The 72,089-nt window shown below is 41.6% G+C and overlaps 1 protein-coding gene and 1 long non-coding RNA gene across 4 annotated transcripts; both read right to left on the bottom strand.

The window, feature by feature from the left end:
• Positions 1-27,706: 27,706 nt before the first annotated feature.
• LOC118491516 (magnetosome-associated protein MamJ-like) lies at positions 27,707-28,684 on the bottom strand. Its single transcript, XM_035989357.1, has one exon. The coding sequence runs from the start codon at positions 28,682-28,684 to the stop codon at positions 27,707-27,709; it is 978 nt and encodes a 325-aa protein (XP_035845250.1).
• Positions 28,685-32,224: 3,540 nt separating this feature from the next.
• LOC110908220 lies at positions 32,225-35,365 on the bottom strand. Of its 3 annotated transcripts, XR_002574302.2 has the most exons (6): positions 35,164-35,364; positions 34,783-35,016; positions 34,167-34,431; positions 33,938-34,032; positions 32,524-33,722; positions 32,225-32,443 (listed from the first exon to the last, which is right to left on the bottom strand). It is a non-coding gene; the product is annotated as an uncharacterized LOC110908220 (long non-coding RNA). The 3 variants fall into 3 exon arrangements; XR_002574300.2 differs by having other exon boundaries at positions 32,225-33,722; positions 35,164-35,362; XR_004891230.1 differs by having other exon boundaries at positions 32,225-33,722; positions 34,167-35,016; positions 35,164-35,365.
• Between the last annotated feature and the right edge of the window lie 36,724 nt (positions 35,366-72,089).

Below are 72,089 nucleotides of genomic sequence, written 5' to 3'. Positions count from 1 at the left end.
CAACAGTGGGTCAGCGGGTGGCGGAGTGGCGGTGTTCGACAATAGTCGGCGGAGTGGTGGAGGGCGGAATGGCATTCAAACCCAAATCATTTTGGCTTTTAAGTTTTAACGAACCATGTGGGTTTTTGTGTCTTAATTATGTAGGCTATTGAGTTTTATTTATAGTCGCCTTTTAACCATTTATTACTGGGCTTTTAATCATAAATTTGCAGTTGGACTTTCAATAAAAACCCAAATTTTTAGAGTTAGCCTAAAAATAATTTCAAGGGTAACGTAATTTTTTCCCCAGGGGAAACAAAATAAAAAGAACTTAAAAAATGCACTACGCCGTTAAAAGTTAAGGGATAGCGGGCACTACCCCTTCTAATAAAGTATGTCCGCCCCTGACCCTAGCCTAAAGGCTTCCACTGACCCTAGCCTAAAGGCTTCCACGATTTGAATTGCCACCTCTATTTTGATAGTAACGCCATGTTCGCAGCTCTCAAGGCTTCCAATTGGTATTTGGATATAAATATTTTTAAGATGGTTTTCAGGTGAGTATAAGATCTCTAAGTAATAATGTTGATCGTTGATACCCATAGGGGAACTCACGAACCATACATGTAACAAGTTATTAGGCACATAACAAGTAAACATGTATAATATACATTTTACAATAAGATACGAGATTGAATATGATGCAGGGTCAATAACATGAACGCATGACTCATTTGTGAAGCAGCAGGAAAAGAGTGAAAAAACGATCCATAACTTTCAAAAGTAATCATCCTAAAACCTTTTAATAGTTTATTTTTATTTTGTATTACTGGTTTTTATTATTTATTTAAATTAAGTCTAGAGTATAGGTGATGTTACCGAGATTAATATTTTGGTTATGATCTTTTATTTTAATTTTTAGTTACTTTGTAATGTTTAGAATAACTTGTGATATATTAATAAATCTTCTCTTATTAGGGTTGATCTAAACAGTTATTGAAGAAACACTGGTTCGAATGACCGGAATCAATTGGATCAGGGGTTTAGCTCTGCATAAAAGGGTGAGTCCTCTCGTTTGATTTGGGGTTGGCCTATCTCCTTCTTCGAGTGATAACTGCAAAACGAACAACCCTTAGACTCGCCACGGGGAGAATGGAGGTTATCTCTCTGACCACCCTCCGGCGTGAGAATAAGTACAGGTTTCAATGAAGAAGAAGAAGTAATAGTGAAAGTGAAGTGAGAGTAACTTGAAGAATGATACCTGAGTTGTCTTATTTATAACCGAATTTGGGCGGGAAAGTTTGTTGACGGAGGAAGTAACGGAAAGTAATTTTCGTAAGCGGTTATTTTCTTCACCGTTAATCACTAACGTCATGTATATGAACACGGATCGTGGGCATGATCAACGGCTGGGGAGGTGCCATGTGGAAAGTGAGCAAGTGTGGATCCTTCTCCATTTTGGTGCCATCATCGTGACCTTGAGGGGTGTTTAGGATGATGCCACGTGGCCATTCGGTTATAACCGAATGGTTGTGCACGATAGGGCCTTCTAGAAGATTTATAGCTGTAATCTTATGTGGCTCAGTCTCATGTAAATTTTGTTGTAACAGAAAGGTTACTTTCTGTCCAAGTCTGGGTGATATACACGCGGAGATGTTGTTAGGGCTTTATCCTAACTGTTCCGTTGCATGAGAGCTTGCGCAAGGATGTCACACCCTGGCTTTTGCGGAAGCATGGGTTTAATTTGGTGTGACTTCTTAATACCATAGCAACAATCATAACAATGCTATATAAAATAAAACACATGATGATCATCCATTCATTAAATTTAAAGTTACCACCACATCATTGTTTAAAATGTCGACACATAAAACAAGTTACAACCATGACATGATTAAAGCGTGTTCACATGACACAACAAAAGACTTAAATAAAAACGTGGTTAGAGACATGTAACCCATCCAGGAAAAGGTTACACCTCCTAAACCTGGATGACATCATTATTCACTACGCAGCTTGACACAATCGCACACTCCGCCAGATCCATTAATTTCCTGAAATACATGTAGTTTGAAAAATCAAAAAAAGTTGAGTGAGTTCATGTAAAAGTGAGTATGTATAAACCTTCAAAGTATGAATAAAAGTCCATGGTATGTAGTAATAAGGAAAAAGAGATCATCAATGGGTTGCAAAGCCACTGGTATGTGTGAAAAGGTGCAGGAAGACTCAAACCTAGCAAATTTGTTACCGGGCTTCGGCTGTAAGACACAGTCACCTCTATGGGCCGCCCCGGTCTCATGGGTGTGGGCTCGCTACACCCAAATAGATCTATCACTCATGTCCCTCGGTCCTAACAACGAGGATTGATGGCCTTAAGTGTTGTACCCACCCTTCACATGATCTAGTAGTAAAAACCCTCCCTAAGCTAACCATACCATGTAAATAAATGTTTGTAATAATTGGGACATATATTTCACCCCCGAAGTATAAAACTGAAAACAGTTAAAGAGAAAAGGGGGACATGAACTCACAAAAGTGCGTCTCCTGAATAGAATCGTCAATCCAAACTCGATCTGCTACGCGTCGACCTACACGTACTAATGTCTATTAGACGAACAGGCCGTGCCTTGGCTTAGGGTTTAATGTTCTGAGTCGCGTTACCTTGACATTATTCCAAGTTTGTGACTACTTGTTAAAATAATAATAATTATTTTAACTTAAAGTTTGTTTTTAGGAAAATAGTTAGGCAACTATTTCATATCCACACTTCTCAAGTATTTTATGTGTATTTCCTCCCCAAGGATGGGGGTATTTATACATGTACACTTGTAATTCCGAAGGATATATTTTAAGTCCCACTTAGAAAAATATATTTAAATTACTCGTCTAAAACACCTTAATTCAAAATACATATGTTTTTCCCAAAATTATTATATATTTTACTTCATAAATTTTCCAAAATAATATTTTACCAAAAATGTGCGTGTGAGAGTATTTTCTGAAATATCGCATAAGTTACGTTTTAGCATTTCGTATTGCAATAATAATTGCGTAACTTAAATATTTATTTCGTGAGAGTTTTGGTATTATTTTGGAGTCGTAATTCCATGGTATACATAAGTTATATTATTTTACCCTAAAATAACATAACTAGTTCACAAACTAAACAAATAATCACACAAGAGTTTTAGTATGAAATATATAATCAAAATATATATTTATCAAATTTTACTTACGAAAATCAACCTCCGGCACTTAGTACTTTTGTAATAAAAATCATGGCGAAGTTTATTTTGAAAACAAGGTTAAAAATATATTCGTAAGCACTTGCTAGAAAAATATTTTCTAAGTGTTGGATTTTTAGAAAATTTCGCCAGAGTTTCCCTTAAAAACGGAGGTGTCCATGCTTTTAAGCATATCATTTTCTTTTCAAAATCCATCAACAACAATCCTTACATTACCAAGAGCAAAAATATATGTATTTCACACTAGTCATGAACTTGATATATTTCGAAAATGCGTAGTAACTTGGTAAAGCTTTTAGTAGACTTAGTTACCTTTCGAAACGTATTTATTACTCTAAAAATCATTCTCACAAAATGGTTTGGTGTTTACAACTTGTAAATAATTTTTACAAAAATTTAAACTCTTGAACTCTTCTTGTAAATAAAACATCTTCACACTTGCTTTATCCCTAAAAAAAAATAGTTTAAGTGTTTGTAATTGCCATGGTTTTCCAAAACCGCTTTTCTAACTTAGCTTCTTACAAAAATCCTTTGTAAACTCTTGGATTTACAAACTCATCAACTTACTAGTTAATTTATATTTTGTGAAAAATCATTTTCATCAAGTTCATGTCTAACTAGAAAGTGGTTATCTTTCGTAACACATAACCATTTTCTTTTCTTGTTAAATCATGTTTCCAAATATTTTTTAACAAGATCATATGGTGATTAACATCACAAAACCAAATATCATCATAAAACTAACAACATACTCATGACTACATCAAACTAGTAGCATTTCACTTTCAAGTTAAACTTTCATGTAGAGCTTTATGTTCATCATTCTTGTTCTTGTTATTTTAGTGTTTGAACATACTAAACATACTACAACTTTTAACTAAGAAACGAGATGAACAAGGGTGTACAAGGAACTTACTACTAGCACAAGGGTAGGGTAGAATCTAGTGAAGAAGATGATGAGAAAAAGATGATGAACAAGCAAGAACAAGGCTCCTTTGAAGCTCCACAAGTTTGCAACCTTCTTGAATCACCTTACAAGCTTGTTTGAAGCTCAAAAATGGATGAGATGGTGGTGGAATGGTGGTGATGTTGGCGGTTGTAGAGTGGCTGAGAGAGGGAGAGAAGAGAGTGAATGAGACGGTGTGAAGTAGTGAGGTATGGTTGTGATCTTTGCGCCATGCTTAAATAGATGTGTTCACATATTTTGGTCACTTCCACAAGCCATAATTTATTAAAATAATAGATCATAATCTAGTAGAAGATAGGAAGCATGGTGAAGATGGTTTGGTGGGTCCATTGGGACCGAAATCGGTTTAGGGGAGGGGGGTTGGTTGTAACATTTTGTAACTAATAGGTAATGGATAGTTAGATTTCAAGTAATAAGCTTCCATATGTTATTTATTTGATATTTAGTGAGTGTTAGGGTGTTCGGGGATCACGACTAGCCAAGAAATAAATAAACAATGTGTTTGGCAAGAATTTAGTGTTCCGGGTAATGTCCGGTTATTCGGTCGGATACCGTTACGTTAAAGTGTTTAATTATTCCTTAAAGTGTCTTTTATATATATTTTTGCAACACTTTTAATCCCCGGCACTTAGGAAAGTATACAGGACCATTCTGCCATATTTTTGCACTTTACTAGTATTTTAAAATGCTGAATTTTATTAATGAGTGCAGAATTCTGCATTTAAAGTGTGTTTTAGGCACTTCCCGGCACTGTAACTAGCACCTATTGACATAGTTTTATGATCCTCACTTCCCTACACTCCATACTAGTGTAGTACCTTATCCTTGGCTCATACTGGGCCTTAAAAACTTTGTCTGTCTATTGCTGGCATTGTCAGCATATTTCTGAATTATCCGTTCAGTATGCTAACTGTCCTTTGTGCATCAAGTATGTCACTAAAGTTTGTGTGTAATATACGGAGTGACAGTATGAAATATGATGCATATGTATGTATGATGCAGAAATCATAAAGCAGTTTAGGTTGTCAGTTGTAATCAAGCACAGTCATTAAGCACATAATTAAAATTAATTAATTGTACAGTACCTGTAATTATGAGGGTTATCACATTCTCCCCCAGTTAAGAAAATTTCGTCCTGAAATTTTAGGTTCTGCTTCTAGTTGCAGGGGTCTTGGGGGAACAAATGTGGGTATTTCTCTTTCATATGATCCTCACGTTCCCAAGTGAATTCTGGGCCGTGTCTTGCATTCCATCGAACTTTGACGAGCTTGACACTACTCCTGCGTGTTTTGTTCACCTTCCAATCAGTGACCTCAACTGGTTCTTCAATGAAGTGGAGTGTGTCGTCGATATGAACTTCGTCGGCAGGAATGACAATTGTCTCTTGGGTTGGACTCTTTTTCAGGTTCGATACATGAAATGTATCGTGAACGCCATTAAGTTCAGCAGGTAGGTCCAACTTGTATGCTGCAAGCCCAATCCTTTGCAGAATTCTGAATGGGCCAATGTAACGCGGATTCAACTTCCCACGCTTCCCAAAGCATGCCACACCCTTCCAGGGTGAAACCTTCAGTAATACCATATCTCCTACCTCAAACTCCAGAGGTTTCCTTCTTCGGTCCGCATAACACTTTTATCCATCACGAGCCGCTTTGATGCGCTCTCGGATCTGTGCAATCTTGTCTGTCGTTTCTTGGACAAATTCCGGACCAACTAATTAATTGTCTATCACCTGCATCAGCCCAACAAATCGGTGATCGACATTTGCGTCCATAAAGAGCTTCGAACGGTGCGGCTTGAATACTTGCATGATAACTGTTATTGTATGAAAATTCAACCAATGGTAGGTGAGTGTCCTAACTTCCACCTAAATCCATTACACAAGCTCGCAACATGTCTTCTAATGTCTGAATTGTTCGTTCGCTCTGTCCATCAGTCTGCGGGTGAAATGCTGTACTTAGATTCAACGAAGAACCGAACGCTTCTTGAAAGGATTGCCAAATCCTTGACACGAATCTTCCATCTCTATCTGAGAGGATTGAGAGAGGCACTCCATGTCGTGCAACGATCTCTCTCATGTATATCTTAGCTAGTTTACTCGCTTTACCCCCCAAAAAAAAGCTAGTTTACTCGTGTTGTCTTTTTCCCTGATTGGCAAGAAGTGCGCAGATTTCGTTAAACGGTCTACTATTACCCAAATCGTATCGTGACCTTTGGGCGTCCTTGGAAATTTCGTTATGAAATCCATTGAAATCTGTTCCCATTTCCATTTGGGTATTTCAGGTTGCTGTAGAAGACCTGAAGGCTTTTGGTATTCGACCTTTACCTTGGCGCAAGTTAAACATTTACTGACATATATCGCAACATCGCCTTTCATCCTTGGCCACCAATAGAAATCCTTAAGGTCTTGGTATATTTTATCCGCTCCTGGATGAATTGAGTACCGTGACTTGTGAGCTTCATCGAAAATAACCTTTCTCAATCCACCAAACAGAGGAACCCAAATTCGTTTCATGAAGCATAAAGTTCCTTCCTCGTTTGGTACCAACTGCTTCTCCATCCCACGGAGATACTCGTCCTCAATATTCCTTTCTTTGAGGGCTTCTCTCTGCGCGGCGCGAATGCGCGATGAGAGGTCTATCTGGACAATCATTTCCCAAGCCCTAACCCTTATGGGCTTGATCCTTTCCTTTCGACTTAGGGCATCGGCGACCACATTCGCCTTCCCTGGATGATACTTGATCTCACAATCGTACTCGTTCAACAGTTCTATCTAGCGTCTTTGCCTCATGTTAAGCTCCTTTTGGTCAAATATGTGCTGCAGGCTCTTATGATCAGTGAAGATTGTACATCGCGTGCCATATAAGTAATGTCGCCAGATTTTCAAAGCAAATACCACCGCGCCCAATTCCAAGTCGTGCGTGGTATAATTTTTCTACTGGACCTTCAACTGGCGAGAAGCATATGGTATAACTTTCTGTCGCTGCATCAACACGCAACCCAAACCTTGACGCGAGGCGTCACAATATACCACGAAGTCGTCCGTTCCTTCGGGTAGCGATAAGATCGGTGCGTCACAAAGCTTGTTCTTCAACAACTGAAACGCTTCTTCTTGTTTGTTTCCCCAATCAAACTTCTTGTCTTTCTGGGTAAGGGAAGTCAAAGGTTGAGCGATTTTCGAGAAATCCTCAATGAACCTTCGATAATAACCAGCCAAACCTAAGAACTGTCGAATCTCGGTTGGCGTCTTTGGAGTTTCCCAGTTCTTTATTGCTTCGATCTTTGTGGGATCCACATGGATTCCATTTCCATTAACCACATATCCAAGAAATTGGACTTCGCGTAACCAGAACTCGCACTTCGAGAACTTGGCATACAACTTCTCCTTTTTAAGTAGCTCCAAAATAGCTCTTAAATGCTGTTCATGCTCATCCTTCGTCTTCGAGTAGATCAAAATATCATCGCTGAACACAATCACGAACTTGTCGAGGTACGGCTTACAAACTCTATTAATTAAATCCATAAAAACGGCTGGCGCGTTTATCAACCCAAACGGCATCACCAGAAACTCGTAATGTCCATATCGAGTTCTAAAAGCAGTCTTGGGAATACTTTCCTCTTGAATTCTCAACTGATGATATCCTGATCGCAAATCGATCTTGGAGTAGAAACTCGAACCTTGCAACTGATCAAATAGGTCATCAATTCTCGGCAGAGGATATCTTGTCACACCCCAACCGATGGCGGAATCATCGGGGCGCGACACTGAGCGAAACAGATTGTCCAGAAGTTTCCACAACAACTATTATTACAAATTCAGTTAGATGATACGTCCCATACCGTATCCTAAATAAATAAACAAGTTATCATAGAATACAACCAAACAAATAGTACTGTTTCGACAACTCAGATTCTATTTATTACAAACCAAATGTTTAAAAGTACTGCCCAGAGTCATTAAGACTCATCCGGACAAGATCTACAGACAACTAATGCCATAGATGCTTGATCGAACAACTCCAACCGCTCCATGGCTAGAGTTTATTCGCTTCTAGAGACCCCTAGGTAGGCTACGACCTACAACTGCTAGATGGGCTCTAAAGCTTTATTATTGCCTCGCTTTCCTAGCAAGCTAACACCTTAAACACCTGTCACATACGTTAAAATAAGTCAATACATAAAATGTAAAGGTGAGCACAAAAGTTTAGTAATAGCATATAGAGTTCGAATAGTTTACGCATAACCAGGTACGTACACAGAGGAAAACGATGCATGTTAATTATCGACATGGGACCATCGATACCAACGACTGCGGGTTGACCGTCCGAGACGGTTCGCAATACATGATTACCACCGTAATCCATGCAAGTATTTGTCCTTAACAACCCCCGTGTGAACGGGTGCTGAGTCCAAACTATAGTACTACGTTGCTAAGGCAGGTAGATAGCATTCCACGTGTAAACATAATAAACAACATTCATTTAGTCAAGTAGCACATGCAAATGGTCAGCGTTCAAATAGTTTGTGTTGGATTGTGATTTGATAGGTAACGTATGTAACACCCAAAAGTGCTAAAAGCAAAAAAGGAATCGAGTATACTCACAGTGATTGATTGTGGATTGAAGGGAGCGCTGAGAGTAAGATTAGCCTGAATAGTTCAATAGCACAACGATAAGTAACGCGGAAAAGTAGCAAGTATGGATGGATCGAATGGGCTGGTCGATCGAACGGCAGGTTCGATCGGATGGCCTGTTCGATCGGCTGGTATATCCGATTGGACAGTCCTGTTCGATCGGCCGGTTGGCTCGATCGGCTGGACCATTCGAGTGGATTGTTTCTTCCTCTGGTGTGTTTGTATTAGAGGATTTGAAGTTTTGAAGTTTTTGTTGCAGTATTTGAGAACACTGAAGTGTTCCTACCTTTCAAGTCGGTCGATCGAGCGGTTCGCTCGATCGGCTAGCTCACTCGATCGGCTAGCTCACTCGATCGGCTAGGAGTTTTAGGATTAGTCCTCAACTGAATGTCACTCGATCGAATAGTCTGTTCGATCGGCTGGCATTCCCTACTACGAACAAGTTGTGAAAACGATTAAGTGTTGAAGCATAGTATCTCATGATCCGAACAGTAATGTTTACCCATCGAGTGACCCATTCGATTGAACATTACTTCGTCAATACTATACTTCAAAAGTTTGGAAGTGTGGGACCATGTGCTAACCGATCGGCTGGCCCGGTCGATCGGCTGGCATGTCCGGTCGGCTGGGCTGTTCGAAGAGCCTAGCCGTTCGGCCAGCATTTCTGACCTGGTCGGCCTTTCGTCTAACACTTGGTTGTTTGTTTATTTGTCATTCTTTTAAGGCATCTTGACAATGTGTTGAACTATGATAACCTTCGTTCCTACCTGTTCCCTTGGCTCGAACAGGAATCACCCAAGTCCGTCCGGTGAACGGTTTGGAATGTCGGTTTAGAGTTTAACCCGAAATCGGTGTACCTTGTTCATAGATCCCGAATCTTGAACCTTTTAATCGTTTCAATGATTAGTTAGCCGGTTCAAGCTCCGTTTCTATCGGTTTGAAAGCATTGAGTGTAAAAGAGTTGAAAGAAAGTTGGGAATCCTTCTTTCAATCCTTCACATCATGAAAATGTTTAGATCTATGATGGATCTTAACTTGTTTATGTGGAAATTGGTTAGATCTAAGCTAATCATAATGGAATGAGGCCAAAACATGATGTTCTTCAAGAACACCATGATGACATCACCCAAGAACACTTATATCTTGGTGATTTCACGGTTAGAATCCAAGTTTTGAAAGATAGAAAGGTGTAGAATCAAGTAATGATCAAGAACGTACAAGAATTAGAGTGAAAACTTACCGGGATTGAGAGAAATCTGAGAAAAGGTGAAGAAGATAGCTGGTTCGGTCAGAGCTTTCCAAAAATGGAAAGTATGATAGTGACAACCCTATTTATAGGCTTCCAAAAGAGGAAAGTGGCAGCCGATCGGCTGGGAGCTCTGATCGAGTGGGCTGCTCGATCGGCTGGCAAGGTGCTAGCCGATCGGCTGGCCTGTTCGATCAGGATGCTTCCTGTTCGATCCGCCACGCACTTCGAGTATTTCGCGACGATTTTCGACGTTTCGATTTTGATGGACGATGATACGGATATGATAGAGTTTATAGTCAAATTACTTTTAATCCCAACCACTATATCTAACATACAATCTTCTATAAGTCACGTTTCGATGTCGGTTTCGATTGAGTTCGATTGCTTTTCGAGTTTCGATTCGATTTTCGATTGATTTGCTTGAATACCTCACCATACATAAAGTAAACACGCACAATTAACACATAAGGCACACACACACGTATATAATACCAAAATTCGCATAATTCGAGTCTCGAGTTCGATGATTGTTAGATCGGTTTGATTACTGATTAGTTAACTTTATCGCATTGTTACTTCCTATCATTCACAGTCGTAGATCGGTTCGCGTTAAAACACATTCGATTACTTTGGTTCTTGCTGATTACAACACTTATTCCACATAATACAACTAAAACACAAAATCGACTATCTACAGTCAAAGAAAGTCAAAGTTGACTTGGACTTTGACTTTGACTTTGTCATTCGAAAACACGGGGTGTTACAGCCTCCCCTTGTTTAGGGAATTTCGTCCCGAAATTAGGCTCGAAGGCTACACGACACCGTGATTTACCAATTTGATGCTTCAGATCTATTTATTTAAACAACTGCGGGTACTTGGCCTTCATGTCGCTTTCGAGTTCCCAAGTGAACTCCGCGCCTCGTTTGCCTTCCCATCGGACCTTCACGATCGGGATGCGAGAGCGCCTGAGCTGCTTGCTTTGGCGATCCATGATTTCGACAGGCTTTTCCACGAAGTGTAACGTTTCGTTGACCTGAAGATCGTCGAGTGGTAAGATTAGATCATGATCAGCAAGGCATTTTCGGAGGTTAGAGACGTGGAAAGTCGGGTGGACGTTACTGAGTTCCTCCGGTAATTCGAGTCTGTAGGCGACTTTTCCGATTCTTTCCAGAATCCTAAAAGGTCCAACATATCGAGGCGCGAGTTTCCCTTTCTTGCCGAATCGGACTACACCCTTCCAAGGTGATACCTTTAGGAGTACGTAGTCACCAACTTCAAATTCAAGGGGCTTGCGTCTTTTATCGGCGTAACTTTTCTGTCTGTTCCGAGCTTTTACCAAGTTATCTCTTATTTGGTGGATTTTGTCAGTCGTTTCTTGTAGAATCTCGGGACCGGTTAGTTGCGAGTGACCGATCTCGTGCCACACAATAGGCGATCGACATCTTCTACCATACAAAGCCTCGAAAGGTGCCATTTGGATGCTGGCATGATAGCTGTTATTGTACGAGAATTCCACCAATGGCAGGTGTTTGTTCCAACTACCCCCAAAATCTATAACACACGCTCGGAGCATGTCTTCAAGAGTACGGATCGTTCTTTCAGTCTGTCCGTCGGTTTGAGGGTGGAATGCGGTACTCAAATTAAGCGACGTACCAAGGGCCGCTTGAAATGTTTCCCACAATCGCGAAGTGAACCGAGCGTCGCGGTCTGAAATGATGTCACGAGGAGTACCACAATTACGAATGATCTCGTCGGTGTAAATTTGGGCTAGTCGCTCCACCTTGTAGTCTTCTCGTATAGGCAGAAAGTGGGCTGACTTCGTTAGACGATCAACTATGACCTAAATACTGTCGTGACCTGATGGCGTGGGCGGGAGCTTCGTTATGAAATCCATAGCTATACTCTCCCACTTCCATATAGGTATCGGCGGTTGTTCGAGTAAGCCAGAAGGTCTTTGATGTTCAGCCTTGACTCTTGCACAAGTTAAACAGCTTCCAACGTACAGAGCGATATCCCTTTTCATACCCGGCCACCAGTACTTATAACGAAGGTCCTGGTACATCTTATCTGCACCGGGATGAATAGAATACCAGGATTTGTGGGCTTCGTTCATGATAATCTTTCGCAAGTCGGTCCGCTTAGGGATCCAAATTCGGTCCAGATAATAGAATATCCCATCTGGTTTGCTTACTAACTGAGCTCCATCGTGATAGATCCTTTCTCTCTTCAATGTACGCTCGTTAAAGCAAGCATGTTGAGCTTCCCGGATGAGGGTTTCGAGGTTGTGCTGTGCTTGGATGTTTCGAGTACTGAGCACGTAACTCTTTCTGCTGAGAGCGTCAACAACCACATTCGCCTTGCCTGGGTGATAACGAATCTCACAATTGTAATCATTGAGAAGTTCTACCCATCGGCGTTGACGTATATTAAGCTCTCTCTGATTAAAGATGTGTTGTAAACTCCTGTGATTAGTGTAGATTGTACACTTAGTGCCATACAGGTAGTGTCGCCAAATCTTCAATGCAAAGACAACCGTGCCTAGCTCGAGGTCATGGGTCGTATAGTTCTTCTCGTGGATCTTGAGCTGACGAGATGCGTAGGCTATAACCTTGTCTCGCTGCATGAGAACACAGCCGAGACCAAGGTTAGAAGCATCACAGTAGACAATGAAGTTGTCGCTTCCGTCGGGCAGTGTAAGAATCGGTGCGTTGCACATCATATGTTTAAGGGTTTGAAAGGCAGTCTCTTGTGCGTTTCCCCACACAAAAGGCTTGTCCTTATGGGTAAGAGCGGTAAGCGGTACAGCGATCTTGGAGAATCCTTCGATGAATCGTCGATAATAGCCCGCTAGTCCGAGAAAAGAATGAACTTCTGACGGGTTCTTAGGCGTAATCCAGCTTTTGACAGCTTCAATCTTCGCAGGAATGACATGGATACCTCGACTATTCACTATGTGACCCAGAAATTGAACCTCCTCCAACCAGAATTCGCACTTGGACAATTTGGCATAGAGTTGGTTCCCCTGAAGTAACTCGAGAACCAAACGTAGATGTTGCGCGTGTTCGGCTTTCGATTTGGAATAGATCTAGACATCGTCGATAAACACGATGACGAAACGGTCAAGATAAGGTTTACACACACGATTCATGAGGTCCATAAAAACCGCGGGTGCGTTGGTTAAACCAAAGGGCATGACAACAAATTCGTAATGACCATAACGGGTTCGAAAAGCGGTTTTAGGAATGTCTTCCTCTTGAATCCGTAGCTGATGGTATCCTGAACGTAGATCGATCTTAGAGAAGCATGCTGCACCTTGTAGCTGATCAAACAAATCGTCAATTCGGGGCAATGGGTATCGATTCTTGACGGTTAGCTTATTCAATTCCCGATAGTCGATGCACATCCGGAACGACCCGTCCTTCTTTTTGACGAAAAGTAATGGCGCGCCCCAAGGAGAGGTGCTTGGGCGAATAAAGCCTTTTTCGAGTAATTCCTGGAGTTGGTTCGAGAGTTCCCGCAGTTTGGATGGAGCGAGTCGATAAGGGGCTTTGGCAACGGGGTTGGCTCCAGGAATGAGGTCGATACGAAAGTCGATATCACGACTTGGTGGTAGTCCGGGAAGATCATCAGGGAACACCTGAGGAAATTCACGAACCACTGGAACGTCTTTGACTTCAACTTCCTTTTTCTTTCCCTTCTCCGCTACTACGATGTTGGCCAAGAAGGCTCGGTATTCCTTGCGGAGATACTTGCTGGCTTGAATACACGACATAAGCTTAAGACCTTTCGACGTCGTTTCACCGTATACACATAGGAGATCACCATTCGCGAGCGAGAATCGAATCATCTTTTCAAAGCACACAACTTCAGCATGGTTTTCACGAAGAAAGTCCATGCCGATTATGACATCAAAACTTCCAAGTTGCATCGGAATAAGGTCGATTGAAAAGATGTGATTGTTGAGTTCGAGAGTACAATCACGGAGTACTGAGTCAACGGCAATAGTTCTCCCTGTAGCAACTTCGACTTCGAATGACGAGGATAGATAAGAGCGCTTACGACTAAGGAGCTTCTCGAATTCAAATGACACAAAGCAGTTATCGGCTCCAGTATCAAACAAACATGATGCATAAATACCATTCACAAGGAACGTACCATTAACCACGTTGTTATCCGCCTGAGCCTGGCGGGCATTGAGGCTGAAAGTTCGGGCATGGGCTGCTTGCTGCTGCTGCTGAGGCTGCTATTGTTGCTGTTGCTGCTGGGGCTCTTGCTTGACTACCTTGTTCGGGCATCTGTTGGCAAAGTGGTTAGGGTCACCACATGCAAAGCAGACTCGAGCATTGACTGCTGGTGCTGGAGCTGCTGGTTGGCCTTGAGGAGCAGGGAGTAGAGCTTGGTTGACAGTAGCTTGAGCTAGGGCTTGACGGGGACCATAGCGGCAGTTTGCAGTGAAATTACCGTAGAGGTTGCAGTGAGCGCAAAAACGACAAGCTAGACCCACTGGATGATGATACGAACATGTTGGGCAGAGTGGGTGAGGGCCTGTGTATGCACGCTTTGCTGGCGGTGCATTGATCACTGGAGCTGAACGCTGGTGCTGCTGCTGTTGAGCTGGTACAGATTGTAGGGGAGCAGCGGTGGTTGCGGCAGCACAGCTCTTGTTGCTGGAGCTGCTGTTGTTGTTCTTCTTCTTCCTTCTTGAAGACTTGGAGGATTGAGCAGATGTGTCGGTGGGTGTTGCAGTGGCTTGATGCAGAGACTTGGTTTGCTTATCCTAGAAACCAGACTTTACTCGCTTATCGTTGATCTCAGCGGCGAGTAGGTAGGTTTCTTCGATCGTTGCTGGCTTGGCAGCGTGAACAAAGTCGGCTACACAGTCGGGTAGAGCTCGGATGTACTTCTTGATGGCTTGATCTGAGGTCTTGACTTGATTAGGACAGATAATGCTAAGCTGCTTGAAGCGAGCAGTGAGAGCAGCGTTGTCTCCATCCTTCTGCTTGATTCCCCAGAACTCGTCCTCCAGCTTTTGGCGCTCATGAGGAGGGAAAAAATCTTCGATCATAATCGCTTTCAACTCCTTCCATGATAGCCCGTAAGCTGCATCATTTCCGCGCTTGTTTCGTTCGGCCGTCCACCAGTCTAGAGCACGGGACTGGAAGACGCCTGTAGCATTGAGAGTACGGAGATGCTTAGGACATCCGCTCTGGCGCAGAGTGACTTCGACCGAGTCGAACCAGTGAAACATGGCTGTCGGACCATCTTCGCCAGTAAACTCTTTTGGCCCGCATGCTTTGAACTGCTTGAAGCTGAAAGCAGCCTTGCTTGAATCCTTAGGGATTTCAGCTCGTGATTCTTCAGACAGCTTGCTAGCGTTCTCATACACCTCACTCATAGCTTTCGCCACAGTTTTGGAGATGATAGCAGCGAGACGTCTGTCCCTCTTTTCCTGGCGGGTAAGTGGGGCTCGAGGTGGGGATCCAGACGACGACATGGTCTGCATTAGACATTGTCACGAGTCTCAACACAACGAAATCGAATCTCACCTCACACGTCTACTACTATCTAAAGCTTAGAATCACATCGAAACACATATCACGTAAACACGTATGCATAAAACCACAGATGCACGTAAGCACAGAAGCACAGAAGCACATAAACACAGAGGCACATAAACACGAAAGCACGTAACCATTTAATCACAGAAGCAGTCAGAAAACAGAAACCTATCCTTCAAAGTTCGAGTGTCGTTCGAATATTGTATCGAATAACCTAACTTAGTCGTATAGCACAGTATAGTATGATATCGTCTAGATTCGCGATAGCTGGGTGTCGATTAGGGATAGAATAACAGTACGAGTCGTGTGTTGTTTGAAATAGATAGAGGAATCGAATAATATCCCAAAACATAAGCACAAAACAGAGAAAGCAACCACAAAACAGAGAAGTACACATAAGCACATAAAATCAAAAAGTGTACTTGATGATTTGTCAAATTCGAAACATATAAAATCGAGAGATAGATTGTCTGCGGCTACTAGACATCGACTAACCAAGGCAACTCGACTATTCACAGTAGACTTGTCATCATTTCCGACTCTAGAGGCTGTGTTTCTGCCTCGATTCTTGGGCATTCCACACGCGCCTCCTAGGTCATACTGGTGAGTTCAGGTCAATGGAGTCCGTCGTAGCCTTGGTGAGATAAATAAAATCCAGAACAAATTGCCAAGGTCAGGGTTTCACCCCTTGGCTTAGCAATTTCTTCCTTATTTTTAATAAAATAAAGGAGGTTATTCGTCAAAATATGGATTTCACTCCTGATTTGGCATAACCCCCTTGGTTTGTTGGTGAAAATAATGGGATGAGCATAAATAAACGAATAGAATCAGCATAAGTCAGGCAGCTCGGTCAGGAGTTTGCGGCTTTCACACCTATTCCCAACTAAATGTACTGACTTTATTTGAAAATCCGAGTGCAGTAAGAGTGGAGGATTGCAGAATAAGCACATAAGCTTGGTCTGATGGTTCCTAACTATAGTCTAGGTTTCTAAGACAGCGACCCGGACTAGGTCGTGTCTACCTAATTCCCTATAGTTATGGCTCTGATACCAATCTGTCACACCCCAACCGATGGCGGAATCATCGGGGCGCGGCACTGAGCGAAACAGATTGTCCAGAACTTTCCACAACAACTATTATTACAAATTCAGTTAGATGATACGTCCCATACCGTATCCTAAATAAATAAACAAGTTATCATAGAATACAACCAAACAAATAGTACTGTTTCGACAACTCAGATTCTATTTATTACAAACCAAATGTTTAAAGGTACTGCCCAAAGTCATTAAGACTCATCCGGACAAGATCTACAGACAACTAATGCCATAGATGCTTGATCGAACAACTCCAACCGCTCCATGGCTAGAGTTTATTCGCTTCTAGAGACCCCTAGGTAGGCTACGACCTACAACTGCTAGATGGGCTCTAAAGCTTTATTATTGCCTCGCTTTCCTAGCAAGCTAACACCTTAAACACCTGTCACATAAGTTAAAATAAGTCAATACATAAAATGTAAAGGTGAGCACACAAGTTTAGTAATAGCATATAGAGTTCGAATAGTTTACGCATAACCAGGCACGTACACAGAGGAAAACGATGCATGTTAATTATCGACATGGGACCATCGATACCAACGACTGCGGGTTGACCGTCCGAGACGGTTCGCAATACATGATTACCACCGTAATCCATGCAAGTATTTGTCCTTAACAACCCCCGTGTGAACGGGTGCTGAGTCCAAACTATAGTACTACGTTGCTAAGGCAGGTAGATAGCATTCCACGTGTAAACATAATAAACAACATTCATTTAGTCAAGTAGCACATGCAAATGGTCAGCGTTCAAATAGTTTGTGTTGGATTGTGATTTGATAGGTAACGTATGTAACACCCAAAAGTGCTAAAAGCAAAAAGGAATCGAGTATACTCACAGTGATTGATTGTGGATTGAAGGGAGCGCTGAGAGTAAGATTAGCCTGAATAGTTCAATAGCACAACGATAAGTAACGCGGAAAAGTAGCAAGTATGGATGGATCGAATGGGCTGGTCGATCGAACGGCAGGTTCGATCGGATGGCCTGTTCGATCGGCTGGTATATCCGATTGGACAGTCCTGTTCGATCGGCCGGTTGGCTCGATCGGCTGGACCATTCGAGTGGATTGTTTCTTCCTCTGGTGTGTTTGTATTAGAGGATTTGAAGTTTTGAAGTTTTTGTTGCAGTATTTGAGAACACTGAAGTGTTCCTACCTTTCAAGTCGGTCGATCGAGCGGTTCGCTCGATCGGCTAGCTCACTCGATCGGCTAGCTCACTCGATCGGCTAGGAGTTTTAGGATTAGTCCTCAACTGAATGTCACTCGATCGAATAGTCTGTTCGATCGGCTGGCATTCCCTACTACGAACAAGTTGTGAAAACGATTAAGTGTTGAAGCATAGTATCTCATGATCCGAACAGTAATGTTTACCCATCGAGTGACCCATTCGATTGAACATTACTTCGTCAATACTATACTTCAAAAGTTTGGAAGTGTGGGACCATGTGCTAACCGATCGGTTGGCCCGGTCGATCGGCTGGCATGTCCGGTCGGCTGGGCTGTTCGAAGAGCCTAGACGTTCGGCCAGCATTTCTGACCTGGTCGGCCTTTCGTCTAACACTTGGTTGTTTGTTTATTTGTCATTCTTTTAAGGCATCTTGACAACATGTTGAACTATGATAACCTTCGTTCCTACCTGTTCCCTTGGCTCGAACAGGAATCACCCAAGTCCGTCCGGTGAACGGTTTGGAATGTCGGTTTAGAGTTTAACCCGAAATCGGTGTACCTTGTTCATAGATCCCGAATCTTGAACCTTTTAATCGTTTCAATGATTAGTTAGCCGGTTCAAGCTCCGTTTCTATCGGTTTGAAAGCATTGAGTGTAAAAGAGTTGAAAGAAAGTTGGGAATCCTTCTTTCAATCCTTCACATCATGAAAATGTTTAGATCTATGATGGATCTTAACTTGTTTATGTGGAAATTGGTTAGATCTAAGCTAATCATAATGGAATGAGGCCAAAACATGATGTTCTTCAAGAACACCATGATGACATCACCCAAGAACACTTATATCTTGGTGATTTCACGGTTAGAATCCAAGTTTTGAAAGATAGAAAGGTGTAGAATCAAGTAATGATCAAGAACGTACAAGAATTAGAGTGAAAACTTACCGGGATTGAGAGAAATCTGAGAAAAGGTGAAGAAGATAGCTGGTTCGGTCAGAGCTTTCCAAAAATGGAAAGTATGATAGTGACAACCCTATTTATAGGCTTCCAAAAGAAGAAAGTGGCAGCCGATCGGCTGGGAGCTCTGATCGAGTGGGCTGCTCGATCGGCTGGCAAGGTGCTAGCCGATCGGCTGGCCTGTTCGATCAGGATGCTTCCTGTTCGATCCGCCACGCACTTCGAGTATTTCGCGACGATTTTCGACGTTTCGATTTTGATGGACGATGATACGGATATGATAGAGTTTATAGTCAAATTACTTTTAATCCCAACCACTATATCTAACATACAATCTTCTATAAGTCACGTTTCGATGTCGGTTTCGATTGAGTTCGATTGCTTTTCGAGTTTCGATTCGATTTTCGATTGATTTGCTTGAATACCTCACCATACATAAAGTAAACACGCACAATTAACACATAAGGCACACACACACGTATATAATACCAAAATTCGCATAATTCGAGTCTCGAGTTCGATGATTGTTAGATCGGTTTGATTACTGATTAGTTAACTTTATCGCATTGTTACTTCCTATCATTCACAGTCGTAGATCGGTTCGCGTTAAAACACATTCGATTACTTTGGTTCTTGCTGATTACAACACTTACTCCACATAATACAACTAAAACACAAAATCGACTATCTACAGTCAAAGAAAGTCAAAGTTGACTTGGACTTTGACTTTGACATTCGAAAACACGGGGTGTTACAGCCTCCCCTTGTTTAGGGAATTTCGTCCCGAAATTAGGCTCGAAGGCTACACGACACCGTGATTTACCAATTTGATGCTTCAGATCTATTTATTTAAACAACTGCGGGTACTTGGCCTTCATGTCGCTTTCGAGTTCCCAAGTGAACTCCGCGCCTCGTTTGCCTTCCCATCGGACCTTCACGATCGGGATGCGAGAGCGCCTGAGCTGCTTGCTTTGGCGATCCATGATTTCGACAGGCTTTTCCACGAAGTGTAACGTTTCGTTGACCTGAAGATCGTCGAGTGGTAAGATTAGATCATGATCAGCAAGGCATTTTCGGAGGTTAGAGACGTGGAAAGTCGGGTGGACGTTACTGAGTTCCTCCGGTAATTCGAGTCTGTAGGCGACTTTTCCGATTCTTTCCAGAATCCTAAAAGGTCCAACATATCGAGGCGCGAGTTTCCCTTTCTTGCCGAATCGGACTACACCCTTCCAAGGTGATACCTTTAGGAGTACGTAGTCACCAACTTCAAATTCAAGGGGCTTGCGTCTTTTATCGGCGTAACTTTTCTGTCTGTTCCGAGCTTTTACCAAGTTGTCTCTTATTTGGTGGATTTTGTCAGTCGTTTCTTGTAGAATCTCGGGACCGGTTAGTTGCGAGTGACCGATCTCGTGCCACACAATAGGCGATCGACATCTTCTACCATACAAAGCCTCGAAAGGTGCCATTTGGATGCTGGCATGATAGCTGTTATTGTACGAGAATTCCACCAATGGCAGGTGTTTGTTCCAACTACCCCCAAAATCTATAACACACGCTCGGAGCATGTCTTCAAGAGTACGGATCGTTCTTTCAGTCTGTCCGTCGGTTTGAGGGTGGAATGCGGTACTCAAATTAAGCGACGTACCAAGGGCCGCTTGAAATGTTTCCCACAATCGCGAAGTGAACCGAGCGTCGCGGTCTGAAATGATGTCACGAGGAGTACCACAATTACGAATGATCTCGTCGGTGTAAATTTGGGCTAGTCGCTCCACCTTGTAGTCTTCTCGTATAGGCAGAAAGTGGGCTGACTTCGTTAGACGATCAACTATGACCTAAATACTGTCGTGACCTGATGGCGTGGGCGGGAGCTTCGTTATGAAATCCATAGCTATACTCTCCCACTTCCATATAGGTATCGGCGGTTGTTCGAGTAAGCCAGAAGGTCTTTGATGTTCAGCCTTGACTCTTGCACAAGTTAAACAGCTTCCAACGTACAGAGCGATATCCCTTTTCATACCCGGCCACCAGTACTTATAACGAAGGTCCTGGTACATCTTATCTGCACCGGGATGAATAGAATACCAGGATTTGTGGGCTTCGTTCATGATAATCTTTCGCAAGTCGGTCCGCTTAGGGATCCAAATTCGGTCCAGATAATAGAATATCCCATCTGGTTTGCTTACTAACTGAGCTCCATCGTGATAGATCCTTTCTCTCTTCAATGTACGCTCGTTAAAGCAAGCATGTTGAGCTTCCCGGATGAGGGTTTCGAGGTTGTGCTGTGCTTGGATGTTTCGAGTACTGAGCACGTAACTCTTTCTGCTGAGAGCGTCAGCAACCACATTCGCCTTGCCTGGGTGATAACGAATCTCACAATTGTAATCATTGAGAAGTTCTACCCATCGGCGTTGACGCATATTAAGCTCTCTCTGATTAAAGATGTGTTGTAAACTCCTGTGATCAGTGTAGATTGTACACTTAGTGCCATACAGGTAGTGTCGCCAAATCTTCAATGCAAAGACAACCGCGCCTAGCTCGAGGTCATGGGTCGTATAGTTCTTCTCGTGGATCTTGAGCTGACGAGATGCGTAGGCTATAACCTTGTCTCGCTGCATGAGAACACAGCCGAGACCAAGGTTAGAAGCATCACAGTAGACAATGAAGTTGTCGCTTCCGTCGGGCAGTGTAAGAATCGGTGCGTTGCACATCATATGTTTAAGGGTTTGAAAGGCAGTCTCTTGTGCGTTTCCCCACACAAAAGGCTTGTCCTTATGGGTAAGAGCGGTAAGCGGTACAGCGATCTTGGAGAATCCTTCGATGAATCGTCGATAATAGCCCGCTAGTCCGAGAAAAGAATGAACTTCTGACGGGTTCTTAGGCGTAATCCAGCTTTTGACAGCTTCAATCTTCGCAGGAATGACATGGATACCTCGACTATTCACTATGTGACCCAGAAATTGAACCTCCTCCAACCAGAATTCGCACTTGGACAATTTGGCATAGAGTTGGTTCCCCTGAAGTAACTCGAGAACCAAACGTAGATGTTGCGCGTGTTCGGCTTTCGATTTGGAATAGATCTAGACATCGTCGATAAACACGATGACGAAACGGTCAAGATAAGGTTTACACACACGATTCATGAGGTCCATAAAAACCGCGGGTGCGTTGGTTAAACCAAAGGGCATGACAACAAATTCGTAATGACCATAACGGGTTCGAAAAGCGGTTTTAGGAATGTCTTCCTCTTGAATCCGTAGCTGATGGTATCCTGAACGTAGATCGATCTTAGAGAAGCATGCTGCACCCAAAAGTGCTAAAAGCAAAAAGGAATCGAGTATACTCACAGTGATTGATTGTGGATTGAAGGGAGCGCTGAGAGTAAGATTAGCCTGAATAGTTCAATAGCACAACGATAAGTAACGCGGAAAAGTAGCAAGTATGGATGGATCGAATGGGCTGGTCGATCGAACGGCAGGTTCGATCGGATGGCCTGTTCGATCGGCTGGTATATCCGATTGGACAGTCCTGTTCGATCGGCCGGTTGGCTCGATCGGCTGGACCATTCGAGTGGATTGTTTCTTCCTCTGGTGTGTTTGTATTAGAGGATTTGAAGTTTTGAAGTTTTTGTTGTAGTATTTGAGAACACTGAAGTGTTCCTACCTTTCAAGTCGGTCGATCGAGCGGTTCGCTCGATCGGCTAGCTCACTCGATCGGCTAGCTCACTCGATCGGCTAGGAGTTTTAGGATTAGTCCTCAACTGAATGTCACTCGATCGAATAGTCTGTTCGATCGGCTGGCATTCCCTACTACGAACAAGTTGTGAAAACGATTAAGTGTTGAAGCATAGTATCTCATGATCCGAACAGTAATGTTTACCCATCGAGTGACCCATTCGATTGAACATTACTTCGTCAATACTATACTTCAAAAGTTTGGAAGTGTGGGACCATGTGCTAACCGATCGGCTGGCCCGGTCGATCGGCTGGCATGTCCAGTCGGCTGGGCTGTTCGAACAGCCTAGCCGTTCGGCCAGCATTTCTGACCTGGTCGGCCTTTCGTCTAACACTTGGTTGTTTGTTTATTTGTCATTCTTTTAAGGCATCTTGACAACGTGTTGAACTATGATAACCTTCGTTCCTACCTGTTCCCTTGGCTCGAACAGGAATCACCCAAGTCCGTCCGGTGAACGGTTTGGAATGTCGGTTTAGAGTTTAACCCGAAATCGGTGTACCTTGTTCATAGATCCCGAATCTTGAACCTTTTAATCGTTTCAATGATTAGTTAGCCGGTTCAAGCTCCGTTTCTATCGGTTTGAAAGCATTGAGTGTAAAAGAGTTGAAAGAAAGTTAGGAATCCTTCTTTCAATCCTTCACATCATGAAAATGTTTAGATCTATGACGGATCTTAACTTGTTTATGTGGAAATCGGTTAGATCTAAGCTAATCATAGTGGAATGAGGCCAAAACATGATGTTCTTCAAGAACACCATGATGACATCACCCAAGAACACTTAGATCTTGGTGATTTCACGGTTAGAATCCAAGTTTTGAAAGATAGAAAGGTGTAGAATCAAGTAATGATCAAGAACGTACAAGAATTAGAGTGAAAACTTACCGAGATTGAGAGAAATCTGAGAAAAGGTGAAGAAGATAGCTGGTTCGGTCAGAGCTTTCCAAAAATGGAAAGTATGATAGTGACAGCCCTATTTATAGGCTTCCAAAAGAGGAAAGTGGCAGCCGATCGGCTGGGAGCTCTGATCGAGTGGGCTGCTCGATCGGCTGGCAAGGTGCTAGCCGATCGGCTGGCCTGTTCGATCAGGATGCTTCCTGTTCGATCCGCCACGCACTTCGAGTATTTCGCGACGATTTTCGACGTTTCGATTTTGATGGACGATGATACGGATATGATAGAGTTTATAGTCAAATTACTTTTAATCCCAACCACTATATCTAACATACAATCTTCTATAAGTCACGTTTCGATGTCGGTTTCGATTGTGTTCGATTGCTTTTCGAGTTTCGATTCGATTGATTTGCTTGAATACCTCACCATACATAAAGTAAACACGCACAAGTAACACATAAGGCACACACACACGTATATAATACCAAAATTCGCATAATTCGAGTCTCGAGTTCGATGATTGTTAGATCGGTTTGATTACTGATTAGTTAACTTTATCGCATTGTTACTTCCTATCATTCACAGTCGTAGATCGGTTCGCGTTAAAACACATTCGATTACTTTGGTTCTTGCTGATTACAACACTTACTCCACATAATACAACTAAAACACAAAATCGACTATCTACAGTCAAAGAAAGTCAAAGTTGACTTGGACTTTGACTTTTACTTTGACATTCGAAAACACGGGGTGTTACATATCTATTCTTGATTGTCAACTTGTTCAATTCCTGGTAGTCGATACACATGCGAAAACTACCATCTTTCTTCTTAACAAACAAAACTGGAGCTCCCCAAGGCAAGAAGCTTGGTCTGATAAATCCTTTGTCTAACAGCTCCTAGAGTTGCGTTGACAACTCCTGCATCTCCGAAGGCGCAAGTCGGTAGGGTGCCTTACCCACAGGCGCGGCGCCTGGGACTAAGTCAATGTGGAACTCAACTTGTCTTTGCGGCGGTAATCCTGGCAAGTCTTCTGGAAAGACTTCAGGATATTCTTTTACGACTGGAATGTCTTTGATCTTTGGCTCAGCGGCTTCTTTATCCACGATGTGTGCCAAGAAGGCAACACATCCCTTCTGTAAACACTTTCTAGCTTTCAGGCAGCTAATGATTCTCAGAGGTGTATCGCGCTTTTCTCCATGAACTATGATCGTCTCTCCATCTGCCATTGGGATGCGGATGGTCTTCACATGGCAAACAATCTCGGCTTTGTTGCTCGATAACCAATCCATTCCTACCACCACGTCGAAGCTTCCCAACTCGACTGGCAGTAGGTCTAGCGTAAATTCGTGTCCTCCCAGTTCTATTACGCATCCTCTGACGACTTCATTTGCTTCAACTAGCTTCCCATTAGCCAGTTCGATTGAGTACGGAATGTATAACTTACTAGCAGTTAACCCAAGCATTTTCTTAAATTCTAACGATACGAAACTATAATCGGCACCAATATCAAACAGAACGGACGCAAAGCGTTGGTTTATAGGGAACGTACCAGTGACAACGTTTGGATCCTAGCGCGCTTCCCTTGCACCAATGTTGAACACCCTCCCACGAGCTTGATTCAGTTTTGGGCATTCCCTCTTAAAGTGCCCAACATCTCCACAATTGAAACATCCCGGTCCCCAACCATTACCATTTCCATTTCCACCTTGAGTGTTGTTTTGGTTGCGATTTCCACTCCCAGCTTGGTTCGCAAAGTTTCCACGGTTTCCATTTCCGCCATTTCCTCCCTATTGGCGGTTTCCATTACCAGAGCCTCGATTACCACCATGCCCAGCACCAGTTCTGGCCCAACATGTATCCTTCGAGTGGCCGTTGTTCCCACATGACTCGTATTTCCTCAATCTGCACTGGCCAGAATGATGGCGCTGGCACGTATCACACTTGGGCAGAGTGCCCATGTAATCTTTCCCCTTGTTTTCACTGCCAGTCTTTACTTTAGCTGGCGGATTTGTATCTCTTTTCTTGCTGGCACTGCCGGTACCTGGCTTGAAGTTGGAAAATTTCCGTTTGTTTTCACCAGATGACTCCACATGAGTCTCCTTCTTCTTCGGTTCAGATACTGAAAACTTGTTCAATCTAATAGCTTCCTCAGTAAGTGCCACACTGAGATCGATGGCTTCCGTAATCGTTGCAGGCTTGGACGTGGTTACCATGCTCATGATCTGAGGTGCCAATCCCCAGATGAAGCGCTCAACGTGTTTAAATTCGGGCGTGACCATGTATGGCACTACATGGGACAAATCATGAAACATTTGAACATATTCTGCAATCTTAGGACCTTCCATTCTTAGGTGCCAGAACTCAGTTTCTAGCTTCTGTATTTCAGCTCGCGAATAGTACTTCTTCCTCATGAGCTCTTTCAGCTCAGCCCAGGTTAGTGCATATGCCGCCGCTTCTCCCAAAGTTTGCACTTGCAGATTCCACCACGATAGGGCACCATCCAGAAACAACCCTGAGATGTATGTCACTTGTTGCTTAGGAGCACACTTGCTCATCCTTAGGACAGAATCTGTCTTATCAGCCCACCTGACAAACGCAACAGCACCTCCAGTGTCGTCGAAATTCACGGGCTTACAGTCAAGAAACTGTTTGTACGTGCACCCTGCACGTACGTTAGAATTTACAAATGATATCAGCGGATGTGCTAGAAATATCCAAGTGTATCGTAATATATCCTAAGCGACTTAACAGTACCATTAGGTGGATTGTTATTGCCGTTGTTGTTGTTGTTCGAAGTGTTCCTGCTGGTTTCTGCTTGGGAGGCTGCATACTGAGCTATAGCCGAGGCAATTATTCCTTGGAGTTCCGCCTCGCGTCGCGTCGTGGAGGATCTTCTAAAAGATGATCATGTTGGTCAGGTCATAGTAAGTATAATAAATATGCATATATAGTAACATCCATCAATCACATAACATCCCATGTTAATATATAAAACAAATAATTCAACAAAGCATATAATGAGAACGTTGCCATTGGGCTTTCATTAATCATGACCACCATATTGTTTTTACACGTTTTACAGTACATCACATGTCAAAATAAGATCATGGGGTTACATCACCCCCAAAAATACAAATCTGTCTACACAAATCATGTACAAAAGCGTGGTCTTCCAAAAAGTCTTCGCAAGCTAGCCCAATCGCGACTTTCTCACCAAAATGATCTACCTGCATCAAACCAAAAATATCTATGCTGATGGCGGAGGAGGAGGAGGAAGATGAGAGAAAAGCCACCGGCGCATGTGCACCCAATCCTCCTCTAAGGCACGAATGACGCGCAGCAAGTAGGCAATCTGCTGCTCAGATGTAAGGAAACGAACATCCGAATTGGGGGGAAGCGGACTGGGAGTGTGCGGTGCGGCGAAAGGAGTCTAACAGTGGCACGGAGGACGTGGAGCTCTCTCTAATTCATGAATGCGACGACTTAGTGCGTCCTGCTGTAGCTGTAGAGAAATGAGTATGTCCTCTGTCGTGTACCCCACATGATAAGGGTGGTACGGATCTGATAATGGCATAACATTGGGCGAAGCCCACAGAAACGGCTCGCCCGACGGTACGAAAGATGGTGCAGTGTGAGGGAACTGGGACATGAACGGTACTGATGACGGTACAGGTGGAACAAAAACAGGCGGCTGCCTCGATGAACCCTCCCTAGGACGAGGTGGCGGTATGTCCTGGAGGAATGTGATGGGAAGATCAGTGCGATGGACGTCAGAGGTGTGTGGGTGGAACAATGGAATCTCAGTAGGTGCGGAAACAGGTGCTACGAGAGGAGTGACGGGTAGCACAAACGGTGGGTAGTCATCATCCTCGATCCACCCGTTACGGGTGTCAGCATAACGAGGATCAATGTGAGAAGCAAACGGTGCATGGTGTTAGTGCATGCGTTTGTCGACTTTGTCTTGTATCGAGTCTTGTACTTAGAATGATAGATCAGGGCACGTATTTCGAGGTTTAAAGTAATATCGCATGAAATGCTAATTCCGCATGAAATGTATTTGATGTAATTCCGCACGGAATTAAGTTCTGCATGGAACTTAATTTCGTTTGGAACATGTTCATACGGAATTAGTTGCCTATATAAAGGCCTGTTCCATGCGAAATTAGATATAGTATTCCGGTCAGTGTAACGAAGTGCTGCCGAAGTGCCGACTCATTGTAATCTGTTATCATATCAATCAGAAAGGCAGTTTATTAGTGTATCTAGCTGAATTGACCTTGTTTCGTCTGTTTCCGCCTTTTGTTTCAAGGATTAACTCTTCTGATCGACTCGTTCGGGTCCGACATCGATCCTGCACATGGTCAGCATGCACAGGGGCTGAAACAGGTACTACTTGTGCAATAATGGGTGCATCAATAACAGGAGCATCAGGAATCGGTGGTAATTCGATGGGCGCAACAATGACAGGTGGTGCTATGTCTGGCATATCGACATGACCAGGCTCAGGTAAAGGGTCTGGCAAATGTGCAACAGCTGGGGCCTCAATGGGGTCATAATCAACGACCGGCTCCGGACCAACAGGAGCAGGCTCATCAAGCAAAATCTCGACCTCTGGCTCTAGGTCAACGTCGAGGAAAATAAGAGGCGCGACAGACATCGCCATGTCTGAGTCGGAATCAGAGAAATAGAGCTGTACGCCCTGGGTGTGCAGTGAAGCGGACGCTACAGACTCGAATGAGTAAGCACCAAACAGATCAAAAGGAGCCTCCTTAATGGGAGCCTCGACTGGAACGACAGGATCAGCAATGGGCATATCAGCAGGAATCTCAGCCAAGGGAACATCAGGGTCGACAACAGGATCACCAGCAACAAGGACATCTGCATCCATGAGGGCCACTCCATCTTGGTCACCCTCCGGGGGACCCTCTAGGAACAAATCGATGTCATCATCGGCATGAGGCAGATCCTCGAGAGGAACTGCGGCGATCGGTAGAGGAGCAGGGACCTGAAGAAGAGGTAGGTCCCCATCGAAAGGGCCATCAGCAATAGGAATATTATCTCCAAAATCAGGAAGAGCAAACGGCTGGAAATCATCCTCATCCGTGCTAGTAGTGTCTGACGTGTACACCTCACTCTCTGACAGAATCTCATCGTCCGGCGCGATCGCTAAAGGATCCAAAGTGTCTGATACTCCAGTATCTGTAGATGATGGCATGGTGTCTGTAACACAACCACACATATGCACATACATCAACATGAAATCAAATAAAGACGTAAGTCACAACAATGCAAGCAAGTAATCCTCCTAGTCTTCCCAGACTACCCCTCCCAGCCTCTCAGACTGAACTCCCTAGCCTCTCAGACTAATCCCCTGGTCTCTAAGACCAACCTCCCAGTCTCTAAGAATAAACCTCTCCAATCTCTAAGACTGAACCCCTTAGTCTCTAAGACTGAACCTCCCTCAGTCTCTAAGACTGAACCTTCCCAGCCTCTAAGGCTAAACTCCTTCAGTCTCTAAGACTGAAATATAATTTTTTTGAAAAGTGTATTTGTGCCCTTTTTTTTGTTTGTAAAAATGTTTTGTACCCTGGATCTGGACGTTTAGTGTATGCAATGTAAAAATGTTTTCGTGAAAGCCTTAGTGATCATAGTCTAGACTCGAGAAAGAATCTAGTTCGCTATGATCGAGGCTCTGATACCAAGCTGTCACACCCTGGCTTTTGCGGAAGCGTGGATTTAATTTGGTGTGACTTCTTAATACCATAGCAACAATCATAACAATGCTATATGAAAATAAAACACATGATGATCATCCATTCATTAAATTTAAAGTTACCACAACATCATTGTTTAAAATGTTGACACATAAAACAAGTTACAACCATGACATGATTAAAGCGTGTTCACATGACACAACAAAAGACTTAAATAAAAACGTGGTTTAGAGACATGTAACCCATCCAGGAAAAGGTTACACCTCCTGAACCTGGATGACATCATTATTCACCACGCAGCTTGACACAATCGCACACTTCGCCAGATCCATTAATTTCCTGAAATACATGTAGTTTGAAAAATCAACAAAAGTTGAGCGAGTTCATGTAAAAGTGAGTATGTATAAACCTTCAAAGTATGAATAAAAGTCCCTGGTATGTGGCAATAAGGAAAAAGAGATCACCAATGGGTTGCAAAGCCACTGGTATGTGTGAAAAGGTGCAGGAAGACTCAAACCTAGCAAATTTGTTACCGGGCTTCGGCTGTAAGACACAGTCACCTCTATGGGCCGCCCCGGCCTCATCGGTGTGGGCTCGCTACACCCAAATAGATCTATCACTCATGTCCCTCGATCCTAACAACGAGGATTGATGGCCTTAAGTGTTGTACCCACCCTTCACATGATCTAGTAGTAAAAACCCTCCCTAAGCTAACCATACCATGTAAATAAATGTTTGTAATAATTGGGACATATATTTCACCCCCGAAGTATAAAACTGAAAACAGTTAAAGAGAAAAGGGGGACATGAACTCACAGAAGTGCGTCTCCTGAATAGAATCGTCAATCCAAACTCGATCTGCTACGCGACGACCTACACGTACTAATGTCTATTAGACGAACAGGCCGTGCCTTGGCTTAGGGTTTAATGTTCTGAGTCGCGTTACCTTGACATTATTCCAAGTTTGTGACTACTTGTTAAAATAATAATAATTATTTTAACTTAAAGTTTGTTTTTAGGAAAATAGTTAGGCAACTATTTCGTATCCACACTTCTCAAGTATTTTATATGTGTATTTCCTCCCCAAGGACGGGGGTATTTATACATGTACACTTGTAATTCCGAAGAATATATTTTAAGTCCCACTTAGAAAAATATATTTAAATTACTCGTCTAAAACACCTTAATTCAAAATACATATGTTTTTCCCAAAATTATTATATATTTTACTTCATAAATTTTCCAAAATAATATTTTACCAAAAATGTGCGTGTGAGAGTATTTTCTGAAATATCGCATAAGTTACGTTTTAGCATTTCGTATTGCAATAATAATTGCGTAACTTAAATATTTATTTCGTGAGAGTTTTGGTATTATTTTGGAGTCGTAATTCCATGGTATACATAAGTTATATTATTTTACCCTAAAATAACATAACTAGTTCACAAACTAAACAAATAATCACACAAGAGTTTTAGTATGAAATATATATTCTAAATATACTAGTCAAAACCCGCGCGATGCGGCGGTAACAATTTAAAACGTGGTAGTCGTTTTATGTATGGTACACTGGTTTTCTTATCGGTAGGTGGAACATTCTTCTTATGATTGTATTCTTACGAATCAAAGAAGCCATACTCCCTGGCTAAAAAGCTTAAAGTTAAAACACTTTTTTTGAAGTGCTTAACAGCACACGCCTAATTTAATTTGCATTTGTAGCAATAGTAGAAATGGTTTGAAAAAGTGAGGCTAAAGGTGGGAATTAATTCTCTAAATAACCGATAGCTATATATATACCATCCATGTCACAGGCTTATAATCCAAAACACACCCAAGCTCCTTGATTAATGTGTTGACCAGCTTAGACATGCATTGACTGCTCATGACCGACTTTGATTGAAACCTCTAGTGATATATTGTATAGGGAATACCCGCATGTTGATATCGTAGCAAATTAAAATGAAATCTACAATCATCCTAATAATCAAATCATGGTATGGGGTTGGAGATATATGAGTAACGAACGGTTAATGATAGTGTCTCAAAAGACCTGAAAGTTCAAGACCATTGGTTCTCATTATCTACTTTGTAAATAGAAAAAGGATCTCATATCATTAATATTTATCAACAGTAACACAACCAATTTGTGAGAATTGAATACATGGCATTACCACAAACAATACATGGCATTACCACAAACATGGATTTAGTTAAGACTGAACATAAATATTTATCAACGTCATCTAAACCTATAAACTTCTGTTTTTATAAAACAATTTATTAACGTTATGCGAGTTGAATTGAAGCTCCTCGCCCTTGCATGATTTCAACTAAAAAGACAATGAACTGAGCACCGAGGTGAGCATGGTCGCTTGGGCGACTGACTGTTTTGGGAGTGTTTGGGGGTGTGGTAGCTTGGGCGAGCAGAGGTTAACCACAACAGGCTCAAGCGAGGGGAGGCGTGAGTGGGCAAGGTAGCGAGTGGGCGTCTAGCCAGCACCATATGTCACAATATTAAAAGATGAATCCAAGTTGTCAAGTGAGCCACAACGGGTAGTCTAATAAAAAGAAAAAAAAAACTTTAGGGAATATGATAAGCTAGTAATATTAACTTGAATGCTTGTTTGAACAAAAAATTACATAAGCAACATGCAAAAATTACCAATACCAAAACTGTAGTGTTGATATTCAAATCGTGAACTTTCTAAACCCATCACGTACGGTACGTGTTCTCATTTTTAGAATGAGTCAAACCAAAAGTCTGCTCGAAATCGGCTTAGGTTTCACACCTTGGCTTTGCTTGTTTTTGCTGGCTCTCAAACTAAAAATAAAACTAAATTAGACTCATGTTCCTAGTTTTTAAACATGGGCCCTTTTTTATAAAAGAAGCAACAAGTGTTTGATTAAACAAACGGTGTAGGATTTATTTTTTTGTACAGGAATTATCACCCAATTTTTCTTAAACTTTCGATGCAGGACAAAGAAAATCATCTTTTTTTTTTCAACTTCTTTGCGTTTACCTCTATTATCCCACTTGAATATTAGCTTACAAATGTCCAACTTTATTATACACAATGAAGAATGCTATCATTATCTAACATTCAAACTGTAATCCCAGATCTAGTTATATGATGATCAAATGTACTATAAAGATGGTGCACAAGCAGTTTCGGGTGACCGCAGAACCTGTTGCAGCATAGGTGCAGCCAAACTCTGCAATTCCCAGATTTAGTGAATCACCGCCAATAACACCCCGGTACCTAGATGAGCGATACATAGATTTTCAGCATCAACAGCAAAAACCCTTTACATAAAGGTAAAAGAGAAGTGTGAGAATAACATTGTAATATCGAGTATCTTTTGGGGTTGGGTACCCTCTTAATATCCCCAATTGCAAAAATTCCAATGCAAACTTACCCATTCACCATCTACCGGTCAGAAAGAACACAAAATAAGTGATAATTTGACAAACTAAACACATACAGGTAATTATCAAACTTCAAATTAACCAATTAGAATGTTGGGTTTACAATATAATAATCTACAAAAATGCACTCAAACCTACGCGTAAAAATATGTTTTCAAAATCAGGTTAAAAAGCATGTCTTCAACCGGTTAGTAGGGCAAAATTAACAAACCTACTAAAAACCAGTTTTGTTTGTAAAAGCACCAAATCTACAGGACCAATCTGACCCAATCGACCTAGAACGCACGAGAAGATTTGGATCCAGAAACTCTTGAGAGAGCTGGTTCACCGCTAAAAGCCACGTTGCATGGAACATTAAAACTTGAAGAACCGCAAATTAAGAAAATAGCATCAGAATAGAATAAACAAAGAGCTAAAATTTGATTTTTAAGTTAAACCGAGCATTGAATAACATAACTTATATAAAAGCTAGCAAGACTTGTCAAAACGTTAGTGTGTAACAATTTAAAGTTTCGAAATGAAAATTTCATGTACCAAACTCTAAATCAAGTCTATTCAATCAACCAAACACGCTTAGAAAATAGTATCTAAAAACCAATAGATGGTGACAATAAACAATTGACAAACCGGACCGCTGCACTAAGATTGAAATTAAAGTTACCTATGTTCAGACTGTATATCAGCAATGAAAGGAATCAGACCTGGAGACATACCATAACCAATCCCTAATAGCCGGCATTGTTTTAGTTAGCGTTAATCGCCAAAACCACGACCATACAAATCGACAAACAGAAACTGGATAAAGGCTACGAATGATAATTCAAGAGTGAAGAGACAATGCCCAACCATCTTTGGTTTCGTAGCGGCACCCGATGAACGACCGAAACTGGATGAAAGGAGCCATCGATCTTATTCTGTTCTTGACTACCTGGAATCAACCCCTAATCATCATCGAGCTTTTCTAAGGTGTCAACACTGCCTGGGTTCATGACAGAACCCTAGCAACCCAAAACCACTTCCATCTAGTCTTGATTCCGACTGCTACCATAGCTTCTTCATGACCGTTGCCACCAAAGGTCACCGATCTTCAGGCTCTTTGAGTTTGGATCAGACTGCAAATATAGCACATTACGCAGCCAAAATCAAGAACTGATAGTTAATGTTTTTTATAACCATACATAACTCATTGAATGAATTCACTTCTCTACATTTTAAAAAGCAAATAACAAAATTTGAAATAGCCAATTGTGTAACACATTGATTATCATGTGAATACCAAATTACTCAATGCAATGAAATAATTACAGAATTATAAGGGTACATTCACCTAAAGTTCATCAAGGGCCATGAACCTTTCAACATAACTTCTATAAGCAGTAGATTGACCATCAGAAACAACTCATCTTCCCCACATCCAGGTCCCTGGCCATTTTTACAACTTTCATGCTTAATCAGAACAAATATGTGAAAATAAAATTCACCAATAAACACCATTGATGATTAAAAATGTGAAATATAATGAAAAACATCTTTGAATCTAACAGAATCAAACTCACCAATACCCCAATCTGACCTGTTCAGAACTGCACAAATATCACCACAACCTCTACCTTGTGACCTGCAACTCAGCCCAGCAAAACTAAACCCAAATCGACCCATTTTAAAGGTAATCGGGCTAATATCACCTCTCACGTGTGTGTGTGTGTGGGGGGGGGGTTATGCTGAACAGCTACAGTAGTTGTATAAAAAGAGAACTACCCTCGTGGATTTCCTTATACTCTTTCTTCACATATTTTGTTCTTTTAGAAGATCTTCATTAATCTACCAACAATGAACAAACATAAACTGTATTGTTAAATTCTGAGTCATATAACTAATGACAGAAATATGAAATATGACAGTTCTTTATTCACTGAAACCTTAATTGGCTTGACAAAGTTGCTTCAAGTAGCATATGTATCTCAGCTAACTTCATTTGACTCATAAGTATCAACTGGTTTTTAGTTTAACAAAAAAATATCAACAACCCCATTAAACCCAAAACCCCCCAATTCAAAAACTAAAACCCCATCATCTCTAATGAAGTTTTTATGAACCTTAGCTAAAATTAAAACCTCGTCATTTGCTATAACTTAAAATTTTTAAAAAATGGTGAAATGAGAGATACGGTACCACACAACACGAAATTCATTGTCATTCCTTTACTATCTACAACTTTCACCGGATTGGGGTTATGGTCAGAACCCTAGATAGGGCTACCAGAATCTGGTCGAAGCTCTAAACCCTAGGTTGGGTCACCAGAATCTGTTGACGCTAACCATTAACACCACAAGCCTCAGACCACCACCATCTCTATCGTTGCTAACCACCACCAATTAAAGCAGCTGCTTGCATCATCTTCAACGCCTGTAACAAAACAAATGGTACGGATTTCATATTTACATATCCAAATAATAATTACCTCAACGAAATCGGTTCATATCAAAAGTTTGAAACCTAGATCTACAATATAAAATTCCAATGAATTTGGACAAAATCTAGAAAAACACTTACTCCATGAAGTTCAAAACCTAGACTTGAGTTTGATTTTGAGAGGACTGTTTGATTTTGAGACGACTGTATGATTTCCATGAGGAATTGGAGTAGTAGAAACGTGATGGAGAAAAACCCTAGATCCAGATCTGGAATCGCCGGAGAGAGAGAGGAGCAGGGAAGCGGGCATTTTGAAAGGTTTTTGAAATGATAGTGAAATCAGTGTTTTTTTAGTTGAAGGGTAGAAGTGGAAATGGATGTTTTCTAATGCTTAAAAGACTTGTATACCATGCTTTAGGGGTGTTTTAAGGAAATTTCAATGACCTTAAGAAGTCCTTTGGATATGTATATTATATATAGTATAGATATTTATCAAATTTTACTTACGAAAATCAACCTCCGGCACTTAGTACTTTTGTAATAAAAATCATGGTGAAGTTTATTTTGAAAACAAGGTTAAAAATATATTCGTAAGCACTTGTTAGAAAAATATTTTCTAAGTGTTGGATTTTTAGAAAATTTCGCCAGAGTTTCCCTTAAAAACGGAGGTGTCCATGTTTTTAAGCATATCATTTTCTTTTCAAAATCCATCAACAACAATCCTTACATTACCAAGAGAAAAAATATATGTGTTTCACACTAGTCATGAACTTGATATATTTCGAAAACGCGTAGTAACTTGGTAAAGCTTTTAGTAGACTTAGTTACCTTTCGAAACGTATTTATTACTCTAAAAATCATTCTCACAAAATGGTTTAGTGTTTACCACTTGTAAATAATTTTTACAAAAATTTAAACTCTTGAACTCTTCTTGTAAATAAAACATCTTCACACTTGCTTTATCCCTAAAAAAATAGTTTAAGTGTTTGTAATTGCCATGGTTTTCCAAAACCGCTTTTCTAACTTAGTTTCTTACAAAAATCCTTTGTAAACTCTTGGATTTACAAACTCATCAACATACTAGTTAATTTATATTTTGTGAAAAATCATTTTCATCAAGTTCATGTCTAACTAGAAAGTGGTTATCTTTCGTAACACACAACCATTTTCTTTTCTTGTTAAATCATGTTTCCAAACATTATTTAACAAGATCATATGGTGATTAACATCACAAAACCAAATATCATCATAAAACTAACAACATACTCATGAGTACATCAAACTAGTAGCATTTCACTTTCAAGTTAAACTTTCATGTAGAGCTTTATGTTCATCATTCTTGTTCTTGTTATTTTAGTGTTTGAACATACTAAACATACTACAACTTTTAACTAAGAAACAAGATGAACAAGGGTGCACAAGGAACTTACTACTAGCACAAGGCTAGGGTAGAATCTAGTGAAGAAGATGATGAGAAAAAGATGATGAATAAGCAAGAACAAGACTCCTTTGAAGCTCCACAAGTTTGCAACCTTCTTGAATCACCTTACAAGCTTGTTTGAAGCTCAAAAATGGATGAGATGGTGGTGGAATGGTGGTGATGTTGGCGGTGGTAGAGTGGCCGAGAGAGGGAGAGAAGAGAGTGAAGTAGAGGGTGTGAAGTAGTGAGGTATGGTTGTGATCTTTGCACCATGCTTAAATAGATGTCTTCACATATTTTGGTCACTTCCACAAGCCATAATCTATTAAAATAATAGATCATAATCTAGTAGAAGATAGGAAGCATGGTGAAGATGGTTTTGTGGGTCCATTGGGACCGAAATCGGTTTGGGGGGGGGGTTTGGTTGTAACATTTTGTAACTAAAAGGTAATGGATAGTTAGATTTCAAGTAATAAGCTTCCATATGTTATTTATTTGATATTTAGTGAGTGTTAGGGTGTTCGGGGATCACGACTAGCCAAGAAATAAATAAACAATGTGTTTGGCAAGAATTTAGTGTTCCGGGTAATGTCCGGTTATTCGGTCGGATACCGTTCCGTTAAAGTGTTTAATTATTCCTTAAAGTGTCTTTTATATATATTTTTGCAACACTTTTAATCCCTGGCACTTAGGAAAGTATACAAGACCATTCTGCCATATTTTTGCACTTTACTAGTATTTTAAAATGTTGAATTTTATTAATGAGTGCAGAATTCTGCATTTAAAGTGTGTTTTAGGCACTTCCTGGCACTGTAACTAGCACCTATTGACACAGTTTTATGATCCTCACTTCCCTACACTCCATACTAGTGTAGTACCTTATCCCTGGCTCATACTGGGCCTTAAAAACTTTGTCTGTCTATTGCTGGCATTGTCAGCATATTTCTGAATTATCCGTTCAGTGTGCTAACTGTGATTTGTGCATCAAGTATGTCACTAAAGTTTGTGTGTAATATACGGAGTGACAGTATGAAATATGATGCATATGTATGTATGATGCAGAAATCATAAAGCAGTTTAGGTTGTCAGTTGTAATCAAGCACAGTCATTAAGCACATAATTAAAATTAATTAATTGTACAGTACTTGTAATTGTGAGGGTTATCACAAAGGATATGTTATTAGCTCTATCTCTGCGCGCGGATGTTGGAGACTGCTTTCTTTTAAGTTCTCTTCTTTAGAACCAGTGCACTGCCACGCAAGGTTCCTTGAAAGAGGTTCATTGGTGGTGAAGTTGTGGTATGGTCCCGAGCACCTGCGCAAGGTTTTTGGGACCTTACCCCTTCAGGTCCCCCCAGTCCAGTGTTGCTCTTAGGCAAATAAGTGGAGTACTGGACTATATAAGAGATGGATGTTTTTTGCTATGTGGAGTTTTTGGCGCGAAATATGGAGAATCTTCTTGGAGAAGATACTCTTCTTGCTCATGATTTCAAATTTGAAAAGCTTGACCCTTGGTAGGTGAAAGGTACAGTGATGCCTGTTGACGTGTGACAGTTTTGAGTGACAGGCTGTCACTTGTCAGTTGCACGTTGTCAATCGTGGCTTACACGCGCGCGTGAACTCGCGTCTTGATTTTTCCCACTCACTCTTGACGCTTAGATAACCGTGTTTTTCCGAAAAGGGTGCTATTACGGTTTCCTGGGTCATTGATGGTGGTGGGTATATAAACCTGCTTTAGTGCTTCTTTTTCTGATAATATTACTCTTTGATTCCATTCTTTTTCTCCGATATCCCTTTGTAGAAAACTTCAATTTTCTTGCCCTATGTCTACCGGAGAGCGCCACGAAGATTCTTCCGAAGAAATGTCTGCCAGTCTTCCACCATTGAAGTGGCCCAAGGGAAACATTTGATAGCATGGTTCGAAATTCTAAGTTCCCTGATAGTTGGGATGCTCGATATCGTTATGAGGGTCAGACGGCGGCAGATGCTCCGGCCGGGTACATAACTCTTTTTTGGGATTTTTTTGCTGCAGGCAATTTTCGATTGCCTGTAACGAAGTTTTTCCTTGAAATCCTTTCGTATTATAAACTTCATATTTCTCAAATGCATCCTATTGGAATGGTTCGGGTTCGTCATTTTGAATTCATTTTCCGGTCAATGCATATCGATCCGACGGTTAACCGCTTCCGAGTGTTTCACCAAATGCACTGTTCCCAGGGTTTTTACTCCTTTGTCTAACGTGCTTCGGCAAAAAAGATTTTGTTGCACCCCCTAAATCTTTTCATGACTGGAAACCAAAATTCTTATTCATTAAAGCTGGTGTGATTCCGATGAAGATGACCTTCAGAGGTAAAGAAGACGTTGCCACAGAGACCATACAAACTCCTTTTTTTGGAGGCTTGGTACCAGGATTTGAAGGACGTTCCGTCGATTGAACTTACGAAAAAAGCCCTAGTTGGTGCTGGCATGAGTCTCTTCTGGTGGATGGATCGAGAAGATAAGCCAGTATACATGGAAGATGGTAAAAGTAAGATTTGGGATTTTCCTTCTTTTCTGTCTCTTCCTGTCTCTTTTTTTTTTTTTTTGAATTTGCTCCTCTTTACCCTTTTGCAGTTGTTTCTTTATACGTTGTTGCGTTCGAGAGAGAGGGTGGTTCGATGGCTACCATCCCTAAAAGGGCTGATGAGGAACTTTGGAATCTACAAATAGTTAAGAATTTCGCTCTTCCGTGAGATGAAGACCTGGCCGTGCAACCCCCAACTGGCGTTGGCAAGTTTACTTTGAATTTTTGTTGATATTGCAATATTACTCTTTGCTGTCTTTGCGCGTGGGGTAATATTGCAACATTTTTCTTCTTTAAGTAGGTGAGCTGACTAACCTGGGCGTAGGCCCTGAGAAGAAAAGACGTGCGCCGGCCTCTAATATTGCGCTAAAAAAAGAGTGACACGACGAAAGCTCAGTCATAAAAAAAAGTCAAGGGAGAGAAGAAAGGTACGCGCCATTCCTCTGACTCCTGGTGTGACTATGTAGTGGTGTCTGATTCGTTGGAAGGTCTTGCGCCTGTAGTTGTGAATATTCCGAAAGCGGAGCCCTGGGATTGTGCTGACATTCCTGCCTCAAATCCTGATAACCCAATTGACTTAGAGTCAAGTCCAGAGCCTTTGTTGAGGACGAAGCCGGGAAAAAGAAAACAGGCTGAAGTTGAGGCTGAGGCGCAGCCTGCCAAGAAAGTTCAGAGAAGAAAGATTAGCAGAAGGGGCAATCTTCATGCCTTTATCGCAAAACCTCCTCCGAGTGAGCACTTTCTTTGTTTATTTTTCATGTGCGTTATATGTTTGTAACATGAATTTCTTCTTGTGCAGAAAAACCAGTTTCTCCTGTTCATGCGGAGCCACCATCCGCAGTTAATGAGGACCTCTCGCCTTCACCCCCTCACACGCTAATTAGCGAACAGCTGGAAAGTTCTAAAGCTGCTGAAGCTGAGGCGGAAAATTCAGAAGTGGAGAAGCCTGTTGAGGTGAAATCGGAGAAGATTGTGGACCCGAAGACTGTGGATGTTGATGTCACTCATCCTAAGTCTCCGAAAGTTGTGGCGCGTGATCCGAAGAAAGGGAAATCTGTTTCTGAAGACCCGGCGATTACTATCCCTTCCTCTCCCACCACTCCTTCACCGGTGAATGTTGAGAAGAACCCAGCTGGTGATGAAGGCTTTTTTGCTCAAGTTGATGATAGTTCTCCTATCTGCCCGGATGAAACTTCGGGGGATTATTATTATAGATGTTACTCGGTGAAAAAGGCCTCTGAAATTCACACCCCAGTTTGGAATTTCAAGAAAGGCGACACTTTTTCAGATTGGCGTGTGTGCCGTGATAGGTTGCAGGGAACCTTTCCTCCTGGAGAGATTAAGTTTCAAGAGGGGCGTCCTCATGAGCAGACTTATCATGCTTACGTTGAATAAGCGGCTACTTATACGTCCACTACACATCATATAGTGCGTGAGTGGGTAGTATGCACAAGGAATGGGTTGCTTTTGAGGCGTCCAAGAAGAAAGCTACTGAGGATGAGGCCTGAGCTGCCCTTCTGAGGGCTAAGTTGGAAGCTGATCGGGCCAAGTTTGAAAGCGACCAAAAAACTGAAGAATGGTCTGTTGCTGGTTGGTTTTCTTTGGTTGGTGGTTGTATGAACAATTGTTCGTTGACATAGGTTTGGGATGTAGATCCCTGTTTGTTAATGCTCTATGGCGAAAGTAACTTTGTTGATACACTGCCGTGTATGTGAATAGTTTTTTTTTGTTTAAGGCATGCGAAATGCTAGTAACTGTTATAATATATGTTTGAATTACAATATTTTGCATGAGTACAATTTCTTTGATTAGGTAAGGCGAATAAAGGTGGTATAAAGCACATGTGTGAATGTAAGGCTGGGACTTGCGCGATATGTGTGGTCACGGACCATTCATGAGACTTATTTTAAGGTTACCATAGTGTTTTTGCGCTTACCAAAAGGAATTGCATGCACTTTGTAATAAACACAAAAATAATATAACAAACTTTGCATTGATTAAGGATAAGGCTCAGAGGCCATGGTTACAAAGTTGTTGCTTAGGATAATTAATTAAGACTTAATTTACTTCATACTAATAGCCCCGTGTCATGGATTGGTAAGCTGAAGAACCTAACCAACATGAAGGGAAGCTATTGTATGCTTGTTGTTCCTGCGCGGCTTAAGTTTTAGCTTTCTTACTCGGGCCCTCATCCCCCCGAGTAATCTGTTTGATGTCCTTCAGCACATTTTGAAGTAAGTGGGTGAGTTCACCACTTTTGAGTGCCTTCTCGATCTCGATACGGAGGCTTATACAATTATTTGTGGTGTGATCGTTATCCTTGTGTTACTCGCAATACTGATTTGGATCCTGACCTCTCTTGCTTTTCATTGGCAGAGGAATTTTAAATTGATAATCCTCTGTGCTGAGTACCTCCGTCGGTGTTTTCATGAGAGGAGTCCATTGCCGCTCGCGGTTTTCCTGATTTGCTTGTTTCTACGCTGCGATTTTCTTTATTATTGTGCGAGCATCGTCAGACGAGTAAGTTCCAGAGGCTGAGTCTCGCCAGTTCTTCTTGAATTTCTTTATGCTGCTACCACTCATGTCCTATGGACGATTGTGTGGTGGCGGAGGCCTGTTAGAGCTTAAGTTACGCTTGGTTTGAGCAAAAACTTTGGCTGCAGCCATTGTTTTTCCCAGCTTTTTGGTAAACCCTCTGTTCCTGACAGAACTTTAATCATGTCATCACAGTGCATAGCATACTTGAATTGTGCTCGTATCAGATGTTCGTGAACGTCGCCAATCTCTAGCACTTCCTTGTTGTATCTCGTTATGAAGTCCTCCAGGCTTTCATCATCACGCCTCCAGATATTCATTACATCGGCGGTGTCTCTGATGGATCTTCATTTTTGGCTAAAGTGGACTAGGAACTTCTCTTTTAAATCCACCCACGACATTAGCTTCCCTACCGGTAAATTATCGAACCACAACCGTGCAGCACCTGTCAAGGTTTGGACGTCCAATCCCCTACAAGACCTGCGCTGGTAAATACAAGAAGGTGGTCATCCGGATCTGACATCCCGTTGAATTTTCCGATGTTTCATGGTAGTTTCGCCTTTTCGATGGGAGCTATAGCGATTTAACTGACGAATTTCGAGTCCTCAGCTGCTTCTGTTGTGCGGTAGATTAAGTTATAATCATGTTCCGCATCCGGATTATAAACCGTGCGAGGTTTATAATTTGCATGATCCCGCTGCAGTTGGCTGAACACACTTGTGTTATCTCCTTCCTGATATATTTTGTCGTATTCATCGGTGTGGGTGTCCTGCTTTTGGTAAGAACGTGGGCCCAACCGAGAATGGACTGACTGCCTTCTATGAGAATATGGCTCATCATGGTAATCCCTTCGTCGTGTCTTACAATGAGTAGATTCATACCTAATAGGAGATCTGGAGTAAACTTCTGTGTCGTCTACATGTACTTGCGATGGTGCGTCATAATGTGATGTACATGGTGCAGACGGTACTCGTACATGAGATGCAGGTCTTCGTGACTGAGTTACAGGAGGATCAGTCTGTGCACAAAGTTGTGCGTATACAGCGTTTAACGCACCCTGAGATCTGACGTGCCACGAGATGGGAGTTTCACCAGGAGGTAAGATTAAACTCATCGGGATCTCGAGTTGTGCTCCTAGTGTAACAGGATCGTCCGGATGATTAACGTTGTACTGATCCTCGTTATCATCGGAAGCTTCTTCCACGATCCCCTCGACACGAAGATCATTAGTGAAATTCACCGGCCGAGAGCCTGATGGACGATTTGACGGAGTCTCTGCCATTGAAAACAGAGATTGACGAGAAATGAATCAAAACGAGAAGATGAAAAATGAAATTGAAGAATCGGTGGGCGCCAATGAAGAAACACTGGTTCGAATGACCAGAATCAATCGGACTAGGGGTTTAGCTCTGCATAAAAGGGTGAGTCCTCTCGTTTGATTCGAGGTTGGCCTATCTGCTTTTTCGAGTGATAACTGCAAAACGAACAACCGTTAGACTCGCCACGGGGAGAATGGGGGTTCTCTCCGTGACCACCCTCCTGCGTGAGAATAAGTACAGGTTTCAATGAAGAAGAAGAAGAAGTAATAGTGAAAGTGAAGTGAGAGTAACTTGAAGAAAGATACCTGAGTTCTCTTATATATAACCGAATTTGGGCGGGAAAGTTTGTTGATGGAGGAAGTAACGGAAAGTAATTTCCGTAAGCGGTTATTTTCTTCACTGTTAATCACTAACGTAATGTATATGCACACGGATCGTGGGAATGATCAACGGAAAGATATCAACGGAGTCTCTGCCATTGAAAACAGAGATTGACAAGAAATGAATCAAAACGAGAAGATGAAAAATGAAATTGAAGAATTGGTGGGCGCCAATGAAACTTTGTCTGTCTATTGCTGGCATTGACTCCATACTAGTGTAGTACCTTATCCCTGGCTCATACTGGGCCTTAAAAACTTTGTCTGTCTATTGCTGGCATTGTCAGCATATTTCTAAATTATCCGTTTAGTGTGCTAACTATGCTTTGTGCATCAAGTATGTCACTAAAGTTTGTGTGTAATATACGGAGTGACAGTATGAAATATGATGCATATGTATGTATGATGCAGAAATCATAAAGCAGTTTAGGTTGTCAGTTGTAATCAAGCACAGTCATTAAGCACATAATTAAAATTAATTAATTGTACAGTACTTGTAATTGTGAGGGTTGTCACAAAGGATATGTTATTAGCTCTATCTCTGAGCGCGGATCTTGGAGACTGCTTTCTTTTAAGTTCTCTTCTTTAGAACCAGTTCACTGCCACGCAAGGTTCCTTGAAAGAGGTTCATTGGTGGTGAAGTTGTGGTATGGTCCCGAGCACCTGCGCAAGGTTTTTGGGACCTTACCCCTTCAGGTCCCCCCAGTCCAGTGTTGCTCTTATGCAAATAAGTGGAGTACTGGACTATATAAGAGATGGCTGTTTTTTGCTATGTGGAGTTTTTGGCGCGAAATATGGAGAATCTTCTTGGAGAAGATACTCTTCTTGCTCATGATTTCAAATTTGAAAAGCTTGACCCTTGGCAGGTGAAAGGTACAGTGATGCCTGTTGACGTGTGACAGTTTTGAGTGACAGGCTGTCACTTGTCAGTTGCACGTTGTCAATCGTGGCTTACACGCGCGCGTGAACTCGCGTCTTGATTTTTCCCACTCACTCTTGACGCTTAGATAACCGTGTTTTTCCGAAAAGGGTGCTATTACGGTTTCCTGGGTCATTGATGGTGGTGGGTATATAAACCTGCTTTAGTGCTTCTTTTTCTGATAATATTACTCTTTGATTCCATTCTTTTTCTCCGATATCCCTTTGTAGAAAACTGCAATTTTCTTGCCCTATGTCTACCGGAGAACGCCACGAAGATTCTTCCGAAGAAATGTCTGCCAGTCTTCCACCATTGAAGTGGCCCAGGGGAAACATTTGATAGCATGGTTCGAAATTTTAAGTTCCCTGATAGTTGGGATGCTCGATATCGTGATGAGGGTCAGACGGCGGCAGATGCTCCGGCCGGGTACATTACTCTTTTTTGGGGTTTTTTTGCTGCAGGCAATTTTCGATTGCCTATAACGAAGTTTTTCCTTGAAATCCTTTCGTATTATAAACTTCATATTTCTCAAATGCATCCTATTGGAATGGTTCGGGTTCGTCATTTTGAATTCATTTTCCGGTCGATGCATATCGATCCGACGGTTAACCGCTTCCGAGTGTTTCACCAAATGCACTGTTCCCAGGGTTTTTACTTCTTTGTCTAACGTGCTTCGGCAAAAAAGATTTTGTTGCACCCCCCTAAATCTTTTCATGACTGGAAACCAAAATTCTTATTCATTAAAGCTGGTGTGATTCCGATGAAGATGACCTTCAGAGGTAAAGAAGACGTTGCCACAGAGACCATACAAACTCCTTTTTTCGGAGGCTTGGTACCAGGATTTGAAGGACGTTCCGTCGATTGAACTTCCGGAAAAAGCCCTGGTTGGTGCTGGCATGAGTCTCTTCTGGTGGATGGATCGAGAAGATTAGCCAGTATACATGGAAGATGGTAAAAGTAAGATTTGGGATTTTCCTTCTTTTCTGTCTCTTCTTGTCTCTTTTTTTTTTTTTTTTTGAATTTGCTCCTCTTTACCCTTTTGCAGTTGTTTCTTTATACGTTGTTGCGATCGAGAGAGAGGGTGGTTCGATGGCTACCATCCCTAAAAGGGCTGATGAGGAGCTTTGGAATCTACAAATAGTTAAGAATTTCGCTCTTCCGTGAGATGAAGACCTGGCCATGCAACCCCCAACTAGCGTTGGCAAGTTTACTTTGAATTTTTGTTGATATTGCAATATTACTCTTTGCTGTCTTTGCGCGTGGGGTAATATTGCAACATTTTTCTTCTTTAAGTAGGTGAGCTGACTAACCTGGGCGTAGGCCCTGAGAAGAAAAGACGTGCGCCGGCCTCTAATATTGCGCTAAAAAAAGAGTGACACGATGAAAGCCCAGTCATAAAAAAAAACGTCAAGGGAGAGAAGAAAGGTACGCGCCATTCCTCTGACTCCTGGTGTGACTATGTAGTGGTGTCTGATTCGTTGGAATGTCTTGCGCCTGTAGTTGTGAATATTCCGAAATCGGAGCCCTGGGATTGTGCTGACATTCCTGCCTCAAATCCTGATAACCCAATTGACTTAGAGTCAAGTCCAGAGCCTTTGTTGAGGACGAAGGCGGGAAAAAGAAAACAGGCTGAAGTTGAGGCTAAGGCGCAGCCTGCCAAGAAAGTTCAGAGAAGAAAGATTAGCAGAAGGGGCAATCTTCATGCCTTTATCGCAAAACCTCCTCCGAGTGAGCACTTTCTTTGTCTATTTTTCATGTGCGTTATATGTTTGTAACATGAATTTCTGCTTGTGCAGAAAAACCAGTTTCTCCTGTTCATGCGGAGCCACCATCCGCAGTTAATGAGGACCTCTCGCCTTCACCCCCTCACACGCTAATTAGCGAACAGCTGGAAAGTTCTAAAGCTGCTGAAGCCGAGGCGGAAAATTCAGAAGTGGAGAAGCCTGTTGAGGTGAAATCGGAGAAGATTGTGGACCCGAAGACTGTGGATGTTGATGTCACTCATCCTAAGTCTCCGAAAGTTGTGGCGCGTGATCCGGAGAAAGGGAAATCTGTTTCTGAAGACCCGGCGATTACTATCCCTTCCTCTGCCACCACTCCTTCACCGGTGAATGTTGAGAAGAACCCAGCTGGTGATGAAGGCTTTTTTGCTCAAGTTGATGATAGTTCTCCTATCTGCCCGGATGAAACTTCGGGGGATTATTATTATAGATGTTACTCGGTGAAAAAGGCCTCTGAAATTCACACCCCAGTTTGGAATTTCAAGAAAGACGACACTTTTTCAGATTGGCGTGTGTGCCGTGATAGGTTGCAGGGAACCTTTCCTCCTGGAGAGATTAAGTTTCAAGAGGGGCGTCCTCATGAGCAGACTTATCATGCTTACCTTGAATAAGCGGCTACTTATACGTCCACTACACATCATATTGTGCGTGAGTGGCGTAGTAGGCACAAGGAATGGGTTGCTTTTGAGGCGTCCAAGAAGAAAGCTACTGAGGATGAGGCCTGAGCTGCCCTTCTGAGGGCTAAGTTGGAAGCTGATCGGGCCAAGTTTGAAAGCGACCAAAAAACTGAAGAATGGTCTGTTGCTGGTTGGTTTTCTTTGGTTGGTGGTTGTATGAAAAATTGTTCGTTGACATAGGTTTGGGATGTAGATCCCTGTTTGTTAATGCTCTATGGCGAAAGTAACTTTGTTGATACACTGTCGTGTATGTGAATAGTTTTTTTGTTTAAGGCGTGCGATATGCTAGTAACTGTTATAATATATGTTTGAATTACAATATTTTGCATGAGTACAATTTCTTTGATTAGGTAAAGCGAATAAAGGTGGTATAAAGCACATGTGTGAATGTAAGGCTGGGACTTGCGCGATATATGTGGTCACGGACCATTCATGAGACTTATTTTAAGGTTACCATAGTGTTTTTGCGCTTACCAATAGGAATTTCATGCACTTTGTAATAAACACAAAAATAATATAACAAACTTTGCATTGATTAAGGATATGGCTCAGAGGCCATGGTTACAAAGTTGTTGCTTAGGATAATTAATTGAGACTTAATTTACTTCATACTAATAGCCCCGTGTCATGGATTGGTAAGCTGAAGAACCTAACCAACATGAAGGGAAGCTATTGTATGCTTGTTGTTCCTGCGCGGCTTAAGTTTTAGCTTTCTTACTCGGGCCCTCATCCCCCCGAGTAATCTGTTTGATGTCCTTCAGCACATTTTGAAGTAAGTGGGTGAGTTCACCACTTTTGAGTGCCTTCTCGATCTCGATACGGAGGCTTATACAATTATTTGTGGTGTGATCGTTATCCTTGTGTTACTCGCAATACTGATTTGGATCCTGACCTCTCTTGCTTTTCATTGGCAGAGGAATTTTAAATTGATAATCCTCTGTGCTGAGTACCTCCGTCGGTGTTTTCATGAGAGGAGTCCATTGCCGCTCGCGGTTTTCCTGATTTGCTTGTTTCTACGCTGTGATTTTCTTTATTATTGCGCGAGCATCGTCAGACGAGTATGTTCCAGAGGCTGAGTCTCGCCAGTTCTTCTTGAATTTCTTTATGCTGCTACCACTCATGTCCTATGGACGATTGTGTGGTGGCGGAGGCCTGTTAGAGCTTAAGTTACGCTTGGTTTGCGCATAAACTTTGGCTGCAGCCATTGTTTTTCCCAGCTTTTCGGTAAACCCTCTGTTCCTGACAGAACTTTAATCATGTCATCACAGTGCACAACATACTTGAATTGTGCTCGTATCAGATGTTCGTGAACTTCGCCAATCTCTAGCACTTCCTTGTTGTATCTCGTTATGAAGTCCTCCAGGCTTTCATCATCACGCCTCCAGATATTCATTACATCGGCGGTGTCTCTGATAGATCTTCATTTTTGGCTAAAGTGGACTAGGAACTTCTCTTTTAAATCCACCCACGACATTAGCTTCCCTACCGGTATATTATCGAACCACAACCGTGCAGCACCTGTCAAGGTTTGGACGAATAAGTGACACCACATAGGCAATGTCCAATCCCCTACAAGACCTGCACTGGTAAATACACGAAGGTGGTCATCCGGATCTGACATCCCGTTGAATTTTCCGATGTTTCATGGTAGTTTCGCCTTTTCGATGGGAGCTAGAGCGATTTAACTGACGAATTTCGAGTCCTCAGCTGCTTCTGTTGTGCGGTAGATTAAGTTATAATCATGTTCCGCTTCCGGATTATAAACTGTGCGAGGTTTATAATTTGCATGATCCCGCTGCAGTTGGCTGAACACACTTGTGTTATCTCCTTCCTGATATGTTTTGTCGTATTCATCGGTGTGGGTGTCCCGCTTTTGGTAAGAATGTGGGCCCAACCGAGAATGGACTGACTGCCTTCTATAAGAATATGGCTCATCATGGTTGTCGTGTCTCACAATGAGTAGATTCATACCTAATAGGAGATCTGGAGTAAACTTCTGTGTCGTCTACATGTACTTGCGATGGTGCGTCATAATGTGATGCACATGGTGCAGACGGTGCTCGTACATGAGATGCAGGTCTTCGTGACTGAGTTACAGGAGGATCAGTCTGTGCACAAAGTTGTGCGTATACAGCGTTTAACGCACCCTGAGATCTGACGTGCCACGAGATGGGAGTTTCACCAGGAGGTAAGATTAAACTCATCGGGATCTCGAGTTGTGCTCCTAGTGTAACAGGATCGTCCGGATGATTAACGTTGTACTGATCCTCGTTATCATCGGAAGCTTCTTCCACGATCCCCTCGACACGAGGATTATTAGTGAAATTCACCGGCCGAGAGCCTGATGGACGATTTGACGGAGTCTCTGCCATTGAAAACAGAGATTGACGAGAAATGAATCAAAACCAGAAGATGAAAAATGAAATTGAAGAATCGGTGGGCGCCAATGAAGAATCGGTTTAGCTCTGCATAAAAGGGTGAGTCCTCTCGTTTGATTCGAGGTTGGCCTATCTGCTTTTTCGAGTGATAACTGCAAAATGAACAACCGTTAGACTCGCCACGGGGAGAATGGGGGTTCTCTCCGTGACCACCCTCCTGCGTGAGAATAAGTACAGGTTTCAATGAAGAAGAAGAAGAAGAAGTAATAGTGAAAGTGAAGTGAGAGTAACTTGAAGAAAGATACCTGAGTTCTCTTATATATAACCGAATTTGGGCGGGAAAGTTTGTTGATGGAGGAAGTAACGGAAAGTAATTTTCGTAAGCGGTTATTTTCTTCACTGTTAATCACTAACGTAATGTATATGCACACGGATCGTGGGAATGATCAACGGAAAGATATCAACGGAGTCTCTGCCATTGAAAACAGAGATTGACAAGAAATGAATCAAAACGAGAAGATGAAAAATGAAATTGAAGAATCGGTGGGTGCCAATGAAACTTTGTCTGTCTATTGCTGGCATTGACTCCATACTAGTGTAGTACCTTATCCCTGGCTCATAGTGGGCGCTTCTGTGGATTTATAAACCTTGTACTGGTAATCGGGCATGAAGGCCCACCTGGCTAGGTATGGGAACGATGTTTGACTTGTGGGAAAATCAAGGTGAAGTGTTAGCAACCAGAAACACCTATATAGAAAGCGAAAACAGACTGCCATGGATTTGGACACTAGTCTACTTACAACTCGAAACGGAAACAATATCACCTGGATGATCGTTGATTGTCTCACGTAACTAGCACACTTTCTAGCCATCAAGGAAACGGATAAGTTTCTACACTTGCAGTCATCTACCTGAAAGAAGTGGTTGCAAGGCACGGGGTGCCAACCTCCATTATCTCTGATCGCGACCCACGATTTGCATCTGATTTGTGGCAAGCGATGCACAAATCCTTTGGCTCACGTCTAGACATGAGCACAGCATATCATCCACAGACGGATGGGCAGACTGAACACACCATCCAAACTCTTGAAGACATGCTTCGAGCATGTGTAATCGACTTTGGTAACAGCTGGGAGCGGCATCTACCTTTAGTGGAGTTTTTCGTATAACAACAGTTACCACACCAGCATCCAGGCTGCTCCGTTCGAGGCGTTGTACGGACGGAAGTGCCGATCACCTCTTTGTTGGGCAGAAGTTGGAAACAGCCAAATCACTGGCCTAGAACTCATCATTGACACAACAGAGAAGATTGCTCAGATACGACAACGAATGGCGGCAGCTCGTGACCTTCAGAAAAGCTACGCTGATAAGCGCAGGAAACCACTCGAGTTCTAGGTTGGGGATCGAGTACTACTTAAAGTCTCACCTTGGGAATGTGTAGTTCGTTTTGGTATACGAGACAAACTCAACCCCGATATGTTGGACCTTTCGAAATCACGGAGAGAATTGGCAGGGTGGCCTACAGATTGAATCTACCCGAAGAACTCAGTGGAGTTCACAACGTATTCCATGTATCAAATCTGAAGAAGTGTTTGTCAGATGAAACTCTTATAGTTCCTTTCAAGGAGCTCACCATCGATGATCAGTTGCAATTTGTCGAAGAACCAGTGGAAATGTTGGACCGGGAGGTCAAGATTCTCAAACGCACCATGATACCTATTGTTCGAGTTCATTGGAACTCCCGTCGTGGCCCAGAGTTTACCTGGGAACGAGAAGACAAAATGAAACACAAATATCCCGAGTTGTTCGAGAACAATAAAACCACTACTGAGGCCGAAGCTACTGCGGAATTTCGGGATGAAATTCCAAACCAACGGGGGGATTATGTGACACCCCAGGTAAACCAGGAAACCACGCAACCTAACTAGCTTCCTCAGTAACTACGTGCTAAATTTCGGGACGAAATTTCTTTCAACTTGGGGATGATGTGACAACCCGTGCTCGTGAGATTAGCATCGTTCGCTTCGAATTATCTTTTAGTTATTTTATGTTACGCATTACTTTTCTATGAAACTAAAATCTACATACTTATTCAATAATCCATTTTGTGTTGAACTGACCCGAACCGTTGTACCATGGAACCAAAGCATAAGCTTGCTTGTCGATTCGACCCACTCACGAAACCCGAAGCCTATGAAGTCCAAACCGTAGCGTGTATATTATATATTTACATTGCTAATTTATTTTACACTTATAATTGTTGTTTATGAGTAAAAAAAATAATAAAAACTATGTGTGTATATTAATACCCCAATCAATGCACCCCCTAGCCCACTTTCCTCTAATTCTTGGGTTGTCTTCGGTTCATGGCTGCCAAAAAAAAAAAAAACAAAATCCCAAACCACCTCAAACAATTAAAGTCCCTTTTATGTTTTCTTAATTCATGCAATATCTCAACTAACCCTCAAAACCCTAAAGAAGATAGGGTTTCCTCATCCCAATTGCCTCCTGTTGACGAAAATAGAAGCTCAAGGCTTCAAACTTCCAATCCATGGCAACCAAACTCCTTTGTGATCACTAGGTATCGCCTTTTTATGCTTGATTATAATCTTAAACTTTCATTCATGTTTCGGTAGTTAAAACTTTGGTAACATGGCTGCGTTTTTCTGAATTTATAAAGTTTCTTAGTGTTTTGATGATAACATGTAATATGAGGCTGCTATAAATTGTTGTTGTTGGCGTTATGACTGAGTGCGGGTTTGGTTAAGTCGTTAGGGTTTTAATCAAGGGTTTAATCTTGGGTTTTGTAATAATTGTTAACGTTCACGCATGACTTTGTGGAATTACCTTGGCTGTGTTTTATGTTTAGATGATGATTTGTGATGTTGGGTTGATCACGGGTTCGGGTATGTCTATCGGGTGTTGGTTATGGGTTAAAACCGGTGGTTAGTGGTAAATTAGTGCTACATGGTCTTACTTATGATATAACCCTGCTGTGAATTAATGTTTATGTGTCACTGGTTTGCTAGTCAATCGTTTGCGGGATCGGGTAACGAAAACAGTTTCTGTCCAACAGTTACAGCCGACTTTAATCGGCTGTAACCGGGTCATAACTTACCGAAAAACTGATTTTCTTGAGTCTATAACGTGTTATTTCGAAAAACGCTTCAAATGGCACCAGAATCATATTTTTTTGAGGTCGTTTGCTATTTTTAAAGGATCGTTTTTCACAGCAGCAAAAGCTGCGTTTTTCTGCAGAAAATTCGTGTTATGTTTCTCGTCATAACTTGAAATCTGTGTAGAATTAGGTCATGAAATTTGTACTGTAGATGGCCAATGATGTCTTTGTAATTCTGCAACTGGAATTTCGTCAATCGGACTTACTATGAATTTTAAATAAACTTTCCGTGGACTGCAGTTAGAAAGTGACGAATCTGATTGCAGCCCGGTAAATGAATTTTATAAAATAATTGGTGATGAATTGGATCCCGAGATTTTGACATAATAATATTTGGATCGATTGAAACGTTCTGTAATTTTTTGGGAACTAACCAGTGTCCGAACGGTCCCGATTAACGCTCCGCAAATTGTCCGAAAATGCACCACAAAGCTGAAATTTTGTGACAAGATTTATTGTGTAATTTGGGACAAAAATGTGGCCACTATTTCGAATAGCGACACTTTGCATGCATGTGTACATATATAGATATTATAATATTTTACGTGCTACGTGTTAGATACGTGTAGGAGTTTTGTGCATTACTTGAACATGAACCTGAGTTGTATGGTAACCATGTTAGGACGTGGTTGACCACATTAGCTAAAGTGACCATTTATCTGCCGAGCTAATCCAAGGTGAGTTCACACTCTTTATAAGGCATGGGATTCCCGGTGGTTGGGAATGGGTTAAAGAACTAAAACAGAACTTACATATTCTCCTTCGGTAGGATATCTATCTCCATCCTCCATGGATAGGATGCCAATATTAATCCTGCGTATTCTCCTTGGGTAGAATACGTACGTTCGTCCTCCTTGGGTAGGACAACAACCTTAAACTTACTAGACAAAACTCTATCATGAAGTCCCTCATTTTTATATCGACTTAATCGTCGGGCCAATGGCGAGCGGGTCATTAGTTAATAGCGCTATTAGGGTTGACAAGCCTCACACCGTGCCGGTAGGACGGGCGTGTACTAATGGATCTGGGCACTCAGTCAATGATGATAGACATTGACTTAGGGCACAACTTACTTTCGTGAGTTGTCGATATGGTAACGGTCTAGTGGTTCACATGGGGAAGCCCCCACTGATTATGGATATGGTTTGGAAAACAAGGAACGGATTAACTACTGGTTTTCGAATGAACTTATGGTTTTTGGAACAACTCTAAAATGGACAACCAACTGTGAACTCGCTCAACTTTGTTGTTGATTTGTTGTTACATGCCTTGCAGGCTTTTAGGTGCATATTGTTGGAACTTGCTGTCTGGGAGGCTGGAGTGGTCATGGGTCGAGATACATGGAATCGTAACACAAGACTAATGGTTTTTACATGTGGTTTATAAACACTTAACGAATGAATTATGCTTCCACTGTATACTATGTATTATTTGTAACGTTGTAACACTTAATGTTAATAAATGAAACTTTTATTTAAGTAAACCTATGAGTTCAATGTGATTGGTGGCTAGATCCTGGTACGTCAACGCCTCGCGGGGGTTTCCGCATGTGGTATTTTGGGGGTGTGACACGCAACCCCCAACTGGCGCTGGTAATTTTACTTTGAGTTTTTGTTGATATTGCAATATTACTCTTTGTTGTCTTTGCGCGTCGGGTAATATTGCAATATTTTTCTTTTTTAGGTAGGTGAGCTGACTAACCTGGGCATAGGCCCTGAGAAGAAAAGACGTGCGCCGGCCTCTAATGTTGCGCTAAAAAGACTGACATGGCGAAAGCCCAATCATAAAAAAAATGTCAAGGGAGAGAAGAAAGGTACGCGCCATTCCTCTGACTCCTGATGTGACTATGTAGTGGTGTCTGATTCGTTGGAAGGTCTTGCGCCTGTAGTTGTGAAGAAGCCGAAAGCGGAGCCCCGGGATAGTGCTGACAATCCTGCCTCAAATCCTGATGACCCAATTGACTTAAAGTCAAGTCCAGAGCCTTTGTTGAGGACGAAGGTGGGAAGAAGAAAACAGGCTGAAGTTGAGGCTGAGGCGTAGCCTACCAAGAAAGTTCAGAGAAGAAAGATTAGCAGAAGGGGCAATCTTGATGCCTTTATCGCGAAACCTCCTCCGAGTGAGTACTTTCTTTGTTTATTTTTCATGCGCGTTATATGTTTGTAACATGAATTTTTTGCTTCTGCAGAAAAACCAGTTTCTCCTGTTCATGCGGAGCCATCATCCGCAGTTAATGAGGACCTCCTGCCTTCAACTCCTCGCGCACCAATTAGCGAACAGCTGGAAAGTTCTAAAGCTGCTGAAGCTAAGGCGGAGAAGATTACTGAGGCGGAAAATCCGGAAGTGGAGAAGCCTGTTGAGGTGGAATCGGAGAAGATTGTGGACCCGATGACTGTGGATGTTGATGTCACTCATCCTAAGTCTCCGGAAGTTGTTGCGCGTGATCCGGAGAAAGGGAAATCTGTTTCTGAAGACCCGGTGATTAGTATCCCTTCCTCTGCCACCACTCCTTCGCCGGTGAATGTTGAGAAGAACCCAGCTGTTGATGAAGGCTTTTTTGCTCAAGTTGATGATAGTTCTCCTATCCGCCCGGATGAAACTCCGGGGGATTATTATTATAGATGTTACTCGGAGAAAAAGGCCTCTGAAATTCACACCCCAGTTTGGAATTTGAAGAAAGGCGACACTTTTTCAGATTGGCGTGTGTGCCTTGATTGGTTGTATAGATCCTTTCCTCCTGGAGAGATTAAGTTTCAAGAGGGACGTCCTCATGAGAAGAAGTATCATGCTTACCTTGAAGAAGCTGCTACTTATACGTCCACTACACATCGTATAGTGCATGAGTGGCGTAGTATGCACAAGGAATGGGCTGCTTTTGAGGCGTCCAAGAAGAAAGTTGCTGAGGATGAGGCCCGAGCTGCCCTTCTGAGGGCTAAGTTGGAAGCTGATCGGGCCAAGTTTGAAAGCGACCAAAAAACTGAAGAATGGTGTGTTGCTGGTTGGAAAAGAAAAGCAGAGGCTGAGGCTGCTCTCCTTTCTAAGGAGCGCAAAAATTGGAGAGTGATTTGTGAGAAAGATAATAATGAGAAGATAGGTCTCCGCAATATCATTAATAATCTCAAGGCTGAAGTTGAGAGATTGAAAAAACAAGATGCGGATATTGAGAAGCTGAAACAAGAAAAAGTTGAGGCTGAAGCAGCGCGCAATGAAGCACGTTCTCGCCAGTTCTTCTTGAATTTCTTTCTGATGCTACCACTCATGTCATGTGGACGATTGTGTGGTGGTGGTGGCCTGTTAGATCTTAAGTTACGCTCGGTTTGCGCGTAAACTTTGGCTGCATCCATTAGTTTTTCCCAGCTTTTGGGTAAACCCTCTGTTCCTGAGAGAACTTTAATCATGTCATCATAGCGCACAGCATACTTGAATTGTGCTCGTATCAGATGTTCGTGAACGTCGCCAATCTCTAGCACTTCCTTGTTGTATCTCGTTATGAAGTCCTTCTGGCTTTCATCATCACGCCTCCAGATATTCATTACATCGGCGGTGTCTCTGATAGATCTTCGTTGTTGGCTAAAGTGGACTAGGAACTTCTCTTTTAAATCCATCCACGACGTTAGCTTCCCTACCGGTAAATTATCGAACCACAACCGTGCCGCACCTGTCAAGGTTTGGATGAATAAGTGACACCACATAGGCAATGTCCAACCCCCTACCAGACCTGCACTGGTAAATACACGAAGGTGGTCATCTAAATCTGACACCCCATTGAATTTTCTGACGTTTGATGGTAGTTTCGCCTTTTCGAGGGGAGCTAGAGCGATTTCACTGACGAATTTCGAGTTCTCAGCTGCTTCTGCTGGGCGGTAGATTAAGTTATAATCATGTTCCGCATCCGAATTATAAACCGCGCGAGGTTTATAATTTGCAAGATCCCGCTGAAGTCGGCTGAACACACTTGTGTTATCTCCTTCTTGATATGTTCTGTCGTATTTGTCGGTGTGGGTGTCCTGCTTTTGGTAAGAACACAGGCCCAATCAAGAATGGACTGACTGCCTTCTATGAGAATATGGCTCTTCACGGTAATCCCTTCGTCGTATCTCAGAGTAAGTAGATTCATACCTAGTAGGAGATCTGGAGTAAACTTCTGTGTCGTCTACATGTACTCGCGATGGTGCGTCATAGTGTGATGCACGTGGTGCAGACGGTACTCGTACATGAGATGCAGGTCTTCGTGACTGAGTTATAGGAGAAGCAGTCGGTGCAAAAAAGTTGTGCGTATACTACGTTTAACGCACCCTGAGATCTGACGTACCACGAGATGGGAGTTTCACCGAGAGGTAAGATTGAACTTATCGGTATCTCGGGTTGTGCTCCTGGTGTAACAGGATCGTCCGGATGATTAACTTTTTATTGATCCTCGTTATCATCGGAAGCTTCTTCCACGATCCCCTAGACACGAGGATCATTAGTGAAATTCGCCGGTCGAGAGCCTGATGGACGATTTGACGGAGTCTCTGCCATTGAAAACAAAGATTGACGAGAAATGAATCAAAACGAGAAGATGAAAAATGAAATTGAAGAATCGGTGGGCGACAATGAAGAAACACTGGTTCGAATGACCGGAATCAATCGGACCAGGGGTTTAGCTCTGCATAAAAGGGTGAGTCCTCTCGCTTGATTTAGGGTTGGCCTATCTCCTTCTTCGAGTGATAACTGCAAAACGAACAGCCATTAGTCTCGCCACGGGGAGATTGGGGGTTCTCTCCGTACCACCCTCCGGCGTGAGAATAAGTACAGGATTCAATGAAGAAGAAGAAGTAATAGTGAAAGTGAAGTGAGAGTAACTTGAAGAACGATACCAGAGTTGTCTTATTTATAACCGAATTTGGGTGGGCAAGTTTGTTGACGGAGGAAGTAACAGAAAGTAATTTTTGTAAGCGGTTATTTTCTTCACCGTTAATCACTAACGTGATGTATATGCACACGGATTGTGGGCATGATCAACGGCTGGGGAGGTGCCACGTGGAAAGTGGGCAAGTGTGGATCCTTCTCCATTTTGGTGCCATCATCGTGACCTTGAGGGGTGTTTAGGATGATGCCACGTGGCCATTCGGTTATAACCAAATGGTTGTGCACGATAGGGCCTTCTAGAAGATTTACAGCTGTAATCTTATGTGACCGTCATCGTGACCTTGAGGGGTGTTTAGGATGATGTTCTGTTGCATGAGAGCTTACGCAAGGATATGTTATTAGCTTTATCTCGGCGCACGGATGTTGGAGACTGCTTTCCTTTAAGTTCTCTTCTTTAGAACCAGTGAAATGCCGCGCAAGGTTCCTAAAAAGAGGTTCATTGGTGGTGAAGTTGTGGTATGGTCCCGAGCACCTGCGCAAGGTTTTTGGGACCTTACCCCTTCAGTTATTAAATAGCATCTAGCACTTTTATTAGTTGCATTTTGCCTTAGAATTTAAAGCTTATAGAGGTTACATCAGAATTAAAAGCTATAGTTGGGTGGTAGAGGCTATTGCCTCTTGGAGAAAAATCAGAGTTCTTGACATGAGGTGTGATTTAGTATTTAGTTTAGGAATAAGAATAATGTATCCTTTGCCATTCAAAAAATATATATATTTTCCTCAATTTAATGTATAATTAAATTAATGTTTTCTATTTTAGAAATGATAACTCTAGAATAGAAATATAAAGATAAAACTAGACAAAGGAAACATAACATGAAATTTTCTTACAGTTTTAACAAGAATCCTATACAGCCGAATATTTGTCCATAGATAACACTATTTTACGGTAACAACCAACAAGAGTCGATACAAAAGTTGTAAACTCGGGTTAGGATGCCTAGACAGTAAAACTCCCATACGATCATCTTTTCTTAAACCTGTATTTTTTCCGCTCATAAAACAGATTCGTTTTTGCACTTCCCAGATTCACAATTTTTGGGCACCTATCTCGATCTTTCTCCTATTGCGTGCACTCTTTGCAAGAATACGCATTAGAGATGCCTGATGGGAAAAAAATGTGAAACCCGGTCACAAACGGTAAACACAAATGAGGAAGCAAACTTCGCTTGACCAAGAATTTTTCCAAACTTGAATGAACCTATAAGGATACAAACAAATAGGGTGTGTCGACTACAATCTAAACAACCCGGAAACAAAAATAACAAGACACCAAATTTTAGCGTGGAAAACCTCTCAAGACGAGAGTAAAAACCACAGGACTACTAGAGCCGCTTCAAATCCAATATCACAAAATTAGAGCATTACAAAGTCTTGTCTAGGTATACTAGAGGCATGCAACAAACATCATATACTTGGAATCAACAACTTCAAGCATATGGAATCAAAAAACAAAGAAAAAAAGAAGAAGATGTCATCAAAATCTGCAGCTGCGAACAGAGGGTGTAAAACCTGATTTCCAGACGTGATTAACACAAACCCACCGTTGGATAAGGTCGCCCTGGTGTTGTGAATACTGTGTCCAAAATCAGAACGATCCAACGGTTCAATCACCGGGAAATCGACAATCTCTGCAGCTAGGTTTGTAGGTGACGAAAATGATGAAAATCCTTTTTTCTTTATAAAGCTTGTGCAAGACTTTTCTTATGGTTTTGTGGCTGATTACTCAGCTAAAGCCTTATCCTCTTCTTATATAATTCACTAAAGTTTTGTGGCTGATTACTCAGCTAAAGCCTTATCCTCTTCTTATATAATTCACCAAAAGAAACCTAATGGGCCATAGAAATTGTTGGGCTTCCTCATGGGCCCAAAAACCCAACAATTCTCCCCCTTTTTGGCCTATGAGGAAGAGTTTGCCATCCCGGCGATTAAGCAACATATCTTCAACTTCTCCCTTGCCAAAGCTATAGTCAACATATCGGAACCATTATCATTGGTATGAAGTTTTTCAAGTTCGAACAACTTGTCTTCAAGCGCATCTCTAATCTAATGATACTTCACATCAATATGTTTTGTTCTCTTGTGAAACATAGATTTCTTAGCAAGGTGAATAGCACTTTGATTATCACAAAGAACCACGTAGCGTTGTTGCATAAAGCCAAGCTCCTGTATAAACCTTTTCAATCACAACAGTTCTTTGCATGCTTTTGTTGCTGCCATATATTCAGCCTCAATGGTAGACAAAGCAACACACTTTTGTAGTCTTGACTGCCATGAGACAGCTCCCCCTGCAAAAGTCATCAAATATCCATAAGTGGATTTCATGTTGTCTTTGTTCCCTGCCATATCAAAATCTGTATAACCAACAAGCACGGGCTTTCCCTTTCCAAATATTATACCTAATTTGGAAGTACCACGGAGATACCTAATTTGGAAGCACCATGTTGAACCTGCGAGCACCATCTCAATGTATTGCTCTTGTGACATGTTCAACTTCTTTGAAGCTCTATTTCTAGTAATCCGAATACCAAGAATTTGTTTTGGTAGCCCCAAGTCTTTCATAGAAAACGACTTACTCAATTCTTTCTTCAGCTGGACAATTCTATCAACATTCTTACCAACAATCAACATGTCATCAACATAAAGAAGTAAGATGATAAAATCATCATCACCAAACCTCTAAAAGAAAAACAGTGATCTGAAGTAGTCTTTCGGTAGCCTTGCTTTCCCATAACGGACTCAAATTTCTTGTACCACTGTCTCGTTGCTTGCTTCAACCCATAAAGACTTTTCTGAAGCTTACAGACATAGTCTTCTTTACCCTTAACCTGGAAACCTTCAGGTTGCTCCATATAGATTTCTTTATCCAAGTCACCATGAAGGAAAGCTATCTTGACATCCATTTGTTCAACCTCAAGGTCAAGACTAGCAGCCAAACCAAGAATCACCCGAATGGAACACATCTTCACGACTGGAGAAAAATCTCTTAATAATCAATACCATTTCTCTAAGTGAACCCTTTGACTACCAATCTGGCTTTGTACCTAGGCCGCGAGGTATGTTCTTCAGTCTTCACTTTGTAGACCCACTTGTTCTTCAAAGTTCTTTTGCCCTTGGGCAACTTTACTAACTCAAAGGTATTGTTCTCATACAATGAATTCATCTCATCTTGAATGGCTTCACAACCCACTCCCTTTTGTGTTCATCTTCCATGCCCTCTTTATAACACTCAGGCTCTCCCCCATCAGTGAGCAAGACATACTCATCAGCAGAATAACGGGTGGAAGGATGACGATTTCTTGTAGACCATTTGAGTGGGACAAATGTTGGCATACCCGGTACCGATAACTCTGGATGAGAACCCACACATATTTCTTAATGCTTTGGAACATCATTATCGGTACAATGTTGTTCATTATTTTGATTATCATCTTCATTATGCGGCTCAGTGTGCCGAGGAGGGACCAAATCCAAATCAAAAAGATCATCAGTATGTTGAGGAACTATCTTTGTCTTCTCAATATCTTTCAAACTTTGATCTTCAATAAAATCAGCATCGAAACTTCTTATAAGTTTCTTCAAGATTGGAATAAAACATGTATCCAAACTCATCTCACGCATAACCAAGGAATATACATGGCTTGGTCTTTACATCAAGCTTTGTTCTTTCATCTTTGGAAATGTGCACAAAAGCCTTGCATCCGAAGACCCGCAAATCATCGTATAAAACATCTTTGCCACTCCAAACCCTGTCAGGAACATCAAAAGACAAAGGAACACAAGGAGTACGATTACTAACATTTACTACGGTGTTCAAAGCTTCACCCCAAAAGAAATTAGGCAGCCCTGCATGTGACAACAAACATCTAACCCTTTCAGTCAATGTTCTATTCATCCACTCTACTAAACCATTCAACTGTGGTGTCTTTGGAGGAGTCTTTTGGTGTCGAATACCTTTCTCTCTACAATAAGCATCAAAAGAACCAATGTATTCACCTCCATTATCTGTCCGAATACACTTGAGCTTCTTCTCAATTTGTCTCTCAACTAAGGCATGAAACTGCTTAAACACATCTAATACTTGATCTTTGGACTTTAAAGTATAGGCCTAAACTTTTCTCGAATAATCATCGATAAAAGTGACAAAGTACAAGCAGCCCCCAAGTGTTCTAGTCTTCATAGGACCACAAATATCCACATGTATTAAAATCAAGTATATTGTCTCTCCTATGAGGAGGATGACTCTTAAAAGAAACTCTTCTTTGCTTACCGGCCAGACAGTGAGAACAATTTTTCAAATGGACATCATGTAAATCAGGCAAGGCATTCTTCTTCAACAAAATAGACGTCCCCTTTTGTGACAACTGTCAAATTTGCATGCATCCGTACGTTTAATTAATATTGATTTATGCTTAATGACTATTCTTAATTACAACTGACGAATTAAACTGCTTAATGATTTTTGCATCATACATACATATGCATCACATTCATACTGTCACTCCATAAATTACATACAACCTTTAGTGACAAATTTGATGCACAAAGCACAGTTAGCACAGTGAGCAGATAACCAAGAAACATGCTGACAATGGCAGCACCTAGACATACAATATTTTTGAGGCCAGTATGAGCCAGAGACAGGGTACTACACTAGTAGGGAGTGTAGGGAAGTGAGGACCATAAAACTGCGTCACTAGGTGATAGTTATAGTGCCGGAAAGTGCCTAAAACACACTCTAAATGCAGAATTCTGCACTTAATAACAAAATTCAGCATTTAACTATGCTAGTAATGTGCAAAAACTTAACAAGATGGTCCTGTACACTTTCCAAAGTGTCATGAATTAATTATGACACAAAAAGTATCATAAAAGACACATTACGGAACAATTAAGCACTTTAACGGAACGATACCCAACCGAACAACCAGACTTTACCCGGGACACCAAAATAATGCTAGAAGCATTGTTTTTATTTTTCTAAGCTAGTTAGGATCCCCGAACACCCTAACACACTATATATAATATAACACACTTAAACCACTAACTAAACCACTTAATCTCCTAACTAGTTAAGCTAACTACCATTGATACTCAACTAAACTAACCCCCCCCCCCCATAACCGGTTGTGAAGTGGGACCTCACCCACTTGATTTTTCTTCATTTGTTTATTTGATTTGTTATGTACTAGAGAGACATATGGAAATACATGTATGAGATACCCCCACCCTTGGGAAGGAAATACGAAGTTAAAATACTTGAGAAGTAGGAATACGAAATATTGATTAACAATTATTCCAAACATTAACTATAATTTAAAGTTAAAATAATTATTTTAACTAATAATTATAACCTGGAATAATTTTAGGAACACAAGAAACGTAACTCAAAAACCTTCATACTAAGCAAAGGCACGGCCCGTTCGTCTAATAGACGTTAGTCCACTTTAGGTAGTCGTGTTGGCTGAGGAGACTTAGGTTACACATACTGAAGACGCAATACGGTGAGTTCATGTCTTCCTTTTCTCTTAACTATTTTCAGTTTTATACTTCGGGGATGGAATACATGTTACAATTATTACAGATATTGTTATACATGGTATGGTTAGCTTAAGGAGGGTTTACTACTAGATCATGTGAATGAGTAGGGCGATTAAGGCCATCAATCCTCGTTGTAGGACCGAGGGGCATGAGTGATAGATCTATTTGGGTGTAGCGAGCCCCACCCTTGAGTCCGCGGAATGGACCATGTGGTTACTATGTCTTCCAGCCGGAAGCCCGGTGTGAAATCTGCTAGGTTTGAGTCTTCCTACATCACTTCACACATATCAATGGCCTTGCAAACCATTGGTGATCTCTTTTTCCTTATTGCTACATACTAGGGACATAGATACATACTTACAACATTTTCAAAGGTTTATACATACACACAAACGAACACATGAACTCGCTCAACTTTTGTTGATGTTTTTCAAACTACATGTATTTCAGGAAATTTTAATGGATCTGGCGGGCGTTGGAAGTTTTTATGCTGTGTTATGAATAAAGATGTCATCCATGGTCTTTGAGTTTGGACGGTGTGTCTTATTCCTGGACGAGACATGTCTTCCAAACCTTGGTATTATTCAATATCTTTTGACGAGTCCTTAATGAACTCAAAAACAATTTGTACGATTTGTAAAACTTGAATTTGGTGTCTACGTTTTAAAACAATGTTGTTATGTTTTGAACTTATTTAATGGATGACAAACCTATGGTTTTATCATATAGTTGATGTTATGATTGAATGCAATGATATTAAGAAAGTCACACCATAATCACGCTTCCGCAAAAGTCAGGGTGTGACAGCTTGGTATCAGAGCCAGGTTCGTAGCGAACTAGGATTCCTTCTTGAGTCTAGACTACGATCATTTGGGCTCTCACGAAAATGTTTTATGACATGTTTTCATGGCATACACAAAACGTCCAGATCCAGGGAACAAACATTTTTACAAACGAAAAGGCACAAATACACATTTCAAAATTCATATTTATAATTAGTCTTAGAGACTGAGGGAGGTTCAGTCTTAGAGGCTGAGGGAGGATCAGCCTTAGAGGCTGGGGATAATTAGTCTTAGAGACCGGGAGGATTGGTCTTAGAGGCCAGGGAATTGGTCTTAGAGACCAGGGAATTAGTCTTAGAGACTGGGAGTTGGTCTTAGAGACCAGGGATTTAGTCTTAGAGACCAGGGAATTAGTCTTAGAGACTGGGAGTTGGTCTTAGAGACCAGGGATTTAGTCTTAGAGACCAGGAAAGTTTGGTCTTAGAAACCAGGGAGTTCGGTCTTAGAGACTGGGGAGTTCAGTCTTAGAGACTTGGGGAGTTCAGTCTTAGAGACTGGGGAGGTTTAGTCTGAGAGAATGGGTGGTTTAGTCTGAGAGACTGAGTGATTAGTCTGAGGGACTGGGAGGTTTGTCTGGGAAGACTAGGACGAATAAGTGGATACATGATTACATTATGAACTGTCTTTGTTTGCAATACACAAAGTGTTAAAGATTACTGTGAATATGCATGTTATGACTATTATGTACCGACACACACGTCACCTTCCTCAGGGAACGAATTGTCAGATAATGATGACCCTACGGCCACCACCACAGATGATGAGACTGTACCTGCGTCGGAGATATTTACGACAGACACTGAGAGCGACCCTGACATGCTGACCAAGGACGAGGACGACTTCCAACCGTCCGCGCTGCCAGACCTTGGTGATGAATTACCTTTGCTGATAGTTTCCTTGAAAAAAAATCCTCCTGTCACTCTTATTTCAGTCCATGACCACCTCATCACTGGTCATCCCGATGGTAAACACACCATGGCTCCGATCCTCGACAATGCGCTTCCTGTGGACATTCCTTTTGAAGGTTGGCTACACAACGAATAATTGATGATGACGTTGACATGTTATTGATGGTCCTTCTGATAACACTCATGATGATGGGAAGTTAGACGAGAACGCTGTTACTAATTTCACTTTTGAGACCCCTGTTAACAAGCTATCCTCTGATTCTAGCATGCATTCGATTTCAGACTCCTTCGAGTCTGTGACATCTACAGCCTTACATACAGCCGGATTGCAGCTTTCTACTACTAACGCAGACAACGATGGCATGACTGCTGCACTATCACCTGCTCAAGGCACCACACCGTTACACGAACCAGAGCCTGCTCCTAAGCTAGCTTCTGCTCCTTTTGGGTCCGCTTGATGTTGCACCTGCTGAACCTACACCCTTAATTGATCATGACCCTGTTTCTTTTGATTTACCAGACAATACATCCCTTATACTCGACCCAGTACCGGCACCTAATGATCTTCCTATCAGTTGAGACGTTTGTACCTGCACCTTCACCCGCTGATGTTGCTCTTGTGAAGACCAACGTCCATTGCGCCAACATGCCTATCGCTTTCTTTCAAGACATACCCACACCCCGGGAAGGTACTTCAGGTCAGCACCCGCATAACGGTCCTTTTTGCTACAGCAGCATTATCTACGACCTCACAGTCCGCACCGTCTGATACATTCACCTCTACATCGCTGGACGAACCGTTTTGATGGTTCCTATGATACACTATGCTAATATTGGACCCTTACCATCCCTCACATTATGGAGTCTGCACACGGGATGAGTGATACTGTAACATCAGCTACAGTTTGGGGAGATAAGTCGCAAAGTTTTGGAGCTTGAGCTAACACCACGTCCTCCACCCTGTCTATTGCCAGTATACTTTGGTCCCCCACATTTATCAAAGATCCCTTTTGAACTCTCGCCTGCTGCTATTACACCTTTCCCAGGTTTTTGATGCTTGTTTCTTTACTGACTAGCGACAAATCAGTTAATTACTTCGACATATATACAAGCTCGAGGATGAATTCACGCATGTTGACAGTTTACTTTTCTTTCCTCCTCCACCTCAGGCACCAGTATCGTTGGTTTCTGGATTATGCGGATTGCATTACATTTGGGTAAGGACACTAATGATAAGCCGAGATTGTGGAGACTTTTGAAGACCACATCTGACTACGTAATTTTGATACACTAACATATTTAATTGACAAGGGTAAGGTGACCATGTGTCCCTGTTGATGTGATACATTTTGGAAGACAACACAATGGTGGCCAGGGAATAATGAGAAGCCAATCATCATTAAGCATGCGCCAATACTTTGTGACCAGTGACCAACGAAAGCTCAGTCACTATGTCTTCGTTAAGCGCGTTATTGATCTATATGTGTGTGCTATAATTATAATGCTACGTGCTTACTTGCTATGCTCTCATTAAACATAACTACCAAGTTACTTGGTTATACTATGATTATACTATTGCTTGATTGGTTGATAACCTATTATGTGTATGTGCATATGATCTCTAAACAACTATATGCACTCCTCGAACGAATAAGACCTGACCTAACCAATCTTCTTCTCAGAAGATGTCGATACAAGGGAACGTCGATACCAACAACCCTCTGCCAACAACAGCAGAGTCAGAACTGCAAGGGCGCATCTCGCAAGCCATCGCACAACTCGAGACCCTTCGCTCCAAACACGGCGGAGGTACCTCAAGAAATAACCCACCTAGCGGCTGCACTTACGAGCAGTTCTTGAACCACAAACCTCGAGAATTCGACGGCACTAGGGGTGCCTTAGCTTTTGTGCGTTGGGTGCAGAAGACGAATTCTGCCTTACGGTTGAGCAAATGCGCCCCAGAACATCAGGTCACGTACGTAGCTGGACTGTTTGTAGATGGGGCTCTGTCATGGTGAACCTTCAGGTTCAAACATTGGGCGAGACTACTGCGTATGCTTTGACGTGGGACGAATTGAAGGAGCTAATGTGCAAAAGATATTGCTCTAGGGTGGAAGTCCAGAAGTTGGAAACTGAATTGTGGAACTTGAAAATAGAGGGTCCAAAGATAGCTGAATATGTGCAGAGATTTGGCGAATTATCACAAGTTGCATCGCGTTTGGTGGAACCAGAATCTAGGAAGATCGAACGTTTCATCGGGGGACTGGCACCTCAGATTCTGAGCCTGGTAACAACATCTAAACCTTCAACTATCATCGAAGCAATCGACATGAGCGTGGCGCTCACTGAAGAAGCAATTAGACAAGGAAAATTTTCCACCCCGGAAGAGAAAAATGAGACTTTTGTAGAGTCATCTGGGGATAACAAGAGAAAACTCGTAAATTTCAAGAAGGTTACTTGGGTGAGTAACGAGAGGAAGGCCAAAAAGGGAAAAGACTACGTGGGTATCCTACCTAAGTGCGGCAATTGTCTACCTAAGTGCGAAAACTGTGGTAAGAGGGGGTATCCTAAGGAAACTTGTAGGCAAGACATTGAACGTAGAAATGGAGACCAAGGTAGCAGCGAAAATCACGTAGAAAACAACGACAACGACAACGACAAAGGCAGGGCGAGTGACAAACAAAAACGTGCCCGAGGTTGTCTTAACTGTGGGAGCAAGAAGCATTTTAGAAAATACTGCCTTAAGAAGAATCAGGCACAAGGATAAAAGCTCAGTAGCAGAGCTAGGGGAGCACACCAGGAATCCAAGCGTGGATATCGGTACGTCCCATATTACTCATCGTTATGCATCTGTGATGCTAGATACTGTTGCAAATTTTAGCTTCACATCTCTAGAGTTGAGAGTGTACTTGGTTTAGTAGCAAGTAAGTTAGATAATCCGCACCCGAAAGAACTAGCTAATGGGAAGCTAGTAGAAGCCAAGGATGTAATTGGAAACGGCAAACGTGAGTTTATGCTTATCTACTGCCAGTTGAATAGGGAAGCTTTGACAAGGTAATTGGATGGATTGGTTGTCAAGTGGTCGAGCGGAGATTGACATCCGCGTCCCAATGGCGAACGAAGTAACGATCTTGACTCATGAAGTGGGGTACGCCTTTACATATTGCAAATTGCTTGAAGGCACAAAAGTTGTTGCGAATAGGATGTGTTGCTTTCCTGACTCATGTCGTGGACAAGGGAGTCGAAGGACCAAAACACGAAGATATTCCTATGATAAGGAAATGTCCTAAAGTCTTCCCCAAAGACTTGCCAGAATTATCTCCTCAACAACAAGTCGAATTTCGCATCGATTTGATTCCAGGCGTCGCGTCTGTAGTTAATGCACCCTAGCGGCTGACACCTTCAGAAATGCAAGGATCGACAATGTAGTTTCAGTAGTGAAGAGAGAAGGAAGATGACAGACCAAAATTTCCGTTTTAGGTAACCCTAGTTCTGCTCGTCAAGAGAAAGGACGATGATTTCCAAATGAACATCAAACTACCAGGAGCCGAACGAGCTAGCCAACAAGAGTCAGCGACTCTTGCTAAGGATTGACGAACTACTTATTTGACTAACTGCGAGGATCCAACCAGTATTTCCCGACGAGTAGCTGTAAATTCAAGAAGAAAGTATACCGGGGGAAATTGTGGGACAATAACTTGTTTTAAACGTACACAAGAATGGCGTTTCCTACACGATGAACAAAACAATTTTACACCGAATATGAAACCTTAAGAATCCAGAAAGCTGGTACTTAGGACCTTGGGAACCAGGTCCAAATTCACAAAGGTTGTTACTTAGGAACCACATCTGTTGACTCAAGCAGACACCATTAACCTGACATATATGCCAGTTCCGTTGACCAAACAGAGAGTACTTGAATTTCTTTTACTTCTAGTGAGTAGATGTTTGCATCTCTACTCTCCCTTAATGGTAGTTGCATCACGTTAATTTTCTTCGCTGAGAGCGAACACACATTTGCTTCGATATCTGGTCATTTCTTCATTTTAGCAGATACTCATTATTCCTTTTCTTGGAAACTTATCTATCACACATGCACCATTTGCTACGCATGCAACTTCATTTCGAATAAACGCTTCATTGAAGTTCAAATATTATGACGCTAAATCTAATTACTGGTTTGTGATTCGAATGACCTACATTATTGTGACTATTGACTCTTTTGCTATCAAGTCAACACACTTTCTTGAAACTTCATTTATTTCAAGATACATTCATGGTTTATTTTTGTGACCATGCCGAGATTCCTTTGTTGGTACATACGTTTATTGCCGGGTTACGCTGAAAACCCAGTTCAATTGCTTGAACATATCCATTTCGTATATTCAGTTTAAGACGTCATATGATGTATTGAGAGCATCATATTCAAATATTTTGCAAAGATTCCTTCGCTTCGAGTCGTGGTAGGCTTGGTTGGACTATGACTCCACTAAATCATTGTTGGCTTTGACACCTCATGGTGATATCTTCCCAAAAATTGAAGCTTGCGCTAATTTGGTTACTCACTTCATACACGGATTTAATAGTCTACTTATTTAAAAATCCATTTGATATTCACGATTAAAGCAGTCTCAACACAGTTGCGTGTTAAAACAATGGTACATAGATTCATTTCATATCACAATGTACCTCCGAACGATTCTTTCGTTATAAATTCAACAGCATGCGGTACTTATTGTTTCCTCGCCTTCAACCAAAAACAGTGGCTCTTTGATGTTCCATATTCAACTGAAAACACTATGACATTGTGTAAATCAAATCTTCAGGCTTGTTCGGTACATAATCATTTGATTTCCAACACTGTGAATTTGTTCAGTCACCACTATACTTGAATTATATCATTACGACACCTCGTGGTGTCATTACAAACTTGTAGCTTGTGCTAATCATGGTCAACCGTTTCACACAAAACTGCATATACTTTCGTTTGGCTTATCATTTAAACATTTCTGATGCAACTACAATGAGACACCAGATTCACTTGAATTTCAGTTGGCATACTTTCGCAATTCAAGAATGTTAACACACTAAACCTTACCATTCATTTATTCGGAGGTTGACAGATCATTTTACTATTACATTTGAGTTATTGATTTTGAATTCATATAGCGGATGCTATGGTTTGTGAAAACTCGTTGGCATATTGCGATCGATCGTTCGAGAATCTTATTAGTCAAAACTCCTCTTTTGTGGAACCCCCCCTGCGAGCTGGATTACACTAGACTATACGTCAAATATGTCTTGTACCTTTGACATTAAAGGCCAAAAGCACATACCTTTTAACCATAAGGTTCGGGTTGTTATATATTCTTGGACTCACCTGATGTGAGTGAGGTTTGATTCGGTTTGGTGATTTTCTACCTCGGTATTATTCATATGCATACACATGTGACGTAACCATAAGGAGTTAAGGTAGTACAAATTTCGAGGACGAAATTTTCTTAACGGGGGGAGAATGTGACAACTGTCAAATTTGCATGCATCCGTACGTTTAATTAATATTCATTTATGCTTAATGACTGCGCTTAATTACAACTGACGAATTAAACTGCTTTATGATTTTTGCATCATACATACATATGCATCACATTCATACTGTCACTCCATAAATTACATACAACCTTTAGTGACAAATTTGATGCACAAAGCACAGTTAGCAAGTGAGCGGATAACTCAGAAACATGCTGACAATGCCAGCACCTAGACAGACAATATTTTTTAGGCCAGTATGAGCCAGAGACAGGGTACTACACTAGTAGGGAGTGTAGGGAAGTGAGGACCATAAAACTGCGTCACTAGGTAATAGTTGTAGTGCCGGGAAGTGCCTAAAACACACTCTAAATGGCGAATTCTGCACTTAATAACAAAATTCAGCATTTAACTATGCTAGTAATGTGCAAAAACTTAACAAAATGGTCGGGAATTAATTGTGACACAAAAAGTATCATAAAAGACACATTACGGAACAATTAAGCACTTCAACGGAACGATACCCAACCGAACAACCGGACTTCACCCGGGACACCAAAATAATGCTAGAAGCATTGTTTTTATTTTTCTAAGGTAGTTAGGGTCCTCGAACACCCTAACACACTATATATTATATAACACACTTAAACCACTAACTAAACCACTTAATCACCTAACTAGTTAAGCTAACTACCATTGAAACTCAACTAAACCAACCCCCCCCCCCCATAACCGGTTATGAAGTGGGACCTCACCCACTTGATTTTTCTTCATTTGTTTATTTGATTTGTTATGTACTAGAGAGACATATGGACTAATGGGTTAAAGAATGTTGGTAGTTTATTTATATAATCCACAAGTCCTCCATTCTCATCATCTTCTACCATCAACAACACCCCAAACTATCTCCCTCCTCCTCTATCTCGGCCGTGAGCCACCCCCATCACCACCACCATCATTTGCTCATCTCCAACAAATCTCTAGTGATCCAAAGGTGCTAAAGTGAAAACAACGAAGCTTGGTGTTCTCGGAAGCTCAAGGACCACCTTTATTTGCTATTAACCACCAAATTTCTACTCTTGAACTCCCCTAGCCTTAAGCTAGTGGTAAGTCTCTTGAAACTTCATCTACTACATGTTTTTGATGGTTAATAGTTAAAGTATGATGAAAACTTAAGAACACTAAGAATCATAAAGACAAAGTCTTGAACATAAACTAACTTGGTGATGAAGTATTGTTGAAATGATTAAGAAATCATGATATTCATGTGTTGTGATGCTTGTTGGTTATGGTTTACTCATGTAGTTGATATGGATCATCATGTGGTCTTGCTAGATCATGATTAAAAACATGATCTAGCAAGATAAAAAAGTAAGAATGTTGTAGGATGATGAAATCATCCACACATAAACCATGAACTTGAATGAATGAATGTTTTCTTGAAAAATAAAGATCAAAGTAGGTGATAATCATGTAGATCTAAAGATCCATGAGTGGTTTTTCAAAAGAACCAAGTGAAAAATATAAGTTTCATTAAAACATTGGATCTTACATAAATTACTCACATTTTTGGTGGATAAACAAGTGTAAAAACACTTGTATGACAAGAAAATTTCATGAAGAAATATTTTTAGAAAATAAGGTTGGAAGTTGTAAACACACAAACTCTTTAAAAATAAAGTTTTTAAAGAACTAATCACATTTTAAAAGGTAACAAGACTTACTAAGGACACTAGTAAGTTACTACATATTTTTATAAATTTTCAAGTTCATGAGTTTATAGTTTATGCTTGTTTTTGACAAGTTTGGTAAGTAGAGGTTGTATATTGTTGATCGAGAATTGTTTGAATGAATTTTTGAAAAAGAAAATGATATGCTAGTAAGCATGGACACCTCCATTTACAAAGGAAACTCTGGCGAAATTTTTCAAAAATTCAACCCTTAGAAAATATTTTTCTAACAAGTGTTACAAATATATTTTAACCTTGTTTTCGAAATAAACTTCGCCATAGTTGTTGTTACAAAAATACAAGGTATCGGAGGTGAACTAGTTATATTATTTTTAGAGTAAAATAATATAACTCACAAATTACCATGAACTTTTACAACTCCAAAATAATACAAAAAATCACAAGAAATAAATATTTAAGTTACACACATAATATTGTGAAACCGAACACAAAAACGTGACTT

Source organism: Helianthus annuus, chromosome 4, assembly GCF_002127325.2.
Source record: "Helianthus annuus cultivar XRQ/B chromosome 4, HanXRQr2.0-SUNRISE, whole genome shotgun sequence".
Taxonomy (NCBI): domain Eukaryota; kingdom Viridiplantae; phylum Streptophyta; class Magnoliopsida; order Asterales; family Asteraceae; genus Helianthus; species Helianthus annuus.
This window is presented reverse-complemented; position numbering and strand designations above follow the sequence as displayed.

Coding starts and splice junctions, on each gene's coding strand:
- LOC118491516 (XM_035989357.1), bottom strand. CDS start 28,684: ATGCCATCATCTACAGATACTGGAGTATCAGACACTTTGGATCCTTTA.